The sequence below is a fragment of the Hibiscus syriacus genome, unplaced genomic scaffold, assembly GCF_006381635.1.
Source record: "Hibiscus syriacus cultivar Baekdansim isolate YM2019G1 unplaced genomic scaffold, ASM638163v2 tig00112402_pilon, whole genome shotgun sequence".
Classification (NCBI taxonomy): domain Eukaryota; kingdom Viridiplantae; phylum Streptophyta; class Magnoliopsida; order Malvales; family Malvaceae; genus Hibiscus; species Hibiscus syriacus.
Window position 1 is genome coordinate 1,993,752 of NW_024063323.1, and position 72,089 is coordinate 2,065,840.

The following is a 72,089-nucleotide window of genomic DNA, read 5'->3' on the forward strand; positions in this document are numbered from 1 at the left end:
GTATGTATTTTTAATGAGATTTCAAAATACATAGCACTCAAATTAATAATAAATTTTAGAAGGAAATAGTTATATTTTTTATTTTGATTAGAGTGAGAAATGACTGCCTTAAGGCATGAGAGGTTTTTTCTTCTCGATAGAAAATAATTAAATATTTCCTTTTTCCCTCCAAAAATTCATAGAGCGTTTTATTATTATTTTATTTTATTGTTATTTATGCACTTAATTTTTTAATTAATAATGAACTTTAGAATGGAATTGTAAGATTTTTTATTTTGATTCAAATAAGAATCAATTGCTTTAAGGCATAAATGGTCGATTATTCTCGATAGGAAATAATTAAATATTATTATGTTTTGTTCTCAAAGAATATTTATTTGTATGGTGTATTAAATTAAATTAAATTCGAATTCGTAAATTTCATTGCGAAGACAACTAATTAATCGACTAGGTACCGATTTAAGGCGTTGTGGGGGTGTTAATCCTCCCCCACGCGTAACCGACTCTCGAACTCAAATTTTGGTAACGCAAACCGTAAATTTGTTGTTTTAATTAAAAGTAATATTTTTTTATTAAAATGAAAAATACATTTTTGGGTGCCCAATAACACCCTAATCAAATATTAGTGCCGACTCCTCAAATCATGTTTTATTATTTTAAAAGGTCACCAAATTATTCGAGAAGAGATCTTTTAAAAGTTACTTTTTAAAAATTAAATTTGTTATCTTTAAGAACAATAGCTCAATAGCTTGGCGACTCTGTTTGGGAGTTTTTTTAGAGCGGCAGGCCAATAGTAAATTAATTAATTGTTTTTGCAAATGAAAATTACAAGTTCGTTCTAATTTAGCTTTTGATCCCTTGTTAGGTTTAAATAATTTTTTGTTTATAATTGGATTATTCACTAAATAGTTGTACAAATTTGTTTGCTAATGTTTTCAAAGTAAATAAATGTTCAAGATTTTTAGAATTATGTTTTGTATTGTTTGTTTTGTTTTCACTTTTTCTCACACACTGTACAGTTGCATTTGCATAACATGAGCTAAAACCCTACTCCGTCCAATTTAAGTAGGAGTGAGAAACTACTCTCTCGTGTTGTTTTCACCTCTGAATGTGATAGTGTAGTACTCCTGGGGCTCACGCCTTATGGTCGTCGTGATGGTTTTCACCTCCGTATGGACATAAGAAGGTGTGTCCCCTCATATTAAACTCGACCTGAAAGCCTTTGATGGGCTAAGATTGAGGGTCTGGCAACCCAAGGGGCACCGAGAAGGAAAATTCGAGTACCTTTTGCCCTAGAGACGAACTCAGCATATAGTGAGCCTAGGACTATAGAGCTTGACCTACCTTTAGAAATCTCGTGAGAAGTGTACACAAGGAAAAGCTTCTATGAGTCTTTGGTAGAATAATTTGATGTTTTGAATAAATACCTGAGAACTAGATATCATGCAATTAGGTTTATTTTACTTTTTTTGAATAAGCATTTGAATTAGATACCATGCGGTTAGGATTTTTTGTGAATAAGAAAGCATGGGGGTATAAAACATGTCTGGGTAGAACTATTATAAAAGCATGTCATGGTAGATACCATGTTGTGTAGGATTTTTTCTTTTCATAAATATTTTTTTGCTGCTTTTTGGTTAAGTGGTATTAACAATTTCTTTTGTTTTATCTTATTTTTTTCTCCCTTTTGTTTACACTTGCTTTTTCACATTATAACCAAACAAGGTGTTAATTCGCAAGCGATTGATCAAATTAAAAGGTTTTCATATCGACATAAGTGTTCCACAACTATGTAGTCAACTCTGTAAAGGCGATGGCTTACAAACAAAGTTCATCGATGAAAGAAGAGTTCAAATTGATCAAAGACTCCTATTAAATGAGATATCAATGACATTTTCCTCTTGGAGAATCCCACAAAAATAGAGATCTAGATATCCGAAAATCACAGTATGTGAATTAAAATGAAGATAGGTGGATTAACACTTTGAGAAGTTCAACAACCACTATAAAGACAACATGAAATCATGAGAAATGCCTAGATCAAGTAAATGAAAAAAAATGAAACTCGTATGTCTCGAGTAAAGAGGGCTTATGGTCTAATGAAGGTTGTTCTATGGTGGTCGCTTTTGGAATTAACACCTTGTGCATTTGTATTCTTGTTTTACATTAGCTTATTAATTTATTTTGTTATTATTGCTTTTATAATAATTCTTGTCATTTTGTTATCTTATTTGTACTAACTTGTTTTTATGTTGCTTTTATTTTTTCTAGTATCGCATGATCATGACATAATCAAAAGGTGTTGATTTATGAGTTGTAATCAGAGTAAAAGGTTTTCATGATGGAAAAAGGGTTTCATGATCAAGTAGACTATAACACAGTTAGGGAATGCCATTTTGAGGAAGCTCCAAAACTAGAGGAGAGCTATGCACCCAAAGATCATATGTCTGACAAAGAGAAAAATGAGATGAGAGAGCAAATGTCCAAGATGATGGATAAAATAGTTGATATGGCCACAGGGAAAGGGACTTCTACAAAAGAAAGGAAATAACTAGATGAAAACAATCCTGTGAAATCAAATACACAGGGGACTACTTTAGAACAAGCTAATCCTATACAATATGAGAAATCACACACAATCACCATTCGTATCAACAACTTGTCTGTAGACACCAAGGAAATGGTGACAACTGTAAAAGTTTAGAAAAATGAAAAGAAATCATGCAATCAAAACTTGGTGGTATTTGAGAGTCTACTCCCAACGTCAGGGGAAATAAACCTGAAGACTACAGTTCAATCTAAGTCGAGAGGTGGCTCTCATTTTGATTCTATCCTCATATCATATAAGGAGTTGTATGATAAGCTTTTAGAATCCTGAGAGGTGGCCCTGCATTATGTGAAACCTTGGTAACCTCCATATCCAAATTGGTATGACGTCAATGTTCATTGTGAATATCATGTCGCAGCTCAAGGATATTCCACGGAGAATTGCACAGCCTTCAAGCATCGAGTCCAACATCTTTTGAATCATGGAATATTGGTGTTCGAGATGAAAGGTAGACCTAGTTTGGTAACTGATTGTCCTGTTAAGATAGAGCCAAAAGTGTTCATAGGTAAGGGTATCAGTGAGGGGATCCAGGAGGAAGAAAGTTTTCTAAAGTACGAAACTCAAGTTCATCATTTGAGGATTGAAAATGATAAACTGAAAAGAGAGATGGAAACCATGTGTGATGGTTTTCAAAGGATCAGTCAAGCCTTTAAAAATGTTGGTATAGGAAATACCCTAGAAGAGTGGGCAAAAGGGGTCATTAAACTAAAAAACGATGTTGAACAATGGAGAAGGAATTGCATGAAGGTCAAGCCAAGAAGTTCTCTTATTATGTACAGATTGCAGAAAAAAGTTGTAATACTACCGTTAATGATTTGAGAAGATGTCAAGTCAAATATCAGATGTTGAATATGTCCATAACCAATATGGAAGCCTCATATCAGTGTCACAAGCATGAGAATGATGCTGAGCTAGAAGCCACTATAGCCAATAACAATACATTGATGAAGCTTGTAGATCATCATGGAGATCTTGTACGAGAACTCCATAACCAAAAAGACTTTCTTATAAGGAAAAATGAACAACAGTAGCTACAACACTGATAATTGACACAAAAAATGGAAGAAAAATATGACATAATGAAATATGATATGGCCCAAGCAAGAAATGTGGCTCACATATTAGTTTATTTAAATGGTTTTCCAAGAAAATTGAAGCAGATTGACAACTCAACACCCGATCAAGAGTGGAAGTTAACTTGGATTTTGAGAGATATAGAGAAGTTAGGATTTAAAGCTATCATTTATATGTAAAGTTTGTTTGATGTACTGAAACCTTTTTGTTCAATGAAAGTTGTTTGAAGATGGTCACTCTGGAATGACACCTTTTGCATACATGCATTTGCATCGCATTTGTTTATTCAAGTATTTTACATGCATTAGTTATGAAAACATGAAAATAATTTATGGAAGATTATATGACAGCAATACCAAGATCATTCATTCATACTACTTCATCATCATCGTGAACAAATAAATGGAAGCAATTGACCAATTTTATGAGGAAACACAAGATCGGTTGCAAGAGCAGTTGACCGGGTTACAACAAAATATAAGGAATAAAGAATCGATTTATCTACCATATGTATCGAACCAAATGATCCAGGTGATGGAAAACATGGCTGTTGATAAAGAGAAAATAGCTACTACATGATATTAGTGTTGTCATACTAATGCATCAAGAATGACAACCTACCCTGGGGTATCCCACACAAACCTAGGGAAGAGCCTCATTAATCATAAGCAATTTGAAGATAAATTCTTCCTACAAAGAACTAGAAGCGATAGAACTCAGCCTGGTCCCTGATTTGGCCATCCCAAATAAATTTAGGGTACCTAATTTTGAGAAATATGATGGCACCAGTTGTCCCCTAATTCATCTAAAAAATGTTTTGTCGAAAGATGGACGATATTTAAATGATGATAATATGTTGATTCAGTACTTCCATGATAGTTTTGCTGAGCTAATTGTAGTATGGTATAACCGTTTGAACAGAGAGCAAATCAAAACGTGTGTCGATCTAGCCGATGCCTTTCTGGGGTAATATTGATATGTTAAAGGCTTATCCCCAAAAGTCAAGATCTTCAAAGAATAACGTTGAAAGCTACTGAAAAGTTTTAGAGAATATACCCTAAGATGGAGAGGGGTGGCAGCACAAGTTCAGCCGCCCATGTTATAAGAAGAAATATCATACATGTTTCATAATTCTCTTCCATCACCTTTCTTCGAGTTAATACTGACAAATTCAACAAAGGACTTCGAGGATCTTGTGACAGATGGGGAGTTAATTGAAAATGCAATCAGCAAATGAAACTTGAAAGTCACTTCCAAAAACCCAAATGAGCAATAAGCGAAAGTTGATGAGGAGAATGAATGTCACATCCAGAGCCCTCAAAGTCGCAAAAGAAAAGGAGTAACTAGTCGTTCGAACCAACTGAAGTAAACCTCACAATCAATAAGTACTTTGAAGGTATTCCAAACTTCTATCTTAGATGTGTACCCCCATTTGATTAAAGATCAATACCCCATATAAATGGCCAATGAGAGTGCCACCAAACCCTTTTGCCCACAGCTATGATCAAAATAGTGTCTGTGATTTCCACTTGGGAGCGTTTGGGCTTTCTACGGGGAATTGTAGGCCACTGTTAAAGGAGATAGAAATACTTGTTGAAAATAGAACATTGACACGAGAATTGGTGGAGCAATGAATGACGAACTCGAGTGGGGCATCAAAACACAATATGTAGCATCCAATCAAGTCAAATACCACTGTATTACATGACTAATGGGGTGTTCTAGATGAACAAGTGAATGTCATTATCCACCATCGTTGCACCTTACGTTGAAATCATCTTATTTGAATTTGTTTTTTGTCCTTTCTCATCTTTCTTGTAAGGATATTTAAATGAACTTATGCTACTTTAAGGATTGTGAGCATGGAACCAAAGTTGCAATCTTGTAGTTCTTTGAATATCAACTGAATTAAAGGTTCTTTAGATAATTGGAGTTATAAATCTTTGACAAAGTGATAAGATTGAACCTGTATAAAACAAGAGCCCTTAATCGTACTCAAGAAGATACATCAGAATATCATACCCTTCTTTTTCAAGGACCAAAATATCCTTATCCTCGCATGAAGAGACAATCGAAAGGCTTGGCATTCAAGTATGTATAGGAGCAGAAAAAATGGGACATATTGCATAGGAGGTTGCAAATTTGATTGGGTTCTACTTTTATTGATGATGTTCGATAATGATTATAATCTATTCAGATGGAATAGTTGAGTAGATGAATTTAGTTTAGGTTAGCTGCTTGGAAATTGAACTCTAAACATGAGATTTACTGACCTTCAACGACACCCATACTATAACAGTTTCTTCTTGACGAGCTTAAGAAATTGAATTGACATACCCATGAACGTAATTATATACTTATACAATAAAGCTTGAGTTGTTCCTCTAAAGCAATTGGCTAAATGCCTCGACTTTATGAATAAATTCAGTTAGCCCAATAAAGGTAATTATAATATATATATATATATATATACATAATAAAGTTGAATTCAGCTAGCAAAACAATGGTAAATTAAATCAAATTTACTAAATAAGGAGTTTCAGTAAAATGGACTAAGGGAGTCGAGGAACACATGTTATAGTCGACCTCACACAAGCACTCAGGAATTTTATATTAAGATTGATATTTTTTATAGTGCTTCTACTAAATGAGTTTACAAAACTTGAAAAAAAAATTAAAGATTTCAGAGAACTAAAACTGAAGTGTTCCAAAAAGTCTAGCAATTCAATGTTTTAGTTGTTTTATTTTGTCTGCATCCACTTAATATGTCAAGCTGAGAAATAGGGGCATGTCACAAGGTTCACATGAACATATAAATAAATGAGGATATCTCAATGGCTAAAGCCTTAGAAAATATGAAGCCAACCTGAAGTTAACCCACCAGTCCTGACACTTGTCAAAGGAGTATAACTGTGAAAATTTAAAGAACATATCTTTTTGATATTCTATGAACTCATGTTTATGATATGCTTCAATTGTGAGATTGAATTATGGAGTAATAATGTACGAAATTCTTTCGTTCTTTGATTTATAAAATAAAAAAAGGAGAAAAACATTTTTAAACAGTACAATCTCAGGTGAAAAAGGTCCTTGAAGCTGGTGAGGCTTATTCTTCCTCTATCGAAGAAAAATAATAAACAATGCCAGAATAATGAAGCATTCCACAATCATGAAAGCGAGACTTGTAACACTTCCTTATGACATTGTCGGTAACCCGTCAAGAAGCATATGATCACCTTATTCGAAAGGGGCATATCCCAGATCATAGAAAAAATGCAAGACATTTCTGTTAAAGGAATTGATCACTTCTTAAGTGTCTGTGGCATCATGAAGAGAAGCCCTCAAGTTATTCGATAACATTTCTATTTAGTTACACCAGAATTAGACCATTCAAGATAAGATATTTTGGCATAAAGAGAGCCATGAGTACCCACATTGGGGCATTAACAAAACTAAACCTCGAGGGGATCACAAGATTCAAATCAAACATACATGGTGAATGAGCCTCGCCGTTTGGAGAGCTAAGGGCATAAGATGAAAACAAAAAGAGCTTTCCTTGAGAAAGTGACCATTCATGCTTCAGTTGGAAGACAATTCCTAAGAAACAAATTTGATTGAGCAGTCAAGTCAGAGACAAAAGTGGTGTCAACGTCATATACCTGGTCATAACAAGTATTCAAGAGAGAAAACATTTCCTCCGAAATGAAGACAGAAAACAAAGACTACAATATGATCAGGCTGATCCCTAGAAGATCGCAAACCTGAACTGACAAGTTGCTCATCGATTTTGAGGCAAGATCCATCCAAAGATGATCAAGTGAAGGAAGACTGAGGTCTCCAAATTGAGGCGAGAAGAAAAATGATCCACATTTTTGCATACAAGAAAGTCATGCATTACATTTAGAGACATTTAAGTGCATTCATCTTGTCATATATATATACATAATTCCTATAGATTTTTCAAGAAAAAGAAGAGAAAGAAAAGTCAAGATTCAAGACTCGAATAGAGGGAATTACATTTAGAGTAGCAAAACCTCAAGAACTAAGGAACCCAATCCACATAAGGATCATTATTTTAAAGTGAGGCATTATATCCAATTAATATTCATTTTTAAAGTAACTAAATCTAATTTTCATAGGTTTCATGACGTGATGTAATCAAATGAATTTTAAAGAAGCTAAGTATGATTTTCAGAAGTTTCTTGATAAGTTCTCCACATAAGTTTTTTTTTTAAAAAAAAGTTAAGTCTAATTTTCAAAGGTTTCTTGACGATTACTCAACCAATATGATGGTTTTGAAAGTTTTTAAGAAACCAAGCTTGATTATCAAAGGATTCTTACTTAGTCAGTCATTCGGGCCATCACTAAGTTTTTCGAGCATAATGCTTAAATCCTTTAGGTCATCTATAAGTCTTTCGAGTAAGATGGTAAGTCCTTCGAGCCATCCATAAGACCTTCGGGCAGGAGGTTTTCACATTATTTTTGAAAAATGAGAAAATAATTTCTAAAGTTTCTCATTTAAATCTATTATGAAAATTGATTTTGAAAAGTAAGAAAACGATTTCCAAAGTTTCTTACCTAGTAAACTATTTCCAAAATTGGTAAGTCTTTCAGGCCATCAGTAAGTCTTTTGAGCATGTTTCTTAAATCCTTCAGTCATCTATAAGCCTTTCGAGAAAGTTTATAAGCCATTCAGGTCATCCATAAGACCTTTAGGCGGGATGTTTTCACCTGATTTTTGAAAAATGAGAAAGCGATTTTCAAAGTTTCTCATTTAAATCTTTTCTAAAAATTGATTTTTTTTAAAAGTAAGAAAACAATTTCGAAAGTTTCTTACTTAGTAAGTCCCTCCAGCCATTAGTAAGACCCTCAGGCATGATGTTTTCATATGGTGTTTAAAAAACAAAAAGAATGAAAAAAAAAAGAAAAAAATGCTATAAAAAATGAGAAATGCAAAAATGAAAAAAAATAAAAAAAAATTAATAATAAATTCCTAGATGTGATAATTAATGGTAGATGTATTCTTCTGAGGTTCGTCATTTGTGAGGATGGAGCAAGCCAGATAAAAAAAATTCAAATACTCATAGAGGCGATCCATTAGATTGTAAGATGAGAGGATGAATCAATTGAGGATCAATGAAGAACGCTGGTGTGATATCAAGCTTGAAGAACTGGAGATAGAGACTCAGCCAAGAGAACGAAGAAAATATGGCATCATTTGCAATGAAGACTCAACTCTTCCATAGTACAAAGAGGTGGATCAACATTTTCAATGAAAAAGTTCCTAATGTGAAGAACTTGTTCAACAATTCACTCAAATCCATCATAGAAGGAGATGGATTGACATCACCAGTGAAGAGGAAGTTCATCATAAGAAGAACTTGTTCAATCAGGTCTTACCCATCGCGAAAGGGAGTGGACTAACATCCCCAGCGAAGAGTTCATACTAAGAATAACTCACTCGATAAGAAGAACTTGCAGTACCAGAATTGCAGCAGCACAAGCCGGATAAAAAATGGTGCTTTATGTCTTTGCTTTATTCCCGTTTCACATCAATGAACAAATAGGGGCATCTATAAGCACCAATTTTTTGCCTCAAATATATTATTATTTTATTACAAAATTAATTTAAAATAAAAAAAATAAAAATGGATAAAATCCCTTAATATCCGGGGCATTAAATGCCCCGGCTATTGCCCGGTTGCAGCTGCCAAAATGCTCCAACAGGTCTCCTCCAACTGCTGCCATCACCAACTCTCTGCAACCTCCATACCTTGCAAATTGCTCATGTAGTTTTTAATTTTATTTTATTTTTTGTAACAGGGTATAAAACCTGAAGCTTGGGTTGTTCCTCTAAAGTAATTGGTTAAATACCCTGGGTTTATGAATAGATTCAGCTAGCCCGATAAAGGCGATTATAATATATACAATAAAGTTGAATTCAGCTAGCCAAACAATGACAAATTAAATCAAATTTACTAAATAAAGAGTTTCAGTAAAATGGACTAAGGGAGTCGATGAACACTTGTTATAGTCGACCTCACACAAGCACTTAGGATGTTTATATTTAGACTGATATTTTGGACACTGACACTAATAAAGGAGTTTGCAAAACTTGAACAAATGAAAGATTTCAGATAACTGAAACGGAAGTGTTCCAAAAAGTCTAGCAATTGAATATTCTAGTTGCTTTATTTTCTCTGCATCCACTTGATATGTCAAGTCGAGAAAGAGGGGCATGTCACAATGTTCACATGGGCATATAAACAAATGAGGATATCTCGATGGCTGATCCCTTAGAAAAAAAAAGGAAGCCAACCTGAAGTTAACCCACCAGTCTTGACACTTGTCAAAGTAGTATAACTGTGAAAATTTAAAGAACAATTGATCTTTTTGATATTATGTGAACTCATGTTTATGATTTACTTCAATTGTGAGTCTTAATTAAGGGGCAATAATGTATGAAATTCTTTCGTTCTTTGATTTCTAACATAAAAGAAAGGAGAAAAACATTTTCAAACATGACAATCTCAAGTGAAAAAGGTCCTTGAAGCTGATAAGGCTCGTTATGCCTCTATTGAAGAAAAAGAATAAACGATGCCAAAATAATGAAGCATTCCACAATCTTAAAAGCAAATAGTTCGATAGATCAAAAGAACTGGAGGATAGAACTTGTAACACTTCCTTGTGATGATGTCAATAACCCGTCAAGAAGTGAATGATCTCCTTATTCGAAAAGGGCATATCCCAGCTCATAGTAAAAATGCAATACATTTATGTTATAAGAATTGATCATTTCTTAAGTGTCTGTGGCATCATGAAGATAAGCCCTTAAGCTATTTGATAACATTGTTGTTTAGTGACACCAGAATGAGATCATTCAAGATTAAGATATTTTGGCATGAAAAGAGCCATGAGTACCCACATTGGGGCATTACCATAACCACACCTCACGGGGATCACAAGATTCAAATCAAACAGACATGAGGAATGAGCCTCGCCGTTTGGAGTGCCAATGGTAGAAGATGAAAACAAAAAGAGCTAAACAATTCAATTAGAGACCTTACATCAATTCAAAAACCCGCAGCACTCTTGTAACGTTTCTAATTTTTCCTTCTGAAGCCCCACTAAAGATAATAAGGTCGTGTGGGAACTAGAGATGAGATAGCAAGAAGGAGTTGGCCAATCTACCAATTTGAAAACCATCAAACAAACCCAAAGAGACTACCTTTGCTAGAAAAGGTTCAACACCTCCCCAACTAAGTTAAACATCAGCAGAAAAAGGGAGTAGCCTTGGCGGAGTCCTCTCACCATCGCGAATTCCTCCATAGGCGACCCATTAACAAGTATTGAAATGGAGGCAGAAGAAATGCATTTAACCATCCACGATATCCATCGGTTTCCAAAGCCCATCTCTTTCAAGGTTCAGAAAATGAGAGGCTATTCAATGAAGTCATACGCCCTCTTGAAATTAACTTTCAACACTAAACCTTGGAGCTCTTTTTTCTCTAGTAATTGGTTCCTTAGCCAAAAACGAGCTGTCAATAATTTGCCTTCCAGTATAAAGGTAAATTTAATCGGGCTTATAATGAAATTAATGCTAGATCTAAGCCTCCAAGAAAGAACCTTAGACAAAATTTTATAAAGACCACCCACTAAACTAATAGGCCTGAAATCCTCCAGTTCAGTCAGGTTTAATTTTTTTGGAATCAACGTAATGAATGTGTTATTTATCTCCTTCTCCCACTTCTTTCCTGAATAGAAATCCTTAAAAAAATTTAGAAACAGATTCTTAACACTTGGCCAAAACTTCTAAAGAATCTCACGTTTAGTCCATCCAGCCCAGGAGCCTTGTTGTTGTCCGAAAAGGATATAACATCCCAGATTTCCTCCTCCGAGAAGGGCTTTTCTAATTCTGCAGCTTGATCATTTGATAGTTTCAAGAAATTGAGGTTGAAAAAAATCCTGGATACTGCTTCTAATAACCATAGGATCCGAGATAACCTTATTACCAACTTTTAGTGATTTAATGGTGTTTACCCTTCTCCTGATCGGTGAACAAGTGTGAAAATAACTCGAGTTACGATCGCCATCTTTGACCCATTTGGATCTGGCATTGTGGAACCAAATACTTTCTTCATTAGTATATAGAACCCATAACTCTTTTTTTATAATCTATTAAGGATTTTTATCATAGAAGAGACCCCCCAAAAAAAATTGAAAAGCCACCTCCATGTAATGGATTTTTTCCTCTAGTTTTCGAATTGATTCAGATTGCCTCTTAGCATTGTTTCCCGACCATTTTTCATCTCAAATTTAGTTCCTTTAATTACACTCAATATACTCCTTTAGTTCTCCAACTTTAAATTTTTAATCTTGGATTCCACCATATTGACAACATCTGCATCCTCCAGCGGGTAGTTATATACCATATTGACAACATCTGCATCCTCCAGCGGGTAGTTATATAGACGGAAAGGTTTTAGCCCCCAATTCACTTCCTCGATAGCCAATTCGATAACATTATGATCCGACAGAGATTTCGGAAGAAGAATATGTACAATATTCATGTAAATTACCAAAAACTTATTATCAACCAAAACCGATCTAGTCTTACCGAGAAAGGATTTTCTCTGTTATTACACCAGGTAAAGGACCCCCAATAAGAGGGAGATTAACAAGATTAGAGCGATGGATGAAATTTCTGAATAGATTAATGATGTTCCGATTCTGAGAGGCCCCAATTTTTTCTTCCGTTTACACATACAAATTGAAATCACCACCCATCCACACAAGAACTCTCAACTGATCAATGCACGCCAGTAATTCCTCTAAAAGGCCTTCTCCTCCTCCTCAACAATAAGGCCATAAATGTTAATAAAACAAAAACTGAATTTTTTTATCTCTAATCATCCCCACAATCGCGATAAATCTAAGATGAGTAACTTGGTCTGTAACTTCAAAAAAATCCTCATCTCACAAAGTAATTAACCCCCCAAAACAGAAGTAGACGAGAAATAATGACCGTGCAACCTACCTCCTTTCAATCTTCTCAGTAAAGCAGGTTTAAAAATTCCAGTTTTAGTTTCCTGTAAAAATTCAAAAGTTGGTTTCCTCTCCTTCACCACCCTATATTTTTTTCCTTTCTTCCCAGAACCCTTATGTTCCAAGAAATAATAGAGAAATTTGGCGTAATGTAAAATTAAAGACAAATACCTTGAAACCCCAATATGGGTTATCTACTCTCTCCCTCATCCTTTTCCTACTCAAAGCTAATTACTTTATCCGCTAAACTTTGTTCCCCGCCTTTAAAAGAGATAACCAATACTTAGTTCACTTCCCAGGTATTCAGAGCTTCCAGTAGATGTTTCGAGGCAACTGGAGATGAATTGGTGGAGCTATTTTCGTCCCCTAAAGAAATCCTCAATGCACCTCTTCTCAATCTTCTATATACTTTTTTGAAAAAGTTTGTACCATTTCCACTACTCAAACAGGCTCTACCTAATATAAAGTTCTGACCCGGCTTGGGATTACTATTTGGAGTAACCTCAGGGTTCAGTCGAGAGGGATTAGGTTTAACATCAGGCCCAACAGAGCAAATATTATTCACATGCGGTAAAGTAACCCTAATCGGGGTAATATTTATAGGGCTTATGTTGGATTCCTTAGGCCCAGGAGAAGGATCAAATTCAATTTCTAGTAAGCCCAAACCCGCATATACTCCAATAAAGGTGTTCGTGTTGCCCTGGGAAAATGGTTCTCTATCATTATTCTTCGAAATATCATTCTCCCGCCAAAAGCATAATTCTGATTTTTCCGCAATATAGATACCATGAGCTTTTTGTAAACTCTATCCTCTTTCATTAATACTGACATTCTCTTTTTCCAGCCTTAATGGAGGATTCCTCGAGTCCGTCGTAGCCTTAATGTCAGAAGAGCTACGATTACCACTTGTTCTTCGATCCTCTAGCCACGACATCACTCTGTCCTATGACTCAAATGTTTGACGGTTAGTTTTCCATCTCCCTCAGAGGACTCCGACAGTCGTCATCCAAACTATCTGATGACTCCGAGTTCCATATATCCTTAGATTCGTCCGCAACTTTCTGATCAGAATACCACGACAAGGCGATGGATGATAGCCCAATCTTGATTTTTATTACAAACGGTCGCCCTTTAGTGCTAATGTACATCGACATCAGAATATCAAAAGGATTCGCCACGCTTACGATCGTTTTTGCTATTGCCAAATCTTTCTTCCTCCTCGTCGCTTCCTGGATGCAAACTAACTTGCCCCATCGATTAGCCAAACTTGAGAAAAAAATACGCATGCCAATAATTTAAAGGGACCCCAATGAGATCCACACTGCAAAAGGCCATGGGAATGTCATCCTCCGATACTAGAAGATTCAACCAATCAAACTAGTACGTTAATTCCTCCTTTTTGTTTGACCATGACTCCTTTAAAGCATCCACCTATTGAAACGTGATAATACATTAGTTCCATTCATAACTCCACCTCACCATCTTCACGTTAATCCCATCATAATTGAGAGATTTCTGAATGAACTCTAGCTCAAACTCAGCTTTTACAATACCAGTCAATGAACGTTTGATCCAGTTTGATTACTTCAAGGGGAAAACATCCTCGGTTCCCTGTTTTTAATCCCTTCTTCTATTTCATGTTCCTTCACAGACCGTCTCTCTACACGAACACTATCAAGTATCTTGTGCTGACCAAGGTTTCCTTGTACGATTTATCATCTCTCAAACTACCCAAGGATGGATCACGACTCCTAGTCTTCTTACTTCCCCTCACATCTTCAGGTTTTGAACCATTCATGACCTTCTCATTAATATTTCCTTCTTTTCGAGGTTTCTTGTATTGTGCTTTCCTTACCGAAATCACCTTCCCATTGATCCTGGCTTCAACTACTCTCCTAATAGCATTATGGAGATCCCTATCGTTGGCGAGTTCAACAAAAGCAAAAGTAGAGTTTAAATACCTGGCTTATCAGTTTATCATCATAAGCTTTAGTATTAATGCTTGTTTTAGTGAGTGTGTGTGTGTGTGTGTGTGAATTAACAAGCTTTAATAGAAAGAAACCTCAAATTAAAATTCAATTGTTGTTTTACAATAAAAATGAATACTGAAATCAACCAAGACCATGATATTGACTTCTTAAATAGAAAGATTTTCAAACTTCAATCATAACAGTATCCAATTCCAAAACCGAACAAATAGAAGGAATAAAAATGGGAGTTCACAATATAGACCTCAAATTATGCACACCATCAGCCGACATAAGGATTCATTGATGGAATTTCCTATAATGTGTGTATATGTAGATTATATATAACAAATAAAAGACAATCTAAGCACCTTTATTGTTGCTCCAAGGTTTGATCACGGCAACGACAATAATTATAACGATTAGGAGAAGGATGATGATAGCAATGCACATCCACTTTCTGGAGTTCTTTTGTAAGCTTTTCGCTCTTTGGAGGGCCGTATTCCCAGACTGCACGTGGTCCACTGCACTTGAAACCTGAAGGTTTGAAATGATGAGTGGAACGGTTTGACCGTGAGGTTTATGGATTCCCAAAAGACTATAGAGAATTGATTAACCATGCAATTACCTGAGATTCTATGTTGTCAAGCATGTCTCCTTGTGCATCAACCAGCACTGCCATGTCCAAAAATATCTGCACAACTTACATTGTTAATTATTGATTCCAATAATGTCCTCTGCATATGATCTTCAATGCAATTTCATCGCTATGGTGATTTTTGTTTTCATGCTTCTGCTTGTATTTGCAGAAATGCACATAAAGTCAGAAGATTCTTTGTTCAAGACCTTTATGAAAGGGACTCTATCCAAAAGCATTTAAGGACCGAGTAAGTGCTCTTTATTCATAATAATCAGTGTATGGGCAATAATTAAAGTTCTTATGGTCCAAATGGTGGAACCTCAAGGCAACATACTGATTCAGTACCTGTTGTAGATCAAGAAGCTTTTTCTCCAAATCTCTAACTGCTTCATGGCGCTCATGGATTTCAGATACCGCGTCCATTATCTGGAAACACACCAGACATCAACTTAATCAAAGCAAATTTCTATCAACTTATATCCACCACCAAATCACAGTTCCACTACCAACATATATCACTGCAACTTGAGATGGGGTAGAAGAAAATACTAAAAATCGAGATTCAAGCTGTTAAATAAAAGTTAAACTTTGAATATTGAAAAGGCATAATGTCAAAAGTAGTCCCTAATGTTTACCAAAATAGTCATTTTGGCCCCTATTCTTTTTTTCTAGAGTATTTTAGCCCCCAACATTTTATTTTAGGGCAAAAAGGCCCCTAACGTTTGACTGAATAGTCATTTTGGCCCTTTATTCTTTTTTCTGGAGCATTTTGACCCCTAACATTTCATATTAAAGTAAAATGACCCCTAATTTAAAGCTTCAACTGTTTGTTAACGAGCGGTTCCCATTCACAAAGGGGCATTTTTGCCCCAAAATAAAACGTTGGGAGCCAAAACGTTCCCCAAAAAAAAGAATAGGGGTTAAAGTGACTATTTAGTCAAATGATGGAGGTATTTTTTGACATTATGCCGATTGAAAATAGCTTATATCATCTTCTTCAAATAAATTCTATGAAACTAGGGATAAAAGAAAAATACAAGATTGCTGAAATTACATAAGTATGAAAGTTCTATTAATTAAGAATAAAAAAGAATTTTAAGACAAACCCGGCCTCGTCCCTGCTCCTTAATTGCTTTCTGGAATATTTGTTCACTATCTCCAGTATCAATCAATTTTTCAATTGTCTGTACATTGTCGAACAATCAGATATGTGCCAAATATGATTAAGAATTATTCATAATATCGGGAGTGAAGTAAATCATACCTCTTCATCAGGCCTAGTGCCCGTCACTGGAAATCATAATAATCAATGAAGAAGAATATTAGCTCCATATAATACCATATTATAGCAACTAAGAAGTATCAGGTGAGATCTCAACCAGTGAAAACACGTCTCTCAACAACCTCCCGATACTCTTGATGGATGGTTTCCCTCAGAGTCTGCAATAGTTAATACAAAGAACATAGTGAGGTTAAGAAATTATGAGGGTACATGCGAGCAATTATGTAACCTCTTAAAATATCTATAGCTGACCTACCTGAAATTCAGCCATTTTATCTTTCAACTTCTTTTTCAAGGAACTGCAACAAAAAAAAGGTTGTTACCTTACGAGACAGACTAAGAAAAATTTGATAAAATGCTACTGCTATCAAACCCAAAAGCTTGAAAAAGGATTTTAATCGAGGCAGAACAAAATTAGCCACATCAAATTAAGATTATTCCTTAACTTTTGTTTTCTTCAGAGGCTGGGGAGGGATGGCTGGTGCATTGCAATCATTAACACATTGGATAAGACAACACTAAACTATGGTTGAGAATTAAATACTGGCCTAAACATGAACCAAAACCACAACCGATGTAAATTTCAAGAAACAGTACAAAAACAAGCTTCATTAACTTGTAGCCCACATTCACTCCATATGCTCCTTACAAGCAAAGATATAAAAACACTTTTAAATATAATATGCTAAACAATACATGCTCCAATACTAAAGAAAGGAAGAATGTACAATTATAACAACCAAGTATCAAGGGTAAAAAGGAAGCATCCCTGGATCCTTAAAACCTATCAGATTTTGTCATACTAAACATGGCAAGGAAAGTAAAATATACCTGACTTCTGCTAAGTTTAGTTTAGATCCACATTAAATGGTAATCAATTATAACAACTTTAAAACAGAATACAAAACATAAGAAAAGGATGGAATATTACAGAGTTGTTGAAGTCCTTGACCGGTCTACACCTGTTCCTTTTCCGCATCCAGGCTTCTGCCTATTGGCTAAATTCTACCCAACATCAAGAAAAAGAAATAAGAAACCTATGAGTTACAAATAACCAAAATAAAAGCAGAAAGTAGCTTACCTCTCTGTCCAATTCCTCAATTTTCCCCTTTATAAAACGAGAAATTTTTCCAACTTCATCCACATCTTTTTCCATTCGCTGCTTAATAGCTACAGATGATAATAGCATCCATCATAAGAGCTGAGTTTAAAATATTGTTCCCAAATTCAAGCACATAAAGAATGGGCTTTATATAAAATTTCAATCGCAAAGTCATTAAAAAATATATTAAAGTAGGCTTCATAATGTTTTTCCTATACCTGCATGCTGCATCTTTAGTGAGACTGAGAATGTAAGACACAGGAAAAACTATTTCTTACATTTCAATAGCTACAGATGATAATAGCATCCATCATAAGAACTGAGTTCAAAATAATGTACCCAAATTCAAGCACATAAAGAATGGGCTTTATATAAATTTTCAAAAGCAAAGTCATTAAAAAAGATATTAATGTAGGCTTCATCATATTTTTCGTTTACCTGCATGCTGAATCTTTAGTGAAAATGAGAATGTAAGAAAACACAAGAAAAACTATTGCTTACATTTCATGGCAGGAGCCTTGGTCACTGCCTTTGACTCCTCATGTGCATCCTGCTTAGAAAATGCATCATTAGAACCTCTTAATCAATACTCAATATTGTTGCTTACAAGATTCATCATTCACAAATCCTCTGCTAAATTATGTTAATCAAGTTTCAACTGATAAGCATCAACCAATGTACAATTATCTCGGGAATGAATTCATTAAACAAGATGAAAATACTATAAAAAGTTACACTGGAATTCAACAAGCAAGCATAGACACCTTCATAATCTCACACTTTGGGGATTATGACTATAGAGAAAGAGAGAAGGAGAGTAGGAAGTAGGAACCTAATGTTTCTGAATGAGGACTTTGAAGATCAAGGAAACAAAACAAAAGCTGAATAACTTTAAAATATGGAGGGGAAAAGACCAACTATATTAAGATTCTAAAATGTTCCAACAGAATACTAGTTTTTCTTTCGTTTAGTCTAGTGCTTCCAGAAGGACTCAACAAGTAAGAAATCCTCAAGGTTTCAGTCAGTTGTGCAAAGAATAATATTGAAATTTTACTAAAATTCAGAGTAGTGAACAAAACAGTAATGACAGGTAACTTGAGGATTCATGAAGCTTTGGTATTACATAAGTAGCAGGAAAATGTACTAGATCAGATACCTGAAGCTTTTTGAGTAGCTTATCCAGCTTCTCATATTGTTTATCTATCTCTTGAACCTGGCAAAGACAAAGGATTTTATATCGAAGCAAAGAATTTAAATCCACCTATAGAATAAATATTATGACAAGAAACACAAGAGGGACAAATAAAAGTTGAAACTATGTTTTATATACTTCTTCTTAGCATACACGGAACAATTATATCAAGAAGTCCAGGGTACCTTTTTAAAGAAATTTTGAAGGCCTAGCTCATCTGCATTTGTTTGATCTCCTAATTCGATATACCCAACTTGTGATCCTTGACCTCGACGGATCTCGAATGACTCCTGCAACAAATTCAAAACAAGTAAGCAAAACTAAAGTCAACCAAGCAATTCTAATAGTTACTAAGCATAATTCAAGAAAGATCAACCCCTCTGATCATTCCAAACAAATCAAGAAATTACAGAGATACTAGAAGTAAATTTATAGACAGCAAAGTAAGATTACAAAAATGAAAATAAAAATATAAAAACTAATTTGTTAATCTTAAGATAAAAGAAAAATTAAGATAAAATAATTTCTTTTACAAACTTAAGCTATAAGCTGTGGTAATCTAGCCTTCATATCCTACAACCAATTAGTTAATTTAAAGAAATTTCTAAATAGATCTGAATAGTGCAAGATTAAACTATTACAGTATAACTAACATCCTAAATAATATTATTCAGATTCAAATTTCTCAATTCACTTTATTTTCCTATATTTTCACATTATCCAAACAGAAGAAACCAAAACTAAAATTCCCAAAAAAATAATTCTTTAATCACGTTCCAAAGAAAAATTTACCCCCAAAAAAATGCAGCTATCGTAGTAGTGGTAATAATAATAAGCTTTGATCCTAATATAAACAAACAAATCTGCATAAATAAACAAAAAAAAAAAAGATTCGACAATAGAGCAGCAACGAGCAGAGATGAAAGGGATAAATACATTACCGAAAGTAGGTCATTCATTGGTGAAAGATGAATGAGGTTCAACGACGCTTCAAAGAAAACAAATAAAAGAACGGAAGAAAGCAGGTAATCAAGAGATCTAAACGCGAATGATATAGAAACTAAGAAATCAGTATAAGTAAGACCTGGTTTCAAATTAAAAAGCAAGCTTTTTTGTTTCTGGTAAATCTTCAGTGATTTGTTTCGGCGGAGAGGAAACAGAGAAAATTGGAGGTGCGGTTGGGGAAGGTGTGAAAAAAGTACAGCTGCACACAGAAACGTGGAATGGAAGGGGAATTATTGAGTGGATTGAGGGTTAGGGAATCTTCTTAATAATGGGCGGTTGAATGTGTGGGTCCCCTATGATTAACGGTAACTATGTGGGTGCACTGTTGTCTTAATTTTCTTTTCCTTCTTCTCTTTTAAGCGCAAACTGGTAAAACCTTCGGCTTCACTCGTCTGAAAATCTACGCCCTTGTCAAAATGACAAGGATTTAATCATTCTTGTATTTGTTAAATATTTTATTCATTACATAATTTAATTCTGAATTTCAATACGTTAACAATCTGACCAGCCTATCGTAAATGTTGTGCAAGCTGCTAATTTTATTAAAGGGAACAAATATTTAGAATTATAATTAAAATTTAGAATTATAATTAAAATTTAGAATTATAATTAAAATTTAGAATTATAATTGTATTCTAAACAGAAAATTTTACGTCGCATGTCGCACATTATAATAAACCATTAAAATAATATATCAGAACACATCACTAATTAAATTATTCTTATTAACAAGCCCGACCCAATACATGTGCCAAATAGGTCTTAGTCTAGGACAACATGTTTGAGGGAGGCATCATCCCTGCTGTCAGACACAAAATGATAATTATGAATTTAACGAGTTTATTCCTTAGTTATTTACCTCACTACCAGCTCTAAATGAAGTTGTTTCTTCTCTTGCTCAAACAACTAAATACTTTACTGGTCTTTTTTCTAATATTGCCAGTAAGTTGTTTCTCTTTATCTTGTATTTCTACTCTCCATTTTTCGTCTTCAGTATTTATGTTGTTCACAGGTCTCATTTTTGTTCTTTTTTTCCTTTTTCTTTTATGAGATTTAATCATTTGCCTTTGATATTTTATGTGAAACTTGTTGATAAATCAAACTAATGGTTTTCTTCATTTCTTTTTGGCTTTTATTTCTTCTTCTCATTGATTTTGCCCTTGAACTATAGATGTTTTTGAAACTCTTTTAGCAATGTTGTAGTGGCTTCTTCTGCTAGATATTCTTGTGATTCCATTCTACATGCACAAGAAATAAAAATATTTTCTTCTGTACCGACTGAATATGGTTTTGTGGTTAGTAATCATCCAATTTCAAGTGAGAGCAGCACTGCCTCTGCAGGAGATCCATATGAAATAACTGATTTAATTGTACAATCAAGTCAGAAAGGGAAAAATGAATTTCCATTTTTCAAGGGTACAGATTCCTGTATGCTTAATTTTGAATGTCTTCTATGATGAAATTTGTGAAAATTGATGTGATTCGAAAATGTCTTCCATAATATTATTAAATAGTTGTAGTTACAAAGCCAAAAAGGTCAAAGCATTTGAAGTTTTTAAGTTCTGCATATGCTCTCAACGGAGCTACGTTTCAATTAAAATCATAGAGTTTTATGGTTAATAATCTCCCCTTTTTCTTTTGATCTCTATTTCTTGTGCTTCTTAGTGAGAAACAGTTTTAATTATGGGTATAATATGGGATAATGAATTATTCCAATCTTTCAAAAAAAATCAGGCTTATTGAAAGAGCACAGAGGACTGTTCGTAAATAATAGAGGTTTTTGTTTCAAAAAATGCACGAAGGCATCGTTTTAGGTGATATTTGTAGCCTTGTAGGTTTTGGTTTGTATTAGTATTGATATTGTTTGACTATAATTTCTATTACATTTTTGTTTTAAAAAAAATTATTTATGTTTTGTCTATTATACGGTACAAGTATAGGGGCATAAAATTATTATCTCGCCCAAGATATTAAAACTCATTGGATCAGCCCTTCTTATTAAGTAAATATTAAAATGTTTAATTACATGTTTTGTACTTAAATTATCACTTTTTGCGTTTCAGTATCTAAACTTTATTTTTATAAAATCATTAACAGTAATACTTATGTAGCATGAAATATAAATTTTTATATTATTTTTTAATTATTACATCACATCTTTTTTTGTCTATTAGTATTTTTTAATTAATTTTATTTAACTAATTAGGTGATTACACCTATGTGAATAAAAAATTAGAAATTATTATTGCTATTATTAAGAGTTGAACTTATGTCTTTTTCACGAGATAGAAATTACTCAACCATTAAATTAAGCTACTCATTTAGATAAATATCATCACATTTTGTATTTATCTTATATAATAATATCATTATAAAATCAATATTTTCCGATGATTATATGATTCAAATATGAGACACTTTAAATTAATGATTGATAGCTTAGCCACTCAACTATAGGATGGATATTTTTTTATTATACTAAACTTAATACTTACTTATATCATTATTAAATTAAAAAGGTTAATTTTTATTTTATTTAAAAATTAAAAAAAAAATTATATATTTTTATAAAATTTGCATGGAATCATCATAAAAAGTATATGTTAGGATTTTCGGAAGCTCGAATCGACAACCGGAATGGTTTGCAAAGAGGGGTCGGAACGGTTTTGTGTTTAGGGAGTAAGGAGATTGAAAAATAGAGAATTGCACAGCGATTTATAGTGGTTCGACTTTCTCAATCAAAGTCTACGTCCACTACCTTAGCTCCTCACCAAGGATTTTCCAACAAATTCACTAATTTGTTCTTTCTTTTGAGGATAAAGAGTAACCTTACAAACTCCCTAGTTTTTCCGGGCTAAACTAGAACTTTTCCCTAGCTTTTACACGGGCTAAGCTAGAACCTTTCCCCTTTACGAAAGGATAAGAAATATAAACAAGAAAACCTCTCTAAGATAGGTGTTTACAAGATTGAGCTCACAAGAACAAAATATATACAAGAGAAAGATGAAATAAGAATGAAAAATTCTTCTCTTGTGTTTGATTGCTTGGATAGTTGTTCTATTACTTCTTCAAGTGTCCTTAGCTTGTATTTATAGCTTGGAATGTGTTTGAAGTCATATCTAGCCGTTGGGGATGTTTTGGAGCCGTTTGGGAATGATTTTTCTGCAAAAATAGGCTGTCCATAATGGGGGGAATCGGTACCCCTTCATAGGGAATCGATATCCCTTCATAGGGAATCGATACCCCTTCATAATATTCAAATATTATGACCGTTGGGCTGATGAACAGTGAGGGAATCGGTACCCTCAAGGGGAAAATCGGTTCCCTCCGAGTAATCTGTTATTTCTCAGAGCCAAACCATGCAGGGGGGGAATCTGTACCCGGGGAATCGATACCCCTGGGGGAATCTGTTCCCGGGGAATCGATACCCCCTGGGGGGAATCTGTTCCCCCTGGGGTGGAATCTGTACCCCTTGGACAATCTGATTTTTCTTAAAACCCTTTAAAAAGAAAATATTTTTGGCTCGATTAAGGCTCGAAATACTTTGTAAAATTGTTTTAAAATAGTTTAAGTATAAAACACAATTTTACATTTTAGTAAGGATTAAAATGAACTTTGAAAGACTTGGAGTAATATTTTGATATTCGAATAATTACATCGAATATACTTAGAAAATCTTTTGTAAAATCTTAAAATTCATTTAACTTAATTTGTTATATCGAAACATCAAAATGTTTTCAACAATCTCCCCCTTTTTGATATAACAAAACATTTGAGTAATTTTAAGATTTTGAAATCAAGTTTGAAATTACTCCCCTTTACTTTAACACTTCTCCACTTTAACACCTTCACACTTCTCCCCCTTTTTGTTAAATCAAAAAGACTCTAATCTTTGAAGTTCAAAATAACTTTGGAGAGTAAGTAGTAAATTTGACATTTTAAAAATCATTTGAAAAAAAAAATCAAATCTCCCCCTCAATAAATGCATTCCAAATAAAAATTTTCTTTTAGGATCTTGACACTTAAACAAAATTGAATTTCAACAAAGAATAACAAACATGTTAGTAGCATATGAAATTCAATATATCCAAGACTAAAATACTTTATGCAATACCAATTGTTGAATTTAAGATCATATGCATAAAGTTTTCTAAAAATGTTATGCATTTGAAATTTTTTATATCAATTATTAGAGGGATATCATTTTTATTTAAACCACATGCATAAACATTTAAATTTAGGTCAATTTTTTTTAAAGATTTATAAAAATCAAAGTAGTTGAAAAGTTGATATCAATTGTTAGAGAAATATCATTTGCATTAAAATAAATTTTGACCAAAATTTTATTATGATGAACTAAAAATTCTGAAAAATCATTACAATTTTAAAATGTTCATCATAATCATCTTTTCAACATACATGAGATTAAAACAATGATGCATAATCATTTAAAACCAAAACTCATGCATGCTTAAAATCAAATGAGCAACCAAATAATCCAAAATTAAAAGTATTAAGCTTAGAGGTTACCCATTCCTTTTTCATGTATGGCTAGAGCATCTTGAATATCATCATTTTCATCACAATTGCTTCCACACGACTACAAGAGACATTTAAGTAGATTTTGGTATCCAAATTGCTTTGGATCCTTGAACGTTAGTTACAATGCCCCTTGTTCCTTTTGGAACCCATACTTGCCTAATTTTAAAATGTTTTCCTTTCTTCAAAGGACAAGTATGTTCCATATGACCATGATAATGGAAATGTGAGCATTTTGCCATTTTTAAACATAATAGATTGTTTTTAGAAATTAATTCTTTTTCTTTTGTTAAGCTTTCAAGCTTAACTTCTAACTCAAAATATTTCTTTTCTAAATCATTTATTTTGATTTTTGAAAGTTCTAAATCATTTTTCAAAATTTCATTTTTGATTTTCAAAATCAACTCTAGCTTTCAAAATCGATTTATTTTCAATTTTGAGTTTTGAAATTAATTTCGTATATTTGGAATTCATGGTCTTAAATCCCAAATACAACCTATTATAAGCATCTTGTAACTCATCAAAAGTAAATGAATTAAATTCATTTGAGTTAGAAGATACCTCGAATTCTTCATGAGTGGTCATGAGGCATAGGTTGACTACTTCATCTTCATCATTGGAATCATCTTCATCACTCCAAGATGTAACAAATGCCTTCTTCCCATTTTTCTTTAGAAGAGGACATTCATACATGACATGCCCCTTTCTTTGACAATCAAAACATATCGGGGGACTCTTCTTCTTGGTTGATTCATGTTTCACTTCCTTGGAAATCATGAATCTCTTGAGTTCCTTCAAGAGCTTGACCATCTATTCTTTTTGTTCATCATCGTCTTCACCCACCTCATCACTTGCATCTTGATAGCTTTCATTGATGCCTACGTCCTCATTCTTCTTCTTCTTCTTCTTCTTGTTTTTCTTCTCTTCCCTTTCTTCATCTTCCTTCATCATCATCTCATGAGTGAGAAGGGAACCAATTAGCTCGTCGAGAGTGAGAGACTTTAGGTTTCTTGCTTCGATAATGGCCGTCTTCTTTTATTGTCACTCCTTTGGAAGAGAGTAAATCATCTTCCTCACAAGCTTCTCATTTGGGATTACTTCTCCATATCCATTGAGACTGTTGACAATCATAGAGAATCTATCCGTCATAGCTTTGATGTTTTCATCGGGTTTCATCTTGAAGTTCTCGTAGCTATGGTTGAGAAGACTTTTATTTGATTCTCTCACTTCGTCGGTTCCTTCATGGGTGACTTGGAGCTTATCCCAAATCTCTTTGGCACTGGAACAAGATGAGACTCTTCCATATTCATTTGGGCCTAAAACACAAATTAGAATATGTATAGCCTTAGAATTAAGCTGAAAATTTTTCTGCTCTTCTCTACTCCAATCGTTGTACTTGCCAGGTGGAAAGGAGTAACCGTCCATTATTGAGTACCAAGCTCCTAGATTGTATGATTGACTGAAGTACATCATCTTATTCTTCCAATGTGAATAATTTTCTCCATTGAAGAAGGGTGGCTTGTTGACGGATAGCTACGAGAACTTCAAGATGAAACCTAAAGTCATTACCGGAGGAAAAAGTCATTTCTTTGTCGGTTGCGTCGGGAATTGGTAGAGCTTCTTCTAGGATCGTCTCAAGGTGGTTAAACATTCTTAATGAGTTAGGCTCTGATGCCAATTGTTAGGATTTTTAGAAGCTCGAATCGACAACTGAAATAGTTTGCAAAGAAGCAAAAAAATATCATTTGTCTTTAGCTAATAGTTTGAAAACAATTGATTTGATAAATGAATATAGAAATAGAGATAACATTTTATTTTAGATATTATTTTGCCCAAGGTTTTAAGAATAATTGAAAGAAAGAAGTTTTCAATTGGTAGGAACTAGAATGATGATCCAAAAAATATGATAAGACGAGATTATGGTTTTGAAAGAACATAAAAGATAAACAATCCAATTATAGGTCAAAATCCTACAAACTCTCGAACTTTCCCTGATAAAAATTGATTTTCTTGAGCTTTCACAATTTGTGAGTATTGTCATTGGTACCTTTTAACTGATATTGAAACCTTATGCCCAGAATGTCACTTTATACCTCATAATTTGGGTTTCTTACAATTTATTCCTTTAATATTATACCTTATTTCTTCCTTCATATAAGTTAAATTCTTCTCTTCTGCCTGTGGTTTTTTTCGTTTAGGTTATCCACGTAAATTTTGGTGTTCTTTGTTTATGTTTTCTTTTTCGATCATGTTTATTTGCTTGCCGATAATCTTTCTAATATTATAACATGATTTAGATAAATATATCAAAACACAACTCAATTTTATATATAAAAAATCACCGACTATAATTACTCTTCACTCCGTAGGTGGATTGCCACCCATTTTTACTCAAAAGTTTAGATTCATTGGATAAAACATTTAACGATAAAAAAAGCAAAAAAATCTCAGTTCTTTTGACTAATAGTTTGAAAACTATCAATTTGACAAAGGATTATATAAAGAGGGATAACATATTGTTTTTTCGTTGAGTTTAGATATTATTTTGTTCTACGTGTTGAGAATGATTCAAGGAAAGAAGTTTTCAATTGGTAGCAACTAGAATGATGATCCAAAAAATATGATGAGACGAGTTATGGTTTTGAAGGACCTTAAAATATAAACAATCCAATCATAGGTCAAAATCATGCAAACTTTCAAACCCTCCTCGATAAAATTGACTTTCTTGAGCTTTTTTTTATGAAACAAGAGGAATAAAATACACGAATTAAAACGCTGGTGTCAAAACACAACCAATAGCTTCTTGTTGCACAAAATCGATGACCTCCATTGGCGGAGTAGTGAAAACCATATGGACTTAGCCCCTCGCTGTAGCTAACTTCGCTAACGTATCGACCACCTTGTTTGCATCCCGGTGAATATGCTTCAAAACCACATTCCAATCCCGATGTATCAACCCCTTAACACAATTAAGAAGCGTGATGATCGAAGCTCTTCTATAATTTTCCTGCAACATTCAAACAACCTCCAAACAATCGATTTCTACCATTACTTACCTCTCCCCAAGATTCCAAGCATGAGAAAGTCCTTCATGGACACCCCACAATTCTACTTCAACAATATAAGAAATACTGATTGCTTTAGAGAAACCAATCATCCAACCACCATTCGAGGATCTAATGACACCCCCACATGTAGCAAATCCGTCACCTATTTTTAGTGAACCATCAGTATTAACCTTAAACCAATTAAGAGGAGACGGAATCCAAGGATCAAACGTATTCAACAAACGACGAGAAGATTGAGCTAATGATAAGGCTGAATCTAATGCACTACTAGCTTCACGGCTTAGTCGATTACCGCGCACTAGCACATAATCATTCTCAATGTACTCCGGGTCAAAAATCCTCCTATTCTGATATTTCCAAATTAACCACAGAATCGATCCAAACAATAAATCCCAATCCCCTTCTTCTCTCGCATAAAACCCCGGGGAAGCGAAATTAATCTGTAACCATTCTCTAAGATCTCTTGTGAAAAAATCATCTAATTTTTTTATTTTAATTAAAGATGCCCAAATTACCATGGAATCTTGATATTGGCGAAATAGATGATCCGTTGTTTCACCTGAACGCCCGCAAATTCCATAGCATGAATGAAATGCCATATGACGTCTTACTCTTTCCGTATTCGTAAGTAATCGATCATTCGCTAGTAGCCATAAGAAGATATTTATCCTCTGTAACCGTCGGTACTTCGCTATTACTGCCCATACCTTATGTGTATTGTCATCTTGACATTCATACTTCAGCTTTTAAGCTGATTTAATTGAGAAATGTCGATCAACACTCCATTTCCAACCCAGCGTATCTCTTCTACAATTCTGCTGAGGAGGCATCGTTGCATCCAGTCTATGCACAATATCGCTTGGTACTCTATCGATAATATCCTCCCATCGCCATTGCCCATGCCCTTTGACCATAGCAGCTACCGATCTATTCAGAAGATTGGCTCTCTCAGCTTGATTCACAATATATTTTTCCAATCCCACCAAAAATTCACAATACGCCCATTGCCATTATTCCAAGTCAAGCTTTGTCAAACATCTTGCCATACGTGAGTGATGCCTCTCCAAAGATGCGAGCTGCCTATATGATTAATGGATTCAGGGATTAAATCCACCCATTTATACTTAGTTCTTAGCACTCTAGCCCACAATTTGTTGGGATTAACTACTAATTTATTAGCTATCTTAATAAGAAATGCATAATTTTGAGTGCTTAATTTCTTCATGCCGAGACCACCCTTGATTATTGGATTGCAAACAGTCTCCCACTTAACAAGAGATACTCCTCATCCGGATTCAGTACGACCCCAAATAAAACCCCGAATTAATCTTTCGATCTCATCACAAATCCCTTTCGGAAGCTTAGTAGATTGCATAGAATAAAAGGGAATCGACGATAGTACTGTTTTTGCCAATGTGATCCTTCCCGCCAAGGATAACGATTTTGCCTTCCACCCTGTGAGTTTATCCCGAACTCTCGAAACAATATAACTATACGATGCCCTCGTAATCCGAGAATGCAGTAGAGGTACTTCAAGATACTTCCCCAAATTTTGAACTTCTTGGAACCCAAAAGCTGAGTTGATGAAATTTCTTAAATCTGATGCCACATTCTTCGAGTAATAGATGGTAGATTTCTGAATGTTTATTTTTTGATCCGAAAACTTGCAGAATAGGTCCAAGATATTCCGAATAACGTTACATTGCTCCATAGACATCTCCGCAAAAAGTACCAAATCATCCGCAAAGAAAAGATGAGAGAGAGCATGCCCATAACGACATAGACGAATAGGCTTCCATTCCCCATTATTGACTGCTCTCGATATCGCATGTGACAACCTCTCCATGCATATCACGAACAAATAAGGTGAAAGCGGACCCCCCTTACACAATCCTCTTGTGGGAGAAAAGGAATCCGACATAGCATCGTTCCAAAGTACCAGGGTCGAGAAAAAAGTTACACAACACATAATAAACAGTCTTAGGCTCTTCGGTATGTGAAGCTCTCTTAATGTTTCTTCGATGAAAGGCCATTCCAGTCGGTCGTAAGCTTTCTCTAGATCGATTTTTATGGCCATGTAGCTGATCCTTCCTTTTTTTAATCTCATGGAGTGCACTACCTCTTGCGCAACAATAATATTATATGTGATTGACCTATCCGAAACAAAACTCGTCTGGGTCTCCGATATCCAGTGGCTCATCAGAGGCTTCAGCCGATGCACAATAATCTTTGTAACCAACTTATATAATACTAAGCATAGACTAATAGGGCAAAATTGGTTAAAAGATTCAGGTGCTTTAACTTTTGGTATTAACACCAAAAGGGTGAGGTTGAATTCATTATCAAACTCCCCTCCTGCAAAAATATTCTGGATCAATCTACACACACTAAAACTTACAATATCCCAATTCCTTTGGTAGAAAAAAGCATGTAGTCCATCAACTCCAGGCACCTTTAGCAGACTCATGCTAAATAGGATGTCACGGATTTCTTCCGTGAATAAAGGTCTCGTAAGGTTGCTCGACTTACAATCAGAAATTACCGGAAAACACCCCTGGACCGAGTACCCAATCTCATAATCATTGGTACTAGTGAATAACTCCTTGTAAAAATTAACCGCCATCGAACAAAGCGCTTGTTAATCCGACACCCAATTACCATCTGATGTTTTAAGCGCACCAACATAATTATACCGACGTCTCATCATCGTGCATGCATGGAATTTTTTTTGTTTTTATCCCCCTGAAGAATCCATTAATTTCTAGACTTCTGAAACCACAAACTTTCCTCATTTTGAAGGACTTCTTCCAGCTCACTTTTCAACTTGGAATGCAACTTCACTAATCACCGAGAATAAACCGAGTTTAGGGCCTTATCAATACCTCGTAATCATGCCAGTAATTATTTTTTCTTCCTCCCAATATTCCCAAACAGCTCCAAGTTCCATTCGATAGCTTTGCTCTTAAAGGAATTGATATTGGTTAATACATCTGCGTCCTTATTCCAAGCTTCCGAAATGAGGCTATTGAATTGAGGATGATCTTGCCAAGCGAAAATAAAACGAAACGGCCTGATTCCATGTATTCTCGAGATATTCTGTATTTGCAGAAGGAGAGGACAATGATCCGAACCCACTCTGTCAAGGTGCAACACCATAGTACCCGGGAATGCTTCAGCCCAACAACTATTCATAAGACAATGATCTAACCGTTTACCAAGATTTCCTCTCCTCTATGTAAACGGAGATCCCCTATAGTCCACTTCGATTAATCCCATATAAAAAATAAAATCTGCAAACGACTTATTTACTCCTGATCCACGACTAGAGTCTCCCTCCCTCTCATCAAGGTGAAGGATGAAATTAAAATCACCGCCCATGATCCAAACTTCATTTTTACCGGGAGTAAGGTTCATAAGATGTCTCCATACTAAGCATCGTTTCTCCACTTGAGGACTCGCATAAACTACCGTAAAATATAACCATCTAGATACTTCAGCAGACCAACATCTACCATGAATAAATTGATGCGAAATTGTTAGAATTTCAACAGCAATCCTGTCTTTCCAAAGAATCCAAATTCCACCACTAAACCCATGCGCTTCAACTCTAAACGAATTTTGAAAATCGAATGCCCGAATAGCTTTATCTGCAGTCATTCCACTAATACGAGTTTCCAACAAAGCAACAACTCCAGGTCGACTTGTCCGACAATGTTCACAAAAGTAGCGTCTAAAGTTAGAGCTTCCAGCTCCTTGATAATTCCAAAATAGAAACTTAACCATTAAGAAATAAGAAAAAACCGAGAGCACACCATTACTGTGTAATATTCGGGTTAGCATTCTCGCTATCTGGGAGTGAGACTTCTTCCGTTACCATCACTGACTGCTCCATTGCTTGCAGGATTCCTTCATCCATTCCTTTTTCACACACATTAGAGGAACATCCTCCTTGTTGCTTTCTGCAATCACGTTGAGGATTCAACGTCGCATTCCGCAACCAATCCGTCAGAATTGTCGGGGAGAACTTGAAATCGTTGTTCTTTTTTTTAACCTTCAGCCCCTTGCTACTGTGCCCCACCTCTCTTCTATTAACCTTAGTACGATTATTTTGATTTTCACCTTTGTTTCGACCATCCTCTAAAATGATAACCGCCGCATGGTTTCCTCCTGTGAATGCATTGCGATGTGTAGTGACTTGGGGAATCTCTCCATCCTCCATGGCTACCACGTTGACCTGTTAAAATGTTCTATTATTTCCAGCATTCACCGACCCAACTGGATGTCCCAAACTACTAGCACCCACCTCCGTTTCACCACGACTTTGTAATCCGTTCCCTTTTGCACGAGTATCTGTCCGAGAACTGCTTCCTCGATGAGTTTCTGTTGTAGTAACTTGTGGACTTTTCCTGTGTGTTTCAGCTACGGCTTCCTCCGTGATTGTTGTAGAATTTCTTTCAAAATTATTATTTTCAACACCTAAGACAGCAAATCGAGAGCCTTTCGCATCAGCGCTGCTTACTTTATTAATTGTTGCAGGATTTTTCCTCATTCTCCTACGGCGCGTTTCAGAAATCATCCATGAGTACTGTCATTGATACCTTTTAACTGATATTGATACCTTAGGCCCAGAATCTCACTTTATACCACATAATTTGGGTTTCTTACAATTTGTTCCTTTAATATTATACTTTTTTCTCTCAAAATCGATCTTTATCCCGTAAAATACCAAAATTTAAACTTCAACATAGAAATCATTTTAATGGTAACTATTTTCAAAATTGATGGTTTAACTTCTCGAAAAACCATTGTGATTTTACTTGAATTATTTTAAAATTTGATCTCAAAATTCTTAGGGAATTACAACTAATTACTCTTGTACTTGGTATTCTATGAGATTTGTTTTACTTAAAAAAGATATTTAAAAATCTTTGAATCATTTGTTCAAATATTTAAGGGTAATTTATTTATATTAGATTCATGTAATGTTACTTCAATTATATATACAAGTAATAAACAGATTTAATATAAAAAAATACGTATTTGAATTCAACTATTATAAAAATTATAAATATCGGCACGTGCGATGCTTCTCTTACTACATTCCAATAGAAAATATAAAAGAAAACAATATTGGTTAAAAAATAAAAAGAAAGATAAATACCACACATAGTTTGAAAGCCCAGATAACTTAACCGATGGAATCAACCACTTTTATAAATTTCCATAACCCAATAATTATAAGCACGGCAAACGACCTTCAAAGAAGAGAAGCCAGCTTGTTTTGCCAATGTTTCGAACTCTTGTTTGGTCCTTTCTTTAGCCCCAGGAAGAACATGACATAAGTAAACATCTCTTTGGAAGGTTGTCTTTGTTATAATATCTGTCTGTGGAACGTCTGACAATATCGCTTCTATTGATACAATTTTGCCATTCTTCGACAATGCATCATAACATACTTTCAGTAACTTCAGGCATTGATCATCACCCCAGTCATGAAGCATGGTCTAAAAATATACAAAACCTTACATTAATCACAAGCTATTTTGTTTTCATTAAAAATACACAAAATTTACATAATAACAATTCTTTTGTTTGTTGTGATTATAAAACAGTTGGATTTAATTTCTTAAAATAATTACACGAAGTATTTGGACTAATCGAACTACGTGGGTTTAAAAAAGAATATATCTAGAAACTAACCTTCATAAAAATAACTTCGGATTTAGGAATTTCCGTGAACATATCCCCTGCTAAGTGCTCCACTCCTGAGATGTGACAGAAAATTATTAACTTGATTGTTGAAATGATTAGGACGCGGCAACAATGAGGTAATAATATTACCTGGGCAGGGGACAGTATCTTTAATGACTTGAGGCAGGTCAAAGTTAATAGCCTTAATTTGAGGGTACTTGGAAACGATGAGCTTAAGATTAGTACCCAAACCACCTCCCACATCGACCACTTGGCTTACACCCTCAAACCCATTGTAAGTTTGGAGGACTTGGTTCATGCCTAGGTCGGTGTAAACAGACATCGCACGATTGAAATTTTTGGACATTTCATCATCAGTGGCCTGCAGCTCAAACAAGTGCTTCCCAAATGCCCTCTCACTTGAGAACCCTCCCTCCAATATCATATCTTTCATGAATTTCCTGTCATAACCAATCAAATTTATTAAAATAACAACAACAAATGGCATGCATACTCTTGAGAATGGATAAAGAAAACTAGTTCACTTGCCAGCATTCGATGATGTGCTTCTCAAGGTGGATACGTTGCAATGGAACAAAGGAGATCCCACCTTCGTTTATAAGGAAGTATTTGCCGACCGATGAAAGGCCGTATGACCTCTGCATCTGCCCATCTTCGCCGGTGATTTGTTTGCATGTTAAGATGGAGTGAGTGGTTAAAAGCCTTAGGATTCGATCAACCATGGAAGGGGCGTCTGGGTTTTTGGTCGGAAGCTGAGACACGATCTCAGCAGCCGACAACGTACCCGAAGGAGTGTCGGCTTTGGATATGATCTCTAACAAGCCCACATCCACGGCTACTTTCAAACCGAAAGGAAGTGATGAAATGGAAGCCAAATGCATGGCTTGCAAGATGTCAGCTTCTTCATGTTCATTACATGAAATGTTTTGCAATGAACCCATGGCGTTTTTCGGTATCTTAGACAAGTTCAAGCTTATTACCAAGTATTCAAAACAACTTGATCTCTCACACTTAATTTCCAGCACCCAATCCCCCCACTTTATAGGTAAAAAAAAAACAGACAACAATGGGGTTCGAATATCTGAATATCCATATGTATTTCTGCTATTTTTTGGAGCTAATATATTTATTTATTTTGAAAAGTTGCGTGGGCAAAAGTTGAATTTAAGGCCAGCTTGTCATATACGTATCAGTTGAATAATTTTTATTAAAATATTATAAAAATAATATATATTTAGAATTTTTTTAATTATTAATAATGAATTTAATTTCCTTAGATGTAACTGCTCGAATCAAAACTTCTAAAACAAACACTTTTTTAAACAACAAAATCATCAAATTTGTATTAATTAAATAATAAATAGTTCTTCCTTTGACTTGAATATACATATTATGGAAAATCTACCATTTTTCTTCTATATCAACCAATAAACTTCTCATTTGGGTTAGATTTAAATCAAGTCACTACATTTTCTAGTAAACCCGTACTGCAACTGGCTTAGCAAATCAACGAAAAGATGAAAAAGATGTTTTTTTCATTTTCTAAAATGGAGGCTAAGTTGGCTGTTACGTGCAGTTTTTTATTTTGCAAGTCTAATGTAGCACACCAGTGGTGAATAACCATCTACTGTTACTATAATTCAAATCCCACTTGTAAAAGTTAACAAATCCCACTTGTAAAAGTTACAACTGCAAAACTTAAATCTCTTACCAATTCCCTCAATAGAGTCAAGGCCAAAATCAAATTAAACATTGTCAATTTATCAAATTATTTATTATACACTTTTTATTTCTCATTTTAATGGAAAGAAAATCAAATTATTTGTTATTTCTACTTTTCATTTTTTATTGTAATGAGAAGGACATAGAGAATAATAATTATTCTCTCTTTATGCATAGTAATGAATGCTCAAACACTCATGATGTATACTGTGTTTAAATTCGACATCTCTAGGAATAACAACTATCCCTTTAACCATTGAGGTAGTTTTGTTCACACAGGAACATCTTTAAATATATGATATAGATTGTTATCTCAAATTACATAAATAATGAATAGTGATTTTATTTGTACCTTGACTAAAAATGATAATTAAAATATAATGTAGATATAAGTGTAAAAGCATGCATGTATCAATTATTATGCATTATTAAATTTGAGTTCAATCCATTTTATTATAGCAAAACCCATACTGCGAGTGGCCAAAGCAAATCATCAAAAGGAAAGAAAAGGAAAGACTCATCATTATATTAACTTCAGATGCAAAAGAATCGGTTCGTTTTTAAAAATGAAGGCTAAGTTGGTTGTTACGTGCTGTTTCTTTCTCATCATTATTATTAATATTATTCTTTATTGTAATAAAACAGAGAATAATAATTATTCTTCATTTACTTTAACAAATCAAAGTACATAATAAAAAATTTTTAATGTCATAACTTTGACTGAAATCCATGTTAGTTGCACTTTTCATTTTTCAACCAAGATTTATATGTCAACTCTTTCGTATTTTTTTTATTTTAATATAGTTTACTAATTTATATCCTTGATTAGTTGCATTTTTTTTGAAGTGCAGATTAATTGCATGTATAATTAATTTTAATATTGATTATCAATCATTTATATTTCTTATTTTTCTTTTCTTTTTTCATGTCATCTTTGCTTCTTATTATTTTTTAATAACTCTGCTTCTATTGCTCATTTTCATTCGTTTTTATGACACATGTTTGGTGTCGACACCATTTTTCGCCCTGACGGGGGGGACAAGAACTGACGTGGGGATTACTCTTGTAAAAGGTTTTGAAATGTGAGGAGTTGGCACCAATAATTTAAGGTGTGATTAGGACACCATAAAAACTGGGTGATTTTAATAAAACATTTTATTTTTATCAAAATACCAAGTTTTAAGGTTTGTAAAAATCCAGAAATCAGGTTCGGTGTCAGTTACGCGTGGGGAAGGATTAGCACCCTCACAAGCGCCCAAAAATTGTACCTGGTTGATTACCCTATATTTAGAATTGGAAACTTTGAGTTCGAACTTTATTTAATTTAAAAATCATTACGGATTTAAAGTTAAAAAGAGTATTCATTTATTAAGGCCGATAACATTCGCCCCTAGCATGAATGCGGGAGATCAACTATTGTGCCCAATAACCAAATATTACCTCGATATTTTAGAAATCATGATGCAGTTTTGAAAAGGATGTCGACCTATTTCGGGAATCACCATTAGTCACCCCCTGAGCATACTTGTGGGAGATATACCATTAATTCCCTAATAAGTGAACATTACATTAGGTTTTAAAAATAAAATGCAATCAAACAAATTTTATTCGTCCTAATTAACTAAAGGTAAATTAAGGCTCTCTCTATCTTAAAGTGTCAAATTATGAGAATTAGAGAATATAAAGGCACAAACCTAGAGATGTAGGTTCTAATATTAACCTTATTTGATTTTTAAATCAATTATTGAATCGAATAACCGAGATGTTCCCTTGAGCATTTAGGCAAGGTCCGACTCGAATTATTCCCTAAATCAATAGGACTATATTGAAATCTAGATAAAAGTGGAGGCTCTATTTAACCTATTTGATTATGTCAATCTTAAAGGTCTAATTGAAGTGCAGGGAGTAAAGGGTCAAAGATCTAAAAATTCGAGTTCTAAAAGACTAGAAGTTTAAAGACCTAAATCAATAATTCCTAAGAATTATCTATATTAACCTAAAAAAGGGATTTAAATTAAATCTTATTTTAGAAAATATTGATGATTAACAAGTTTTAAAAAGTCAAGCAATCGATTCAAGTAATCAGGCATCTTATGCGAAAACTCGACTCGAAATGCTCCCTAATTAATAAATATGGTGTCATCCTAATTTCTAAGTCCGATTTGAATTGTTAACCTAATCTAAGAAAAAAATCTAAAGATTGTTTAAAAAAAACTATGAAATATTAAAACAACTAATAAACCTAATAAATTAAGCTAAAAAAACAAAACATAAAAAAATAAACAAAAATACAAGGATCAAATTGCATGAATATCAAATTACTAAGCTAAAAAGATATAAACTAGGCATATGATGAGGACTAAATTAAAACAAATTAAAATTTAATGACTAAATGTAAATAAAAATAAAAAATAGTTTAGGGACTAAAATGCAAAAATTACAGGGACTAAAAGATAATTACCTGTTTTATTTGAGCCTAAAATAATCTACTAAACTAAAATGGAAAAATTACAAAATTAGTCCACACAAATTAAAACAAAATTTAAAAAGTCACTACACATGACCAAAGTGTAAAAACACGCTAAACTTATAAGGACCAAACAGAGAATAACCCAAAAATACAAAGCATGCAAGAAAAGGGAAAATAACAGTTTTAAATCCTACATATGACCAGAATGAAAAAATACGCTAATGTTAGAGGGGCCAAAATATGAATAACCCAAAAATTACAAAGCACACAATGAAAAGGGAAAATAAAAGATTTGGTCCCTACAGGTGACCAAAATGTAAAAACATACTAAACCTAGGGGACCTAAGCATGCTTTTACGCTAAACTATTTCTATATACACCAATTTTTCTATTTTACTTCATTTCAAACCAAAAATTATAAAAAAACCATAAAAAATCAAATGCTCTCCCCTATCCCTCGGTCGGCTTACAGCCGACCTCCTTGGATCCCTCTCTGGCTGCCGTCTGGCCCTATTCTGGTTGCCACACGCGGTAGTCAGAACACCCAAAAGACCCAAAAAAAACCTAGATCTACTAGCCTAGACTCTTTTTAGGGCTAAAATTACAAAAAAAGCCCTAAGATTCTCGAAACTACCCTATACCCTTCGCTTTCTCCAGACACCGACTACTTCCGACGACGCCTCCCCGACTCAGGTAAACTCAAATGTATTATTTTATTTATATTTTTTAGTTTTTTACTACGAAAATGCTTGGGTTTGTTGTTTCGACTAAAAAAGCTATTAATTTTTTACTGTTATTCGAAATCTAAAGTAGGCTTCTACCCATATTTTTACCTTTTTTTAAACGAACTAAAAAAATGTTGGTTTATTCAAAAATTGAAAAAAGCTTTCATTTTTTTACTGAGATTCGGAACTAAGAGTAGTGAAAAACAAAAAAAACTACTCGAAATTAAAAAAAAAGGAAAAATAATAACCTTGATTATGCTATTTATTGCTTCGAAAAACCAGTTATAGAGAAAAAATCGAACCTCTCTAAGTCATTAATGATCGAGTTTTATACCCATTTACAAGGAAAATGCAATGATGATTTTTTGTTTTGTTGTTGGTTGTCTCTGATGCAGTGGCGTGGAGTGGTGGTGGTGGTGGCGTACGTGGAGTGCTCTTCTGGTATTAGGACAGAGAACGATGGCTGTTGATTGGGGGATTTGGGTGGCTACCCTAGGGTTAGGGTTAGACCCAGGTCGGATCTAGTTTGGGCCCCAGGTCGGGTTTAGTATTTAGGTTGGTTTGGGTTGGGCTTGAGGTTGATTTGTAAATGGCGTAATAAAAAATGGCGATTACAACTGCCCTCTTTGCTCATTGTTGTGAAACAAAAATGAAGCAAAGATAATAAAGCGCCATTTTTTGGCTCAATCTCTGTTCTTCAAGCTGCGGGTTCTTCTCATCATGAACTTTCTGCTGGAAATGTTGATCCCTCGAGTAAGGTGTTGCTGATTCGAAATGTCGTGAATCGAGAAAAGGTTGAACAATTTCTTCTCATTACTAACTTCTTTTCCCTCAATCGGATGAGTTCATCTCATTAAGAAATCTTCATTGGAAATGCTAAACCCTAAAGCAAGGCATTACTGATTCAAAAATGTCGTGAATCGAGAAAAGGCTGAACAAGTTCTTCTCATTACAAATTTTTCACCCTCTATCGGATTTATTCTTCTCATTATGAACTCTCTATTGGAAATATTAATCCCTCAAGTGAGGTTTCGCTAATTTCAAATACCATGAATCGAGCAAAGGTTTAACAAGTTATTCTTATTACGAACTTTTTCTTCCTCTATCAGATGAGTTCTTCTCATTACGAACTCTCCATTGGAAATGTTAATCCCTCAAGTGAGGTTTCACTGGTTCAAAATATCGTGAATCGAGTAAAGGTTGAACAAGTTCTTCTCATTACGAACTTCTTCTCCCTCTATCGGATGAGTTCTTATTATTATGAAATCTCCATTGGAAATGTTAATTGGTTTATCATCTCTTTGAAGAGTTTTAAACCTGTAAAAGATTATCATATGTCAATGATTTGTATTTCAAGTACCCGGAGGTATTGACCAGATGGTCTTTAATTTTGCTGTGATCAATTCCTTCAATGGTAAAAGAAAATATGGACTGATTATTTTTTCTCATGAAATCTTTATTGACTCCCTGAATTCCTTTCAGACATTTAAAACTTGATGCAAAATTAATGTGCATGCTCCTATTTTGTAAATGCTTGAATATGCATGATGTGATTTTTGTGTGTTTTGAGTCTTAAGGGCTCGTAAGCCTTTGTTTTACTTTTTTCCTTGTCGAGACGTTGTCTTCGCTAGCTTCTTGTTTGATTCTTAATCCTGAAAGACTAATATCCCAAAATTCTATGCGTATCTACCCAAGAGTAGCATGAGATATGCCTTAGAATAAATTGTGTTATGTCATTTTCATTATTTACTATGCTATTCGGGATGTTGTCGTATCTTATCTCGCCCTTTTGTCAATCACTTGCTTCAATGAGTATAAATATCAACCTGATGGACTACCTTGGATTCCTAGTATTTTATAGGTTAATTAAAAAGTAATACCAAGAAATTACTCGTTTAGAATTTGGATTATGCTAGGCTATTCATGACACGCAGAAATGAATGATTTGAAGATTGAAATGATAATCATGAAATTTATTGATGAAATATAAGTTTTACACAAAGTCATGGCAATCAAAAGAATTGAAAAGAGATTCTAGAAGCAAAAAGAATATGTCATAATGAATTCTAGAACACGTGAAGTCTTTCCCGAATCACTAGTCTTTCGAGAGAGTTTATTTACTGGATGCCTCAACATTAAAATGCATTTGAGCTACTCTATAAGATTTTCAACTCAAATCCTTCATTTAGTCTCAAGATGCCCTTTGCGGGTTTACACCTTGAACCCTCATTTTTTTCTTTTTCTACTACTTTTTTTTCTTTTTCTTTTTTTTTCTTTTATCTTTTGTTTCTTAGGCTTGATATTTCTTGACAGATTGTGCATTTACTGGGTTTTAAACACTTTTTCGTCCATCTATGCCAAAATTAATGCTCATCCAGAGAAGGCCTTTCTGACAACGTATGACCCCTCCCAATTGGCCATCCACTTCCCACGAAAATCTTTCTGGATCGATAAAATCTTTTTAAGTACTAGATCTCCCTCTCGAAACTCTCTTGAGTGCACATTCTTATCGTGGGCTCTCATCATACTCTTTTGGTACATTTGACCATGACATATATCATTCAACATTTTCTCTTCAATAAAATTCAGTTGATCAATGCGAGACTGGATCCATTTTGTTTCATCCAACTCTAGTTCTTTCAATATTCAAAGTGATGGAATTTCAACATCAATGTGTACTACTGCCTCTGTTCCATATACTAGAGAGAAGGGTGTTTCCCCTGTCGATGTACTCAAGGTCGTCCTACATTCATATAGGGCAAAGGGTAATTTCTCATGCCAATCTCATAAGTCTCAGTAGTCTTCGTAATTATCCTTTTTATTTTTTATTCGATGCTTCTACTGCCTCATTCATTTTCGGGCGATAGGTCACGGAGTTGGCATGTTTTATCTTGAATTGCGCATAAAGTTCATCCGTCTTCTTATTATTCAGATTAGTAGCATTATCTATGATGATTCTTTCCGGTAATCCATATCGACATTTATTTCCCTCTTTATAAATTTGTAAACTTTAGATCTCGTGATACTAGAATAGGAAGCAACCTCTACCCACTTTGTGAAATAATCGATTGCCACTAAGATGAATCAATGACCATTTCAAGCTTTTGGTGTGGTTGCACCAATGACGTTCATACCCCACATAAAAAACGGCCAAGGTGAGCTCATGACATGTAAAGGCAAAGGCAGTGCTGGATTTTTATCCGCATATATCTGGAATTTATGGCATATTCTTACGTAATTGATGTAATCTATTTGCATCGTGACCCAATAATATTCTTATCTCATGATCTTTCTGGCCATAGATAAACCATTTGTATGTGTTCCACATGCTCCTCCATGCACCTCTTCAATTACATTTTTTACTTCTTTGGCAATTACACATCTCAATAAAACTTGGTCACTGCCCCTTCTGTATAAGATCTCCCCATCAAGGAAGTATCCAGTTGTCATTCTTCTTATTGTTTTCTTGTCAATTTCAGATGCACCGGGAGAATATGTTAGGTACCTCATATACTGTAGGATATCGTGGTACCATGGATGGCCATCCGTTTCTTCTTCTAGAAGATAAAAATGAGTCGGAGATTCATATACTTGGATCTTTATTGGCATCATGTATGTCCACTTATTAGCTTTAAACATTACCGCCAAGGTAGCCAAAGCATCAGTCATTTGATTATCTTCTTGGAGGAGATACCTGAACGTGACATCCTCAAATTCTTTTATTAGTTCAAGGATCAAATTTTGATATTCGACTAGCTTCGGGTCTTTTGTCTCCCATTTCCTCTTAGTTGGTACACTACTAATGAGGAATCTCCATATACTTTAAGCATTTTGACCTTTCTTTCAATAGTTTCTTTTAACCCTATAATGCACGCTTCTTATTCTACCATGTTGTTGGTGCAAAACAATTATAATCTACTTGTGAAAGGATATAGATATCTTCTGGGGAAATCAACACTGCCCCAATTCCTTTTCCTAGAGTGTTAGAGGCTCTATCAAAGTACAATGTCCAAGATTTGTTCGCCTGGCGCTTTCTTCTTCGGTATAAATGCACATCAAATCCTCGTCTAGGAAATTGAAGTTTAGAGACTCATAATCCTCTGAGACACGACTTGCAAGAAAGTTGGTTGTGACACTCACTTTTATTGTCTTTTGGCTCACTTAGACAATATCAAATTTAGATAACATAATCTACCATCTAGCTAGTATGCCAACCAAAGTAGGGGACTCCATAAAATATTTTAATGGATCCATCCTCGATATCAACCATGTGGTATGGTATAACACCTACTGCCTGAGTCTCCAGGTTGCCCATACTAAGGTACAACACAACTTTTAAATCGATTAGTATCGAGTCTCGCAATCGGTAAACTTCTTGCTCAAGTAATAAATGGATCTTTCTTTTATTCCTGACTCATCATGTTGTCATAGCACGCAATCCATTGAATTCTTGAAAACCGTTAAGTAGAGAATTAACGGCCTTCCAGGTACTAGTTCTACTAGTACGGGTGTATTGGACAAGTATTTCTTGATAATTTCCAGAGTCTCCTAGAATTCGCTATTCCATACCTCAGGATTATTCTTCCTGAGCAATTTAAATATTAGATCGCACTTATCGGTCAACTGAGAAATGAATCGTTAATATAATTTAGTCTTTCCAAGAACCCTCAAACTTCTTTCTATGTACGAGGTACTAAATGCACTTTAATTGCCTTGACCTTATCTAGATCAATCTCGATTACTTTCTGGCTCACCATGAAACCCAGTAGTTTCCCTGATTTTACCCCAAATGTTCATTTGGCTTGATTAAGCTTTAATTGGTACTTCCTTAATCTTTGGAACAATTTTCTCAGATTCTTTAAACTTGGCAATCATGTCATCTATGTATACTTCAATTTCCTTGTGCATCATGTCATGGAAAATAGTTACCATGGTTCTATGATAAGTTGCCCCCGTATTTTTCAAACCAAATGGCATCACCCTATAGCAGAAAGTTCCCCACATGGTTATAAATGTTATTTTCTCCATGTCCTCAAGATTTATTTTGATCTAATTATACTCCTGAGAAGCCATCCATGAAAGAAACTAGGAATGCCCCGCAGTATTATCTACCAGAGTGTCTATATGAGGCAAGGAAAAAATTTCCTTCGGGCTAGCCCTATTAAGGTCTCGATAATCCACGCACATGTGGACCTTCCCATCCTTCTTAGGTACCGAAATTATATTGGCTACCCATTCAGGATATTTCACCTCTCGAAGGGAACCTGCATTGATATGTTTTGTTACTTCCTCTTTGATCTTTAATAACATCTTTGGTTTAATTATCCTAAGTTTCTGTTGAACTGGCTTGCATTATGGTTTAATGGGCAACGTGTGGAATACTATATTAGTGCTCAACCCATGCATATCTTGATACGACCATACGAAGACATCTTTAAACTCTTGGAGCAAACTCATCAAATCTAGCCTTATTCCTGCAGATGGAGTAGTTCCAATTTTTATCTCTCTCTTTACTTCCGTTGTTCCCAAGTTCACGAGCTATGTTTATTCTTTGTGGGGTATAATATGTTTTTCCTCTTTTTCCTTTAATATTAATAGCTCATTAGGAACTCCACAGTCTTCCTCATCTTTGTACTCATTGACTTCTTCCAGACATAATGGTTACTGAAAATCTATCTTGTAACTTCCTCAGGAACATTTATTCTAGTATTATTGTGACATCTGCATAAATTTTTTTCTGGTGTATTGGAACATAAAGAATAAAGAATATGATGTAAAGAATACAATGCAAAATGCGAAGAATGAAAGTGATTGCCATTTAAGAAGAAAATAATCTTTCATTAATCAACTTGATAATCATTGAGTTTTACAAAAAGTTCATTTAGATACTTTCAAGATGCTGACACAAATTATTTATGGGCATTACTTTGGGTTAACTCTAAAAACTACGGGAAGGTCTTCGGCTGTCCAGTTGTTGAGCTTTTCACCGGGGAAGCAATGACGGATTCCAACTAGAAACTTTTCAGGTTGGTTGCCTCTGGTAATCATATTGATTGATAGTTCTTTCAAAGCTTCTCCCATCCATTCCTCTTCTTTCGTCAGGTTCTTAATCCCGATAGCACTTGCCAGCTACTGCTCCACATCGTACACTCCTTCAAATTTGAAAGAGTTCTTTAGAGGAGGGAAAAAAATGAGTTCTCCAGGGATGTCCTTTACTTTTAACATGGTTTTTCTCGCTTCAGCCCTTTTCCTCAACTCTTGGCCGTGTTGCTGGAAGATGGGCTTAAACCGGAGCCCAAAACAATATCTCTTCTATTAGATAGTTATGGGCCATACTAGCCCTTGCAAATTCTTTCCCAGTCCCTTGCCGGTCTTTTCTCATCTTTCCAAGGTTTGCCTCACCGCCATCTTGGTACAATCTGATAGTGCGGAGCATGAAATTTTTCTTTCTTCGTCCACATATGTCATATTAATAAAATCTAAGACCCTGAAGGAGCATTTCAAGGCATCCTCGTTGACGTCAATGTACGGGGCATCGGACGTTATAGAAGTAATGATATCTTGTTTAGTTTTAATGCTGACTAATCTCCCATCAATTAGGAATTTTAACTTTTGGAGTAGAGATGAAGGAACTAGTCCTGTAATATGGATTCAGGGTTTCCCCATGAAGAAGTTATAGGTCCAGTTAACAAGGGTATCTCTATTTTCCCCACTACGTCATTCTAGGTTTCATCCAATGCCCTGATGACATTATGATAAGCTTTCATGTGTGAGATATCTACAGGCATCCTTTCCAGCATAGCCAAAGGCATCACATTTAAAGCAGACCCGTTATCTATTATAACCCCCGATAATATCTCATTATTCTCTCCAAGATCTCATAGTCAGTGAATGTGATATAGTTATCTTCAGCTATACATCCCACGATTCGTGATATTTAAAGCCTTGATGGACCCCATTATTCTCTCCAAGATCTCATCGTCAGTGAATGTGATATAGTTTTCTACAGCTATGCTCCCACGATTCCATCTAACTTATGTGTCAAGATATCCTCAGGGACGAATGTCTGGTTGAGTACTTTTAGCAAGGCATTCCAAAGTACTTCTGAGTTGATTAATAGATCCAATATTGAGATTTTGGCCTACTTCTTCTGAAGTTGTTCCACTATGTTGTATTCACTGTGCTTTAAAAACCTTAGGAATTCACGACCCTGAGCTTCAGTCACTGGCTCATTAATGTTCGGTGAAGGTTCTTCATTGAATATTTTTTGTACTACCACTACCACTGCCTTAGCTTTGGCTTTTGCCTTGTCTGCCTCTATAGACGTCTCAGGTGAATAGCACCTTCCACTCCTCATGAAGTAGCCTACCTCCTTACTTCTTTCGTGAGGGACTTCTTTTCCGCACTTTTCTTCTCAGAAGACCTTGACCCCTCTGGTATAGATACACTAGCTATGTAACTCCTAGGAACCTGCCTTGTGTCCTTAAATGGGAAGAGAGACGGAGTTGTAATCACAACTTTAGGAGTTATTGATGATGAGCTCTCGTTTATGGGTCTAACTATGATGATCACAGGCTTCCTTGTTCCCGGTATCCTATTAGAGCTATCGATCATACATATATACATCTTTCGTGGGTTCTCATCTTTATTGAAGATTTTCACTTCACCGTTGTTCATAATCTCCTAATGTAATCCTTGAAATTCATAGCAATTCTAAATGTTGTGGTCCTCCTTTTGGTGATACTCACAGTATATTTCACGTTCCATCAGTTTCAGCTTGGGATTACTGCTGATCATTCCTAATGTGCGTAGTTGTCTGAACACCAAGCTAAGAGGAGATTTGACTTATGATACATTCCTCTTTATCCTCCTATTCACACTTTCATCAATCATATTGACTCCTTGACCTCTATGATAGGGCATGGGTGAGTGTTCGCAGCTAGTGTTTTGAACTCCAGGTCTCTAATGTTGATGAGATTTTACACAGATATTCGAATATGCTATCAAGAGTGAGGCATAGATTTCTGAATATGACACTGGCACATGTGAGAAAGTCATTCTCGTAATCTCTCTTCTTGGCCCTATATTCTCATTGGCATTTACTTTATCTGCCCTAGGCTGGGTGATCGTGACACTAGCCACAAAGTTTTTGTGATAAGTGTTTGCATGATTCACCTAGTTTTTGTTCCTTTTAAAATAGGGCTTCTTTGACCCTTATTCTCCCTCAATCTTTTCACTCTTAATGGCATTTTCAATCAGTTCTCCTCAAATTACCATGTCAGCAAAATTCTTAGTAGCATTTCCTAACAGATGCTCGAGATACAGTGTTTTCATTGTATTTACGAAAATGATGATACCCTCCTTTTCTAGTAATGGGGGTTGCACCTGTGCTGCCACATCACGCCACCTTTGGGTGTATGCCTAAAGGTTTCATTATTTTGTTTCTCCATGTCTTGTAGTCTCCATCTTTCAGGTACTAAGTCAGTAACGTGGCAGTACTACTCCAAAAATGCCCGGGACAAATCCCTTCATTATTTGACGTGGGATTTGGTTAATTGGTTTTACCACTTTATAGCCGATCCGGTCAAACTAACCCAGAAACAATGTATCAATAGCTTCTCATTTTCAGTATAACCCACCATTCTTCTGTAATTCATAGTGAGGTGAGCAGATGGAAAAGTGGTCTCATCGTACTTTTTGAAGTCCGGTTATTTAAACTTCGAGGGAAGTATAAGATCAGGAACTAAACTTAGCTCCCTTACGTCCGTCCCATAAAAAGGTTCTACTTCTACTGACCTTACTCTTTCCTCTAGACTTTTCAGTTGCTGGGTTATCTCACTATTGGACTTCTTTTTTCCTGCTAATTCATTAAAGTTGGGCGTCAACTCTTCTACGCCTGCTTCAACATGCCTTACCCTAGCAATATGTGGGTAGTTCATTGGGAATGAGGGTTGAGTGTGGTGTTGTTGATTGGTCACGTAGATTACAGAGTGAGTCTCCTATAGAGCTGGAGATCGAACAAAAATATGCATATGTGTAAAATCGAGAGGAAACGAGGGATCCAGTGTAAAACCCAATGGGTGTTGAGGGTCGGATGCATACCCAGCTAGGTACAATGATCCCGATCCAAAACCTGGGGGATGCGAGGGCTGTTGATCGGATGATGTTAGTTGGTAAATTGTGGCTTTTTCATCTGTCAAATTCTTCTTGAATATATCCTCAATCTTCTTAAGTAGATTGAGCTATGAGTTTTCTATTTCTGCTTCTATTTTAATAAATCTTTCTCTCATTTCCTTTTATGCGTCTCTGTGGTCTTGCTCGATTCAGGCTTGTCTCTCTTCCATTTTTTTGGTCGACTTACGAGTTCCATAGGGGTGTGAAGTGTATGCCAATATCACTACAAATGATCGGAAATCATATTTTATTATTTGGTGTCTTATTAAAAGAATGAATTGTTGAAATGCAAGCACTAAGATTTAAACACTAGAAAAACATAAAAACGCAAGTGCAAACGATATTGATACCAAAATAACTCTATTCAAAATGTTCTTAACAACACACAATGCCTAAGCACTTAGGCAAAGAAAGTACATCCACAAGGAACTAAATATAATATATATCTATATCTCCTAATTTTTCAAGCTATATCATCACCTCTATAATGCGTCGCTCTTCTTCAGACTCTAAAATAAAAAAAAAAACTCTTAAGGCCACCGCTTCTTTAGACAACTCAAAGACTTGGCGAGCGACCCCACTGGCCTGATCAACTGCCTTCTCCATGTCTTCATGATGCATTTGAATGGTATCATTAACCTATCGCAATGTAATTCCCAGCTCTTTCTTACTCAACGGACGACTTTCTTCAAGCTGCTTGATTCATTAATGGCATATTTGTATTGTTCCTTCCAACTCAACAATCTTGACCTTTAAAGTTTCATTTTCCTGCCTAGCCATTTCTCGTGCGGATGAGTAAATCAAATCTCCTCCTTCCAACTCAGCTATCATCTTCTTCAACGCCTCATTCTCTCTTCGAATAAAGATACCATTGTTGTTGTAGGGATTCTAAAAAACTTTCTCCAAATTAATCAGTTGTGATTCGAGTTGCTCAATTTATGCTCGTCTCTACTCTAGCTCTTGATTAGCCTCATCCCTTTGTTCTCTCAATCTCTGGACATGTTGCATGGCTCGATTTTTTCCTCCAGTCTTCTTCTCGTGCTTCTCTCCACTCCATTGAGCTTTATCTTTAAAGCCTTAGTACTATGATGCATACCTTTGGCTTTTATGTTCTTCTCCAAATCTCTGAAATCTCAGTCTAGAGCGTCAAAACTCTCTTGGACTTTCTCTTTTTCCTTGGCTAACTGTTTTATCACCCCATCTCGCTTAATTAGCTTGAGCTCCTACATCGTTCATTCATCCCACGTCATTCGGGATCCTTCTTAATCGTTCCTCAATGGTTAACCCGTCTTCCAAATTTGGCTTCAGGGTGTTATCATTGATCCTCCCTGACCTTCAAATATATTATAGGCTAGCGTGAAAGTTGGCTATATCATCTTGAAGTTCATAAAATATGCTTTTGCTAGGCAGTGTAAATATTTGAGATCTGGTCTTGGTAACATGGGGTTGAGAAAGAAAACTCTACCTCCTTTAACCCATGAGTAACTGGTACGAATTATCGGGTACTGAGCTATCGAAATATTATTAAGGGAGTAGAACCAACTGCTCCACATAGTCCATCCAACATAATAAAGTTATCATTGTCGCATCTGTACAGTATGTCTTCTTTGGGCAACCAATATGCTTTCCAGACTATCTTAGTGTCTTTCACATTTCGGAGGGCATCAACCAATTCGTTTCTTTTGCAATATTCCGAGATTTGGCACTTCTCAAGGAAATCCAATAGAGAAAAAATTTGATTGTTGCGTTCGAGCCCAACCCTTTTCAACTATTTAGTAATAACTCCACCACCATACCAGCAATAGTAATGCACAACCGATAATCTGATCTACCCCTAATCGCCTACACGAGTTTAAGGACAAGAAAGTTTTTGTTACGATGGTCGGTGTAGGATTCTCTAGCAATGAATTTGACATAATCAATTACGACAATGTTGAAATGATCTACCTTTCTCGGGAAAACCACCAAACCATACATTGCGAGCACAAAGTGATCTCTTCTCTTATTGGATAGCGTTTGCTCGTAAATCAAACTCTTTAGCTTAGCCTAAGAGATCCCCCTCATCCTGAATATACTCCTCGACCCATTCTTTAGTTTTTCCCGTCATAGTAACCATCTTGGTTGTGAACCCCTTGGGTCAGATCGCCTTGGTGTAAAGTGAGTGTCTTTTGACATTTGGTACGTTCAGTAAAGTAGTATATTCAGCCAAAGCTCGAACCACTACAGCATCGATCGGTACCCTCAACAATTTGACTATATCACCGTATACTTCTCTGAATAACATCTTCTCAATCTCAACCCAACTAGCTCATATTCTTGATAACTCGAACCAATGTTCTTGCTTTACGCTGATAATAACCTTCTCTGACAAAAAAGATTCTTCAGCAGCCGTAATATAACACCTATATACGTATATACGTTTCCGTATATGTATACAAGTGTCAAATTACTTTAAAAACGGTTTACCAATTTTATAAAGTATTTACAATTTTGTTGCAACTTAATTTCCATATAAATAAACATAATAAACAAGTTTTCATTAAAAACAAATTACAAAATGTTATGTTAAATTTAATTACATGCTAAAAGGTTTACAAAAGGATTACTACCGTCCTATTGTTACTGGTGAATGATATCTGCTGCTACGGCTTCTCTCCTTACTTGATTAATTCTGTTGCTACCTACGCGAGGAAATACACACTTTAAGTATATCTTAGTGAGTCATAATATAATAAATAACCTTTGAGTATCCATACATATTATATTCTCCATTTTTCATAATCATTTTTCATGATTCTTTTCTTTTCACTTGTAACCTCCATTTATGTTTATAATACACCATTATGCACTTTAAACTATAACATCTTTTCTATTGATGATGCACCCATATGCATTTCAACTGTAGTATACTTTTTTATTGATAATGTACTCATATACATTTCAACCATGGTATACATTTCTGTTGATAATGTACCCATATACATTTCAACTCTAGCATGCTCTTCTGTTGATAATGCACCCCTATGCATTTCAACTCTAGCATACTTTTCTGTTGATAATACATCCATATGCATTTCAACTCTAGCATACTTTTATGTTGATAATGTACCCATATACATTTCAACTAAAGTATGTTTTTTTGTTGATAGTGTACCCATATACATTTCAAATATGGCATCCATTTATGCCAATAATGCACCCATATGCATTAGTATTCTCATTTCTTTTAGAGCAATTCATACTCCAACTCATACACAATATCATTTCCATATATTCAATAAAATATAGTAATTACACTAAAACATACATTAACAATTAAATAATTCATATTAAATAATTGCTAATTATTTTAATCTAGATTACATACCATAAAATATACTCACCTGGCTTGCCTTGCTTAGATATCCAAAAAGAGAAGATAATTACTCTGGAACTTGGCCCTTCCCTTTCGACTTACTCGACTCAGGATCTTGATTCGATCTATTCCACATTCATAAAATACATGCAAAATATCAAATGTTAGTGTGTTTCCTAACAATTACAACTTACCATTAATCAAAATACTTATTATTAACTTTCTACAACAATATCAGCCCCAACTTAAAATTTCTGGCCCTTCAGTATCGATACCCCTACTATGGTATCAATACTACTCTATTATGGTATCGATACCCCTTTTAGTATCGATACCAAAATTAGATTCGATGTAGCCTGGTATCGATACCCTCACCATGGTATCGATACTACTATGTTATGGTATCAATACCCTCCCTTCGGTATCGATATCAAAATTAAGTTCGATGTTTCCTGGTATCGATACCCTCACCATGGTATCCATACCACATCGCTTGGTAACGATACTGTTTGACTCAGTATCGATACTTCTCATATAATTTAGCCCAATTTTTGCCTATGGTATCAGTATTGTTCTATCAGTACCGATACCCCTGCCCAGATTTTCTAGTTTTCAACCCAAAATTTACCCAACTTTGGCCAATTTTCATCTCATTTACCCCTAACAATACTATAACACTTCTCTACTTAACCTTACTAACTTTCCTTATTTTAAACACTTAAAACATCTAATATTCCTCAAGAGCATTTGATTCTAAGAATCACACCATAATTTATATCTTGTTATTTCACTCAACCAATGCTTCTAATCTTTCATTTACCTTATTGACAAGTCAATTTTACCAACAAACATTAATAAACGTTCATATTTTAACATATCATTATAAAACCCATTTTTTTAATCTCTAATATCTCATTCATAACTTAGTTTTAATCTCCTCTAAACCTTCCTTAAGCTTCCATCATATACAAGGATTTGATAACCAACAAAAATTGAAGGAATAAATCACTAACTTGAGAACTTACCTTTGAGCTGTGGAGGAGCTTAGTTACGAGAAAGAGGAAGAAAAGAGAGAAATAAGACTTTTTTAACCTAACCTCTTTTTTACCCTTTCTTTAATACCATCCAAATGACATTTTAAATTCTTTTTCATTTAAAAGACCAAAATGCCCTTTTAATGCTCCATATTCATAATTTAGTTTTAACCATTAATCCTAACAATTCTTATCTTTCATTATTAATAGAATAAATCCTAATATTTTTGAATTATTTCTATATAGTCCTTAAATCAGTATTTGGGGCATTACAATTCTCCCCCTTAATAAAATTTGTCCTCGAATTTTAAAGAAATACCTGAAGCAAAGAGATGTGGGAACTGTTTTTTCATATCCTCCTCTCGCTCCTAGGTAGCCTCTTTCACCTTATGAATCCGCCAAAGCACTTTGACTAACGAAATCCTTTTATTACGCAATTCATTGGTTTCCTTAGCCAAAATTCGTACCGGTTCTTCCTCATAAGACAAATATGGTCGGATTTCTATCTCTTCCAGAGTGATAACATGTGAGGGATCTGATCTGTACCTCCTATGCATCGATATATGGAAAACATTGTGGATTTTTTCTATATCCGGAGGAAAAAGTAACTGATAAGCCACAGGTCTAGCCCTTTACACCCAAAACGTAATACCTTCTTCCAAGGCGATACTTTCATAAATAATTTGTCTCCCACTTGATACTCTATTTCTTTTCTTTTTAAATCCGCGTATGACTTATGATGATCCGAGGCTATCTTTAGATTGCTCTGGAAAATTTTCACTTTATCTTCCATATCTTTCATCAAATTCGGCCCGACTAGATCTCGATATTTCAGTTCAAACTAAGTTAATGGTGTTCGATATTTTCTCTCATACAGAGCTTCATACGGGGCCATCTTAATACTGGATTGATAACTATTATTATACGTAAATTCTGCTAAAGGCAAATACCTTTCCCACGATCCCATAAATTCAATCACACATGCCCTAAGCATATTCTCCAATATCTGAATAACTCGCTATGACTGCCCATCTGTCTGAGGATGAAAAGTTGTACCAAAATTTAATCGAGTACCCAATGCCTCATGCAAGGACTTCCAAAATCTTGAAGTAAACCTGAGGTCTCGATCGAACACTATCGATATCGGCACTCCGTACAGTCTGATTATCTCTTTTATATACAGCTCCGTAAACTTACTCATCGAGTAGTCTACTCGCACCGGAATAAAATGAGCTATCTTGGTCAGTCTATCCACTATAACCCATATCGAGTCCTTTTTACCTGGTAAAAATGGTAATCCCGAAACAAAATCCATTGTTACCCGTTCCCACTTCCACTCAGGAATAGATATAGGTTATAGTAATCCGGATGTCACCTGATGTTCATCTTTGACTTGCTAACATGATAAACATTTAGCCACAAATTATGTTACAACTCTTTTCATTCCAGGCAACCAATAACGACTCTTCAAGGCTTGATACATCTTATTCCCGCCTGGATGCATAGTGAAAGGGCTATAATGGGCTTCGTAAAGAATATCTCTCCTCATATCATCATTATCGGGAATATAAAGCCTTCCCCGATAATATAGGCATTCATCATCTCTTCTTTCAAAATCTTTGTTCTCTTCTTTTTCATTCAATTCCAATTTCATCAAACACTTTCTATCACTCCCTTATAGCTCTTTTACTCAATCCAATATCATCGGTTTTAGCTTTAATTCGGTAATCAAATCACCATCTCCATCCACAGACATATGTGCATCTAAAGCCCTTAAAGCTACAAAAGTTTTTCGACTGAGTGCATCCGCTACCACATTAGCTTTTCCTGGATGATAGTCGATAATCAAATCATAATCTTTCAAAAGATCTATCCATCTTATTGGCCTTAAATTCAGCTCTTTTTGAGTCAGTAAATATTTTAAACTTTTATGATTTGTGCAAACATGGTAACGTTCACTGTACAAATAATGGCGCCAGATTTTTAAAGCAAAAACCATTGCAGCCAATTCTAAGTCGTACGTCGGGTAATTTCCCTCATGATTCTTTAATTATCTGGAGGCATAAGCCACAACCTTCCATTCGTGCATCAGTACACAACCCAACCCATTATGGAATGCATCACTATACACGACATATTCATTACCTGACTCAGGTTGCACAAGCACTGAAGCCTCAGTTACAATTATCTTTAACATCTCAAAACTTTCTTGGCACTTTCCTGTGTACACAAATGCCACATCTTTCGAAAAAGCTTAGTTAGCTGCAGATATAACATTGAAAAATTCTTCACAAATCGTCTATACTAACCCGCCAGCCACAAGAAACTCTGACCTTCCACAATATTCTTTGGAGATTACCAATCTACTATGGATTGGATCTTTTTGAGGTCCACTCTAATGCCTTCTGTCAACGCTATATGACCAAGAAAGGAAATCTCAAACATCCAAAATTCGTATTTGGATAATTTAGCATATAACTTCTTGTCACGTAGTATCTGAAGGACCACTCGAAGATGAGTATTATGATCCTCCTTTGACTTGGAATAGACCAGAATATCATCTATAAACACTACCACGAACTGATCCAAGTATGGCTGGAAAACTCAATTCATCAAGTCCATGAATGTCGCTCGTGCATTAGTCAATCCAAATGGAATCATTACAAATTCATAATGCCCATACCGAGTACGAAAATTTGTCTTTGAAATATCATATTCTTTGATCATAATCCTCGGAAGAGGATATTTTTTCTTTATGGTGACCTTATTCAACTAACGGTAATCGATACATAATCGCATAGTCCTGTCTTTCTTTTTCACAAATAAAACAGGTGCTCCCCAAGAAGAAACACTAGGTCTTACAAACCCCTTATCGAGTAATTCTTGTAGTTGGGCTTTCAATTCTCGTAGTTCAGTCGAAGCCATTCTATATGGAGCCATGGACACCGATTTAGTACTCGGATAAATCTCAATCTTGAATTCTACCTCCCGATCTAGAGGCAGTCCCGATAATTCCTCAGGAAAAACATTCAAAAATTCTCTAACGGTGGAAATATCATTTACTTTCGCTCCTGGAACTCGACTACCTATCACATTGGCAAGAAAAGCTATACATCCTTTCGACATCTTCTTCTTCGCCATCATAGCCGATATCACATTCGAGAATAATTTCGATCTTTCGCCGAATACTACAATTTCTGAACCTTCGACATTCTTTAAAAACAACCATTTCTTACGAAAATCAACCCATCCATATTGTGAAGACAACCAATCCATGCCTAGAATAATTTTAAATTCATTGAAGGGCAATTCCCTTAAATTGGCCAAAAACACAATCCCTTGGATCTTTATAGGGAATTGCTACATACTCTAGATACTCTCGCACTGTGACCCATAGGATTTATCACTATCATCTCACTCACTATTAGTTCTAAAGGAATTCCTCTAGCTCTAACCAACTTTGTACTAATGTATGAATGTGTAGAACCAGGGTCAACTAAAACAAATATAGGTTCATCGTAAATATGGAAAATACCTGTTATGATCTCAAGGTCATCTCGATCCTCAGTAGTCTTAAGGTTGTAAATTCTAGCAACTCCTTAAGTCTCTTGTCTCGACATTGATTCTGTGTGTCCCCTGGACCTACCCCTTCCTCTGTTTCTATTTGAGGCTGCCACTGATCTTTCAGACTATGCCAAATTATTATCAGATTTCTTAGGGCAATTCCGAGCAAAGTGACCCATATCACCACATAAAAAGCAAGCTTCATTGACAAATCTACAAACTCCTCGGTGCAATTTGCCACAGGTTTGACATGGATTCCTTTCCCCATAAGCTCTACCCAAGTTAGCAGTAAAAGATTGGGATTGTCTACTCTTCTGTGATGCTATTACAAAGCTATCTCTCTAAGAGAATCTGGAACTCGAGCTTTTTCCACTTTTAGCATAATGGGGAGTGGAAGGCATTCCCACTCTTTTCCCCGCTTGAACACTCCGCTCCACCACTAATGTTTCCTCCTGAGTTCTTTCAATAGCTTTGGCTCTGTTTATAACTTCTTGCAGACTCAACAAGTTCAAGGCCATCATCATCTCTTTCAGCTTCGGTCTCAAACCCTCTATGAACCAATCACGTTTGGCCTTATCATTTGGTACAACTTCAGTGGTAAAATGGCTCAACTTGTTATATTAAGCCTCAAATTCATTGACGGCTTGGTCACCTTGCTTTAAATTAAGGAACTTCATCAATATTTATCATTTGAACTACTTACCCACATACTAGTTTTTGAATTCTTCCTGGAAAAATTGCCATGTGACTTGCTCCGATTATGCATACATCAAAGTATTGGACCACCATACTCGAGTTGATCCTCTCAGCAAAGATACAACTCCTCCTAACTTCTCCTGATTTGAACATTGCAGGCTTTCAAGCATTATCATCACATCATTTAACCACATATCAGCCTCTATCAGACCCTCCCCCTCATCTCCTCTGAACTCTGGAGCTCCTAAACTCTTCAACTCATTTGGAATCAACATTAGAGGTACTGAAGGAGCAGGGGGAGGTTGAAACCGAGTCAGTATAGCATCAAGGGCTTGCATGAAATTTCCAAAATCAGGTGTTGGAATCCCTTTACGTGCAAGTGCACTTGCATTTTCAGAAGAAAGAGGTTGTTTACTATTATCCTCATAACTTTCACTCCCTGTTCCCTCTTGCATTTCTTGTTCTCCCACTCTTCGCGAGTTTGATGATTCTAACATCTAATAAAACATTTATAATAATAACAATACGATTAGTAAGGAGTGTTATCAATCACCTTATAGTGACACCATCTCAGTAATATTTACAACCCTATTAGCATGAAATCCTTTTTCTCTTTTAAAATAAAACTAGATTTGGCCGAGAATCGGCTAAACCTATAGCTCTGATACCAAAAAATATAACACCCATATACGTATATACGTTTCTGTATACGTATACAAGTGTCACATTACTTTAAAAAAGATTTACTAATTTTGTAAAGTCTTTAAAATTTTGTTTCAACTTAATTTCCATATAAATAAACATAATAAATAAGTTTTCATTAAAAACACATTACAAAATGTTATGTTAAATTTAATTACATGCCAACAAGTTTACAAAAGGATTACTACCGTCCTATTGTTACTAGTGAGTCAACCTTGGTGAATGATATATGCTGCTACGACTTCACTCTTTACTTGATTAATTCTGCTGCTACCTACGAGTAGAAATACACACGTTAAGTATATCTTAGTGAGTCATAATACAATAAATAACCTTCGAGTATCCATACAAATTATATTATCCATTTGTCATGATTCATTTCTTTTCATTTGTAACTTCCATTTATGTTTATAATACACCATTATGCACTTTAAACAATAACAACTTTTCTGTTGATGATGAACCCTTATGCATTTCAACTATAGTATACTTTTCTGTTGATAATGTACCCATATACATTTCAACCATAGTATACTTTTCTGTTGATAATGTACACATATACATTTCAACTCTAGCATGCTCTTCTGTTGATAATGCACCCATATGCATTTCAACTCTAGCATACTTTCTTGTTGATGATGCACCCATATGCATTTCAACTTTAGCATACTTTTCTGTTGATAATGTACCCATATACATTTCAACTAAAGTATACTTTTCTGTTGATAGCGTACCCATATACATTTCAACTATGGCATCCCATATGCGTTAGTATTCTCATTTCTTTTAGAGCAATTCATACTCCAACTCATACACAATATCATTTCCATATATTCAATAAAACATAGTAATTACAATAAAACATACATTAACAATTAAACAATTCATACTAAATAATTGCTAATCATTTTCATTTAGATTGCGTAGCATAAAATGTACTCACTTGGCTCGCCTTGCTTAGATATCCAAAATGAGAAGATAATTACTTCGGAACTTGGCCCTTGCCTTTTAACTTACTTGACGCATGGGCTTTATTTCGATCTATTCGACATTCATTAAATACATTCATAATATCATTTGTTAGTGTGTTTCCTAACAATTATAACTTAACATTAATCAAAATACTTATATTAACTTTCTACAACAATATCAGTCCCAACTTATATTTTTGGCCCTTCAGTATAGATACCCCTACTATGGTATCGATACTACTCTAAATGGTATAATTACCCCTTCAAGTATCGATACCAAAATTAGCTTCGATGTAGCCTGGTATTGATACCCTCACCATGGTATCGATACTACTATGCTATGGTATTGATACCAAAATTAGGTTCGATGTTTCCTAGTATCAATACCCTCACCATGGTATCGATACTACATCGCTTGGTACCGATACTATTTGACTTAGTGTCGATACTTCTCATATAATTTAGCCCAATGTTTGCCTATGGTATCGGTACTGTTCTATCAATACCGATACCCCTGCCCAGATTTTCTAGTTTTCAACCCGAAATTTACCCAACTTTGGCCAATTTTCATCTCATTTACCCTTAACAATACTATATAACACTTCTCTACTTAACCTTACTAACTTTCCTTCATTTAAACACTTAAAACATCTAATATTCCTCAAGAACATTTGATTCTAAGAATCACACCATAATTTGTAACTTGTTATTTCATTCAACCAATGTTTCTAAACTTTCATTTACCTTATTAACAAGTCAATTTTACCAACAAACATTAATAAACCTTCAAATATTAACATATCATTATAAAACCCATTTTCTTTAATCTCTAATATCTCATTTATAACTTAGTTTTAATCTCTTCTAAACCTTCTTTAAGCTTCCATCATATACAAGGATTTCATAACCAACAAAAATTAAAGGACATTTTAAATTATTTTCCCTTTCTTTAATACCATCTAAAGGACATTTTAAATTCTTTTCCATTTAGAATACCAAAATGCTCTCTTAATACTCCATAGTCACAATTTAGTCTTAACCATTAATCCTAACCATTCTCATCTTTCATTAATAATAGAATAAATCCTAATATTTTTGAATTATTTCTCTATAATCCTTAAATCGGTATTTGGGGCATTACACGCAATATTATCCCCAAATCGTGCTTGCCCATACTCTGACCATGTCTAAACATTTATCACATTCTAGGTCCTATCGGAAGACAGGTTGCCTTAAGCTCTTTTTATAGTAACCAGATAATCTATGAATCAATATCTTCTATGCAATGTTATGAAATGAAAATGAAAACGATACATGCAATCAAGAAACAAAGAGACGGGTCAGAAACATTCGATTAATTCATAGAAATCAAAGAATAATAAATACAGACTAGTAAAAATTTAAAAAATTCGGATGTAAAACACACCAAAGAAGATTAAAATCCTAACCACATACGTTCTAGTTCTTCTAGGTTATCTATATGGCTCTAGCGGGGTAGGTTTACTAAATTCTCTACATGTGGCTGGGTTCTAGCAAAGGTTCCCGAGCCATCTTTACAACCTACTAAGGTTGACTCTAATTCTATCCCATTACAGACTTGTGAATCGGGTTCGACTCAGTGGATCACACCGCTAAAAGCGTGTCTCGAAATTGATATACAGACATGCAAATTAGGATGCTTTCCAGAGATACTTTAGCAGGCCCACACAAGGAAGCCCAATGCTCCTCATGAGGTGTGATGTTTCTCCCTACTTAGATAAACCGGGATTGAGCTCAGGTTTAGAGCTTTGATATGCAACAGTCCTAAATCAAATCACAGAAGTGTAAGCATTAACCATAGAGAAAATATTCTTTTTTTCTTTTAAAATAACATAATGAACCATTAATAAAATAAGATCGAATTCAAAATTTTTTCAAACCTAAATATAGGGTAACCAACTCGTGGCTCGACTCTCAAGTTGTTTTAAAAAACAGAAGTCCCCAGCGGAGTCACCAAGTTGTCGACACCGTTTTTCGCTCGGGCGGGGGAAAACAAGTATCGACTTGGGGGTTTCTCTTTGAAAAGATTTTGAAATGTGAGGAGTCACCACCAATCATTTAAAGTGTGATTGAGACACCATAAAAATTGAGTGATTTTAATGAAACATTTTATTTTTATCAAAATGCCAAGTTTTAAGGTCTATGAAAATCCAAAAATCAAGTTTGAGAGTAAGTTACACGTGGGGAAGGATTAACACCCCTACAAGTGCCCAAAAATTGGTACATGGTTGATTACCCTATTTTTAGAATATGAAATTTTGAGTTCGACTTTTTTTAATCTAAAAATCATTACGTATGCAAAGTTAAAAAGGGTATTTGTTTATTAAGACTGATAGCATTCTCCCCCAGCATGAATGCGGGAGATTAACTATTGTGCCCAATAACCAAATAATGCCTCGATATTTTAGAAACCATGATGTGGTTTTGAAAAGGATGTCGACCTATTTCGGGAATCACCAATAGTTACCCCCTGAGCATGCTTGCGGGAGACATACGATTAATTCCCTTATAAGTGAACATTGCCTTAGGTTTTAAAAATAAAATGCAATCAAACAAATTTTATTTGTCATAATTAACTAAAGGTAAATTAAAGCTCTCTCTATCTTGAAGTGTCAAATTATGAGAATTGAAGAATGTAGAGGCACAAACCTAGAGACATAGGTTATAATATTAACCCTATTTGATTTTTAAATCAATTATTGAATTGAATAACCGAAATGATCCCTTGAGCTTTTAGATGAGGGACGACTCAAATTATTCCCTAAATCAAGATTAATATATTGAAATCTAGCTAAAAGTGGAGGTTTTATTTAACTTTGATTATGTTAATCTTAAAGGTTTAATTGATGTACAGCGACTAAAGGGTCAAAGATCTAAAAACCCAACTTCTAAAAGACAAGAAGTTTAAGAACCTCAATTAATAATTCCTAAAGTTTGAGGACTAGTTAATAACCAAAATCCTCAGAATTATCTAAATTAACCTAAAAGGGGGATTTAATTTAAAGATTTTTTTAGAAAATATTGATGATTAACAACTTTTAAAAAGTCGAGCAACCGATTCGAGTTGTGTCATGCAAATTTGACTCGAATTGCTCCCTAATTAATAACTAGGGTGCAATCCTAATTTTTTAAGTCCGATTTGAATTGTTAAACTAATCTAAGAACGAAATCTAAATATTGGTTTTTTAAAAAAAACTATGAAGTATTAAAACAACTAATAAACCTAATAAATTAAGCTAAAAATAAGCAAAACATAAAAAATAAAAATAAACATAAACATAAATACAAGGATCAAATTGCATGAATATAAATTACTAAGCTAAAATGATATAAATTAGGCATATGATGAGGACTAAATTAAAAAAATTAAAATTTAATGGCTAAATCTAAACAAAATAAAAAAAATAGTTTAGGGACTAAAATACAAAAACACGTGAAATTTATAGGGAGTAAAAGATAATTATCCATTTTATTTGAGCCTAAAGTAACCTAGTAAACTAAAATGAAAAATTAAAAAATTAGTCCACACGAATTAAAACAAAATTTAAAAAGTCACTGCACATGACCAAAGTGTAAAAACACGCTAAACTTATAGGGAAAATAGCAGTTTTAAACCCTACAGGTGACTAGAATGCAAAAGCATGCTAAAGTTAGAGGGACCAAAACGTGAATAACCCAACAATTACAAAGCACAAAAGGAAAATGGAAAAAAACATATTTGGTTCCTACAAGTGACCAAAATGAAAAAATATGCTAAACCTAGGGGGCCTAAGCATGATTTTACCCTAAATTATTTCAATATCTACATAATTTTATTTTTTAACTCAATATTAAACTGAAAGTTAAGAAAAACCAGAAAAAAATTCAAATGATCTCCCCTCTCCCTCAGCCAGTCTATTGTTGACTCCTTGGACCCCTCTCCGGCCGTCGTTTGACCGTCGTTTCGACTGCCACACACAGCGATCGAAACACCTAAAACAACCCAAGAGACCCAAAAAAACCTATATCTACTAGCATATGCCCTTGTTTAAGGATAAAACTACCAAAAACCCTTAAACCACTCGAAACTACTCTAAACCCTTCGGTTTCCCCAGACTCCGGCGACTTCTGATGACTTCTGACGACGCTTCCCCGACTCATGACAACTTAGATCTATTATTTTCTTTATATTTATTTAGTTTTTTTTCTATGAAAATGCTTGGGTTTGTTGTTTCGACTAAAAAAGCTTCCATTTTTTACTGTTATTCGAAATCTAAAGTGGGTTTCTACCCATATTATTACCTTTTTTAAAACAAAACTTAAAAATGTTGGTTTATTTAAAAACTGAAAAAATCTTTCCCTTTTTTTACCGAGATTCAGAACTAAGAACAGTGAAAAACAAAAAAAAAGTACTCGAAATTAAAAAAAGGAAAAAATAATAACATTGAATATGATGTTTATTGCTTCGAAAAACCAGAGTTACAGAGAAAAAAATTAAGCCTCTCTACAGTCTTTAATGCACATGCTATATACCCATTTACGAGGAAAATGCAATGATTATTTTTTGTTTTATTGTTGGTTGTCTCTGATGCAGTGGTGTGGAGTGTGGGTGGTGATGGCATATGTGGAGTGCTCTTCTAGTATTGGGCAGAGAATGGTGGTTGTTGATTGGGAGGATTGGGGTGGCTACCCCAGGGTTAGGGTTAGACCCGAGTTGGGTTTAGTTTGGGCCCCGGGCCGAGTTTGGTATTTATGTTGGTTTGGGTATTTAGGTTGGTTTCGGATGGGCTTGAGGTTGGTTTGGCTTGGGCTTGAGGTTAGTTTGTAAATGGGGTAATAAAAAAATTGTGATTATAATTGTCCCTCTTTGCTCATTGTTGTGAAACAAAAATGAAGTAAAGATAATAAAGTGCCATTTTTGGCTCAATCTTTGTTCTTCAAGCTGTGGGTTCTTATCATCATGAACTTTCAACTAGAAATGTTGATCCCTTCAGTGAGGCATTGCTGATTCAAAAGACCACGAATCAAGCAAAGGTTAAACAAGTTCTTCTCAATATGAACTTCTTCTTCCTCTATCGGATAAGTTCATCTCATTATGAACTCTCCATTGGAAATGTTAATCCCTCAAGCGAGGTGTTGCTGATTTGAAATGATGTAAATGGAGAAAATGTTGAACAATTCTTCTCATTACGAACTTCTTCTCCCTCTATTGGATGAGTTCTTCTCATTATGAACTCTCAATTGGAAATATTAAACCCTTAAGTGAGGTTTTACTGATTTGAAATGTCGTGATTCGAGCAAATGTTGAACAAGTTCTTCTTATTACGAATTTTTTCTCCCTCTATCGGACGAGTTCTTCTCATTACAAACTCTCAATTGGAAATTTTAATCCCTCAAGTGAGGTTTCATTGATTCGAAATGTCGTGAATCGAGCAAAGGTTGAACAAGTTCTTCTAAGTACGAACTTCTTCTCCCTCTATCAAATGAGTTCTTCTTATCATAAACTCTCCATTGGAAATGTTAATCAGTTTATCTTTTCTTTAAAAGTTTTAAACCTAACAAGATTATCATATGTAAGTGATTTGTATTTAAAGTACCCAGAGGTAATGACCAGATGGTCCTTAATTTGGCTACTATCCATTTCCTTCAATGGTGAAAGAAAATATGGACTGATTATTTTTCGTCATTAAATCTTTATTGACTCCCTGAATTCCTATCAGACATTCAAAACTTGATGTAAAATGAATGTGTATGCTCCTATTTTGTAAATGCTTGAATATGCAAGATGTGATTTTTTGTTTTTGAGTTTTAAGGGCTTGTAAGTCTTTGTTTTCCTTTTTTCCTCATCGAGTCTTTTTCTTCCCTGGCTTCTTGCCAGATTCATAATCCTGAAAGACTGATCTCCCAAAAATCTATGTGTCTTTGCCCGGGAGTGGCCTGAGATATGCCTTAGAAAGAATTGTGTTATCGCCTTTTCATTATTTACTATGTTATTCGGGGTGTTGTCATATATTTTCTCGCCCTTTTGTCAATCACTTGCTTCAATGAGTGTAAATATCGACCTGATGGATTGCCTTGGATTCCCATTATTTTATAGGTTAATGAAAAAGTAATGCAAAGAAATTACTCGTTTAGAATTTGGATTATATTAGGTTGTTCATGACACACAGAAATGAATGATTTGAATATTGAAATGATAATCAAGAAATTTATTGACGAAATATAAGTTTTACACAAAGTCATGGGAATCGAAAGAATTAAACATAGATTATAAAAGCAAACAAATATGTCATAATGAAATCTAGCAAACAAGTTCCTGAATCAGTTAATTTTACATCTCAAGGTGATACTTTGTCTGTGAGATCTCAAGGTGGTGGAGCTATTTGTAGATGTGAAGTCTTTCATGAGCCACTGGTATTTTGAGAGGGTTTATTTACTGGATGCCTCAACATGAAAATGCATTTGAGTCGCCCCTTCAGGTTTTTAACTCAAATCATTCACTTGGTTGCAAGACACCTTTTGCAGGTTTTCACCTTGAACCTTCATTTTATTTTCTTTTTCTTTTTTTCTTTTACTTTTTGTTCTTTTATTTTTTTTGTTCTTTTTCATTTTCATTTTCATTTTCATTTTTCATTTTTAATTTTCTTTCTTTTTCTTTTCTTTCCTCTTTTCTTTTCTTTCTTAGGAGTAATATTTCATGGCAGAGTATGAATTAATTGGGGTTTTCAGTACTCTTCCATCCATCTCCTCCAAAATTAATGCTCCTCCAGAGAAGTCCTTTTTGACAATGTATGGCCTCTCCCAATTGGGCATCCATTTCCCGTAGAATCTTTCTGGATCAAAAAAATATTTTTAAGTACTAGATCCCCTTCTTAAAACTCTCTTGAGCGCACTTTCTTATCGTGCGCTCTCATCATCCTCTTTTGGTACATATTCCCATGACATATAGCATTCAACCTTTTATCTTCAATAAGATTTAGTTTATCAAGGCGAGATTGAACTCATTCTATTTCATCCAACTCTACTTCTTTCAAAACTTGAAGTGAATGAATTTCAACCTCAATGGGTATGACTGCCTCTATTCCATATACCAGAGAGAAAAGCATTACACATGTCGATGTACGCACGGTCGTCCTATATCCATATAGGGTAAATGGTAATTTTTCATTTCAATCTCTATAAGTTTCTGTAGTCTTCATAATGATCTTTTTGATGTTTTTGTTCACTATTTCTACTATTCCATTCATTTTAGGGCGGTAGGTCACGGAGTTGCCATGTTTTATCTTAAACTGTGCACAAATTTCATCAATCACCTTGTTATTCATATTAATAGCATTATATATGATGATTCTTTCTGGTAATCCATATCGACATATTATTTCCCTCTTTATGAATTTGCAAACTTCTAGATCTCGTGATACTAGAATAGGAAGCAACCTCTGCTCCCTTTGTGAAATAATCGATTGCCACAAAGATTAATTGATGCACATTTGAAGCTTTTGGTGTGATTGCCCTAATTACGTCCATACCCCACATGGAAAATTACCAAGGTGAGCTCTTGACATGTAAAGACGAAGGCGGTGCTTAAATTTTATCTGCATATATCTGGCATTTATGGCATCTTATTACGTAATTGACGCAATATGTATGCATCGTGGCCTAATAATATCCATATCTTATGATCTTCCTGGCCATAGATAAACCATTTGTATGTGTTCCACATGCTCCATCATGCACTTCTTCCATTACATTTTTTGCTTCTTTGGAAGTTACACATCTCAATAAAACTTGGTCACTGCCCTTCTGCATAAGATCTCCTCATCAAGGAAGTATTCAGTTGTCATTCTTCTGATTGTTTTCTTGTCAATTTCATATGCATCGGGAGGATACGTTTAGTGCCTCATATATTGTAAGATATTGTGGTACCATTGATGACCATCCATTTATTCTTCTAGAATATAACAACGAGCCGAGGTCTCATATACTTGCATCTTTATTGGCATCATGTCCGTCCTCTTATTAGCTTTAAACATTGCCACCAAGGTAGCCAAAGCATCAGCCATTTGATTGTCTTCTCAGGGGAGATACCTGAATGTGACATCCTCAAATTCTTTCAGTAGTTCGAGGATCAAATTTCGATATTTGAGTAGCTTCGAGTCTTTCACCTCCCATTCTCCCCTTAGTTGGTACACAACTAACGAGGAATCTCCATATACTTTAAGCGTTTTGACCTTTCTTTCAATAGTTGTTTTTTACTCCATAATGTATGGTTCGTATTCTGCCATGTTGTTGGTGCAAAAGAATTATAATCTACTTGTGAAAGGATAGTAGATATCTTATGGGGAAATCAATACTAACCCAATTCCTTTTCCTAGAGCGTTAGAGGCTCCATCAAAGTACAATGTCCATGATTTGTTCTCCATCTAGGAAATTGAAATTTAGAGATAAATAATCCTATGAGGCACGACTTACAAGAAAGTTAGCTATGATACTCCCTTTTATTGCCTTTTGGCTCACATAGACAATATCAAATTCAGATAACAACATCAGCCATTTAGCCAGTCTGCCAGTCAGAGTAGGGGATTCCATCAAAAATTTTAATGCATCCATCCTTGATTTCAACCATGTGGTATGGTATAACACATACTGCCTAAGTCTCTGGGTTGCCCATACTAAGGTACAATATAGTTTTTGAATCGGTGGGTATGGAGTATCGCAATCAGTAAGCTTCTTGCTCAAGTAATCAATGTCTCTTTCCTTTTTTCCTGACTCATTATGTTGTCTTAGCAAGCAACCCATTAAGTTCTCGAAAACTGTTAAGTAGAGAATTAGTGGCCTGCCAGGTACTGGTGCTACTAGTATAGGGCCATTGGATAAGTATTTCTTGATAATTTCCAGAGTCTCCTGGTATTTTCTATTCCATACCTCGGGACTATTCTTCCTGAGCAATTTGAACATCGGATCGCACTTATCATTCAATTGAGAAATGAATCGTTATATATAAATTAGTCTTCCCAGGAACCCTTGAACCTCTTTCTACGTACGAGGTACTGGAAGGTCTTGAATTACCTTGACCTTATCTGGATCAATCTCGATTCCTTTTTGGCTCACCATGAAGCCCAATAGTTTCCCTGATTTTACCCGAAAAGTGCATATGGTTGGATTGAGCTTTAATTGGTACTTCCTTAATCCTTGGAACAATTTTCTCAGATTCTGTATATACACTTCTTCCGTGAAGACTTGGCAATCATGTCATCCACGTATACTTCAATTTCCTTGTGTATCATGTCATGGAAAAGAGTTACCATGGTTCTCTGATAAATTACCCCTACATTTTTCAAACCAAATGACATCACTCTATAGCAGAAAGTTCCCCTACACGGTTATAAATGTTGTTTTCTCCATTTCTTCAGGATTCATTTTGATCTGATTATACCCAAAAAGCCATCCATAAAGGAAAACCAAGAATGCCCCGCAATATTGTCTACCAGAGTGTCTATATTAAGCAATAGAAAATTATCCTTCGGGCTAGCCCTATTAAGGTCTCGATAATCCACACACATGAGGACCTTCCCATCCTTCTTAGGTACTGGAACTATATTGGCTACCCATTCGGGATATTTTGCCTCTTGAAGGAAACCTGTATCGATATGTTTCGTTATTTCCTCTTTGATCTTTAATAACATCTTTCATTTAATTTTCTCATGGTTGGATTTAATTATGCCTAGATTAATCAAGATGACACTTATTTGTTATCATATTGATCGTCTTTGCTTTTGACCCTCAAATTAGAATTGGATACACAATTTATGTTCGGAGACAGTTTTCTCATGACACTCAACTCTGATTTACGATTGTCGATGGTCTTTTAATGGTCTGATCCCCTATTGTAGTTCTTTTGTTGATGCACTTAGATCTATTCGTATATATCTTTTTTTTAGTTTTTATAGTCTAATTTGGTTGTTACCTATAGTGTTTTATAAGTCTAATATAGCTCACCAACAGTGGCATATGCAAAGCGTATTCAGGGTGGGTATGTGCCCACTTTAGAATCTGAGTTTCTTTATGTGAGTTGTCTATTGTATTATGGGTGTCTACCCTGAAATTTTATTTGTGTTCACCTTATAAGAAATTTTTTAATAATTAATGTGTGCGCCCACCCTCATAAATATTTATGGATATGCCACTACTCACCAATAGTGAATAACCATCCACTATTACTGTAATTCATATCCCATTTGTAAAAGTTAAAACCAAAATCAAATTAAACATTTTGAAATATTTGTTAGATAAACTTTTCATTCTTATTGTATTGAAAATATATAGAGAATAATAATTATTCTTCGTTTATTCTAAAATAAATAAGATGATATAATTAATAAATTTTAACTTGTCAGTAACTTTGATTGAAAATCCATGTTAGTTGCACTTTTTATTTGTCAACCATGCTTTATATATTCCAATTCTTTTGTATTGTTATTTTAATTATTCTAATAAATTATATCCTCGCAGATTAGTTGCGTGTATAATTGAACATATTTAAAAAAATCCCTCACTAGTTGTTGTTAGCTTTATCATCAACCGAATAATGCCAAGAGGGCGTGAATTGACCTTTGAAAAATTGTGGTGGATGCAATTGAAATTAAAACTCTGCACAACGATTTAGTGTGATTCGACTTCTAAACCAAGTCTACATCCACAACCTTAGTTATCCACACTAAGGATTTCTCAAATCCACTGATTCGTAAACCTTTAAGGACAATGTGTACAAAGACACACAAGGTTTATACCCCAAAACCTTGCTTACACACTCTCCGAAAGAGAAATTACAAATTTAGCAAACAAAAAAAACCTCACAAAGGTAAATGAGTTTGCAACTAATTAAGCACACACACAATTACACTTGAGCAAGAATAAACATGAAGCTCACAAGTGTATTTACAAGAATTTGATAATTTGGCACTAAAACCTCTTTTGATGTTGAAATGATGTTGCAATTAATTTTCTTTTTGTTCTCCGTTTGAATCTTAGTCCCTTTTCTGTCTTCTAATATCAATCTAGCTGTTTGGAGCCGTTGGATTCATTAATTTTGAGCATTTGATGATCACTTATACATTTGGTATCGATACCAACAACTGAGGCTTCCAACGGTCATATTTATAGCCGTTGAACCTTCAGTATCTATACTACTTGAATTAGTATCGATACCCACCAATGGTCTCAAGATTGAGGTATTGGTATCGAGACCAAAAACTAATATGGAATATTGGTATCAAGACTGCATAATTGGTCTCGAGACTGGATGATGTTTTGGCTAAAAATTGAGTGTTTTGAGTTTTACAAAATGTTTATAAAATGTAGATTAACTCAAAAACACTTGGGATTATTTTTACACTTAAAAGTACTTTAAATTTGTTTATGAAAAAATATTTATAAAATTGAAAAATTTGTAAATTTTAACAACTTAAATCATTTAAAATTAATGTTATATCAAAATCAAATGTTGGTTCAACAATCTTCCCCTTTTTGATATAATAAAATCTTTTGTGAAAATTTGCTTTTTGACATTTATTTTTCATATTTTGTGAAAAATAAGTCTCCCCTTAGAAATTTTTTTTTTGAATAAAATGATTTATGGCTTGCAATTGTACACGTATACATATTTCTCCCCTTTTTGCTAGCAAAATCAAATTGAGCTCCAAAAGAGAAAATATGTTAGTGTAATAAGGATCTCAAATATTCATCACAAAAATAATCAAAAGTCAAATTGTGCTTATCATAAAATAATCAAGTTCGAAAGCATAATATCAACATCGATAATTCAAACATGAATCCATAAAATACCAAATTAACAAGTATCAAACATATAATAACATAAAGTTCGAAAATAAGTCATAAAGTGCAAAAGACCAAATCTTAAAGGAAATGTCCTAAAATGACAAATAAATGTTTAATCTTCCAGAGGTGGTGGTGAAAGAGAGGGAGGTAACAAGTTATGGCTTATTGAGAGAACGTCATTCTCAAGCGCATCCAAGCGATGATCCGTGGTAGACGTAAACGAGTCCGAGAGATAATCCATGGAAGCCATATGAGCATGTAAGTCCCCAAAGTTTCAAACCATGCAATCATATATGGTCTTCATTGATATCTCATTTTGATACGGTAGCACCGATTGCTCTTTCAATTCATTCTCTTCCTCCTTGAATTTGTCCAAGTTTAGTCTAAAAGGATGCCACTCACCGGACATGGCATTAAACTACCAATTGGCCTTGTGGGCGGATTTGATGTCAATGACACTAACGAGGGAATAAGAGGGTCAAGAGCGGTAGACACTCTATGTTTATCCCTAAAAATATAGCTAAGAATACAATCATAGGGAAGCGGTTTAGAATAGTTTAACCTTTCTCTGAGCAACATCAACAAGTTCTAAGAATATGATATTTGCAAAGTTTGGACGAGTGTTGTTCTTAATGTTATAAAACCATCAGTAGTCGCAAGTGCGCATATGGGTAGCCTTACCACTCAAAAGATGAAAGAACTAAAAGATGAGGAATAGAAAGAGACAATCCGGGAAATCAAGATGAGTAGGGCTATCATAAGGGAATCTCTCGAAATTAGTAGGGATAACTTCTTTGAAAGGATCATCATCCCTATCAATGATATTTAACTGGGCGGGGATGGAGGATGAACTAAGAGTAAACGTTTGACCTATGAGATAAGACTCAATTCCAACGATTATATCCTCATTACCTTGAGCATGGACAAGAATTGTGTTAGCAAAGAAAGCACGAACAAGGTTTGGATAAACCTTGGGAGGAATGCAAAATAAGTCCAACCATCCCTACAAGACGAAGGTTTCAAAAATAGGAAATTGATACACTTGGACATGATAAAATCAGGGTCTATTGTATGCTCGGAATGAATTTTCTTATTTTTGTAAAAATTATTGAACAAAGAGCATCAAGGTTCCTAAAGCAAATGTTTTCAAAATTTGATGGATTTTAGGATTTAGCTTAGAGTAAAGTTCTACTAGTCCTAGGACGCTTGGGATTTCTTATAGGAGGACTAATGGATAAAAACCGAGGTTAAAGGCAAGTGAAAAATTACTTTAGGAATTTTACCGAATACTTGGTAGACAATCCTAAAACAAGGGTTCAAGGGTAAAATTTAAGAATGGGTTGACATCGCGCAAGAAAAACAAGCATAGTATAATCCAATGAGAAACCCAATTTCAACCAAATGAAACAATTTTAACACATTTAAAAAAATTAAAACCCCTATTAAAAACATTTTTGAAAAAATCTTGAAATAAACATGTTGTTAAGGCAAAGCATATTTGTTCAAACAACTTATAAATCATTAAATGAGACTAAAGGAACTTACCATCATGAAATAAAATCAATTTTAAACATAAATTTTGAAAAAAAAACGGGTTAAAACGATTACCTCGAATTTTGATGAAAATGAGCGACAATGAAAAGCAAATCCACTATAGATGATGATGTAGTGAAGAATTAAGCACGAATTTGAAGTAATATTGAGTGGATATAAGACATTTAAGAGGGGTTCGATAAGGGTTTAGAGAGTTTTGATAAAAATAAAGAATTTGGGATAAAACATTAACTTTGGTGTTGGTATCTGACAATCTATATTCCTTATTTTTTATAGCATCATTATTTCTTTTCAAATTTTAATAACTTTGTTTCTATTATACGTTTTACTCCATCTTTATGGCACGTGTTCGATCATTTGGCCATTTTTCGTTTAATTTTTTCATTTTTGGATTTGACTATGTTTAGATGTATCAAGTAGTCACTTATTTGTTACCATGTTAATTTTCTCTGCTATGGACCCTCGAACTAGATTTGGATACGTGATTTTCATTCAGAGACAATTTTCTCACAATGTTCAACTCTAATTTGTGATTGTAGGAGGTCATTCAATAATTTGATCATGATATGTTATAATTATATACATCTTTTTATTATAATTTGAGTCTAATTGTGGAAATTATGTTGTTTTGACCTAGGAGGTCAAATATGGATGCAATGGTGAAAATCATCTCAAAAGCATGTTTTTAACTTTTTGTGTGAGAATCAAGTGTTTTAAAAGAATCTAAAACTGTGCAGAAGACCATCTTCGACAAGGCGTGATGACGCCTTGTGACCAACATGCAACTGTTGTCTGATATGAAGAATCTAAACTTTTGGATCAAAATTCTTGATGAAACTCACTTCTATAAATATGTCCATTATTTTTAAAGTATTTACCAAGAATCAATATCCTTTAAATTATACTTTATTTATTTTAATTTTCCTTTTATTTTAGTTTTCTTATTTGATTTAGGCATAAGTAAGAGATTTACCTTTTGGGATTTGACTCTCTATATAAAGAGCCCCTTTAGCCCCTTTTAGAGGAGATCTT

At 34.6% G+C, this 72,089-nt stretch overlaps 3 protein-coding genes across 3 annotated transcripts; all 3 read right to left on the reverse strand.

The window, feature by feature from the left end:
• Positions 1-3,568: 3,568 nt before the first annotated feature.
• On the reverse strand, positions 3,569-34,190 carry LOC120179105 (caffeic acid 3-O-methyltransferase-like). Its single transcript, XM_039184814.1, has 6 exons — positions 33,763-34,190; positions 33,364-33,674; positions 33,223-33,287; positions 32,711-33,026; positions 18,342-18,346; positions 3,569-3,579 (listed from the first exon to the last, which is right to left on the reverse strand). The coding sequence occupies exons 1-4, from the start codon at positions 34,173-34,175 to the stop codon at positions 32,724-32,726; spliced, it is 1,092 nt and encodes a 363-aa protein (XP_039040745.1). The 5' UTR covers positions 34,176-34,190; the 3' UTR covers positions 3,569-3,579; positions 18,342-18,346; positions 32,711-32,723.
• Positions 14,836-19,915, reverse strand: LOC120179106 (syntaxin-132-like). Its single transcript, XM_039184815.1, has 13 exons — positions 19,852-19,915; positions 19,096-19,200; positions 18,875-18,931; positions 18,220-18,268; positions 17,698-17,786; positions 17,548-17,621; positions 16,873-16,915; positions 16,714-16,774; positions 16,599-16,624; positions 16,441-16,518; positions 15,680-15,760; positions 15,323-15,388; positions 14,836-15,231 (listed from the first exon to the last, which is right to left on the reverse strand). The coding sequence occupies exons 1-13, from the start codon at positions 19,867-19,869 to the stop codon at positions 15,058-15,060; spliced, it is 921 nt and encodes a 306-aa protein (XP_039040746.1). The 5' UTR covers positions 19,870-19,915; the 3' UTR covers positions 14,836-15,057.
• A 7,237-nt stretch (positions 34,191-41,427) lies between the features above and the next one.
• LOC120179131 lies at positions 41,428-45,508 on the reverse strand. The gene is made up of 2 exons (XM_039184826.1): positions 45,345-45,508; positions 41,428-41,845 (listed from the first exon to the last, which is right to left on the reverse strand). The coding sequence occupies exons 1-2, from the start codon at positions 45,506-45,508 to the stop codon at positions 41,428-41,430; spliced, it is 582 nt and encodes a 193-aa protein (XP_039040757.1).
• Between the last annotated feature and the right edge of the window lie 26,581 nt (positions 45,509-72,089).

Coding starts and splice junctions, on each gene's coding strand:
- LOC120179106 (XM_039184815.1), bottom strand. Junction 16,519..16,598: donor GCACTAGGCCTGATGAAGAG/GTATGATTTACT, acceptor GACAATGTACAG/ACAATTGAAAAATTGATTGA. Junction 15,232..15,322: donor TTGACAACATAGAATCTCAG/GTAATTGCATGG, acceptor TCAAACCTTCAG/GTTTCAAGTGCAGTGGACCA.
- LOC120179105 (XM_039184814.1), bottom strand. CDS start 34,175: ATGGGTTCATTGCAAAACATTTCATGTAATGAACATGAAGAAGCTGAC. Junction 33,675..33,762: donor AAGCACATCATCGAATGCTG/GCAAGTGAACTA, acceptor TGGTTATGACAG/GAAATTCATGAAAGATATGA. Junction 33,027..33,222: donor CCGAAGTTATTTTTATGAAG/GTTAGTTTCTAG, acceptor GTATATTTTTAG/ACCATGCTTCATGACTGGGG.
- LOC120179131 (XM_039184826.1), bottom strand. CDS start 45,508: ATGAGGAGTGGAAGGTGCTATTCACCTGAGACGTCTATAGAGGCAGAC. Junction 41,846..45,344: donor CAGGGTCGTGAATTCCTAAG/GTTTTTAAAGCA, acceptor TGTCACGTTCAG/GTATCTCCTCCAAGAAGATA.